Source organism: Triticum urartu, chromosome 1A (assembly GCF_056163025.1).
Source record: "Triticum urartu cultivar PI428250 chromosome 1A, HENAU_Tu73, whole genome shotgun sequence".
In the NCBI taxonomy this organism is placed as follows: domain Eukaryota; kingdom Viridiplantae; phylum Streptophyta; class Magnoliopsida; order Poales; family Poaceae; genus Triticum; species Triticum urartu.
This window is the reverse complement of record NC_141873.1, coordinates 16,926,762-16,998,850: the sequence shown is the minus strand read 5'-3', so window position 1 is coordinate 16,998,850 and position 72,089 is coordinate 16,926,762. Positions and strand designations below refer to the sequence as shown.

The 72,089-nt window shown below is 45.7% G+C and overlaps 1 protein-coding gene and 3 pseudogenes across 2 annotated transcripts; 3 read left to right on the top strand and 1 right to left on the bottom strand.

The window, feature by feature from the left end:
- The first annotated feature begins 9,056 nt into the window (after positions 1–9,056).
- On the top strand, positions 9,057–9,647 carry LOC125537119 (Bowman-Birk type trypsin inhibitor). The gene is made up of 2 exons (XM_048700447.2): positions 9,057–9,213; positions 9,297–9,647. Exons 1-2 carry the CDS (start codon positions 9,135–9,137, stop codon positions 9,506–9,508), a joined length of 291 nt encoding a protein of 96 aa, XP_048556404.1. The 5' UTR covers positions 9,057–9,134; the 3' UTR covers positions 9,509–9,647.
- Positions 9,648–9,779: 132 nt separating this feature from the next.
- Positions 9,780–10,917, top strand: LOC125537195 (Bowman-Birk type trypsin inhibitor-like; annotated as a pseudogene). The gene is made up of 2 exons (XR_015616969.1): positions 9,780–10,454; positions 10,541–10,917. The product of XR_015616969.1 is annotated as a Bowman-Birk type trypsin inhibitor-like (transcript).
- Positions 10,918–39,040: 28,123 nt separating this feature from the next.
- LOC147988458 (Bowman-Birk type trypsin inhibitor-like) lies at positions 39,041–39,405 on the top strand (annotated as a pseudogene).
- A 5,325-nt stretch (positions 39,406–44,730) lies between these two features.
- On the bottom strand, positions 44,731–56,940 carry LOC147988457 (aldo-keto reductase family 4 member C10-like; annotated as a pseudogene).
- Between the last annotated feature and the right edge of the window lie 15,149 nt (positions 56,941–72,089).

Genomic DNA, 72,089 nt, shown 5'->3' with positions numbered 1-72,089 from the left:
AATGAGCTCATATAGATGACTGAATGCAGTAAACATTTTTGTTTCAGGTGTGGTGCGGATGGGATCCGGCTTGCCTGCTCCCTTCCCGTGCTCCCATCCATACTCCCACTTAATCCTACGGCTGTCTTTTTTCCTTTTTTCTTTCTAATCTAATCATCTCCCCCCTGATTTTAAGGGGTGGGGCCGGGCCTTATTTTGTTCCAATCAAATCAAGCCACGTAGATGGGAGCACGGATGGGCACACGACGAGGGAGCAGGCAAGTCTTTATTGTGCGGATGGTGGACGCGCCCGCGGTGACAGCGTCAGCTGTCTTGAATTAGCAGTGCCACAGGTTCCCGCGGGGTTGCACTGGCACCCACCTGCCAAACGGTGGCTCGACCACTAGTGTAGACCGGTGGCTCGTGGATAGACCTATTGATGCGTATTTAGACCGCGTACGCTAAAGTGACAAGAGTGGAGTAGCCAAGAAGCAATCATACAAGGAATTAACTCTTCTATATCGATGCGTTTGTGTGACCATCTGCATGTATACGATGCAAACACTCCTTTCTCTTCCTCGTGATTTTTGCATACTCCGTATGTTCAATCGCCCCCGTATGCTATCTTTGTCTCATATACGTCGTCAGTCAGAACAAGTAACGAGTACCAATAGTAGCAAATAGCAAGACTAAAGGTATGCAGGCCAAGTACACAAGATACTGAGAAAGAAATTCAAGCAAAGCTATGGTATAATTCGTGAATCCCAGGAGCATTCACGTAGTAGTAGTGCATACTATGCTGGATACTAGTTATCAGATCTAAAATTGATATCAGACCTATTGATACTGGTTTATTGTTGAATATGTTTCTTGATGCATTGATGCTTGCTTTGTAAATTTTGTTCAAACTGAGGAATCATGAGTAATAGAGTAAAAAAAAACAGATGTTAAGGTTTCTATGGCTAGCTGTGGCACACACAAACAACATGCGGTTGTAAAATGAGAGATTCCTTATTCAGCCCTACATAAAAACATGCTTACCTATTTGTTCATGGAAAACCTATTTGACACTCAGTCTAAAATTTTCCACTAAGATGAAATTTGCGTCAATTTTGGCTACTAACCACGTTACGTGGGACTTGATAGTGACTGAATTTCAAAGGAGTATGGACTGACATGTAAAATACAGAAAGCAAGGGTGGGATGGGCCACTGTACACCCTCAAGAAGAGAAGCATATTTTTATCTTGGGGCAAATAAGGGAATCTATCATGAAAACTTCATAAGAGAAATTTTATACTTATGTAAATTACATTACACGAGAACGCATAATTTAGAAAAAAAATCATATCAATAAGCACAGTAGAAAGACATATATATTATTACAATTTGACAAGCCTCTTTCTTGTACTCTTTACTATTTATAGATCATTGTTTATTCAAGCAATAACATATCATTGCAATTTCTATAAGCCTAAAAGCCATACTAAAAACAACTCCACGATTTTTTTTGGCGCCAGGGCCATATGATCGAGTTAACCAATTGCAGGGATAGCTGCGATGAGCCCAGTTTGCTCATCGAAGAAGACAACGACGCGCTTGGCATGGAACCCCGGCGTGCTCACAGTGGTGCCACCTGCAGCAGCACCATCGTGATGTCGGGCCTGTCATGGTTGATGATCACCAGCCCCGGATTGGTCTGCGTGCCCACCAGCTCGGGCCAGGATGTCTTACCGGAGCTCATCACGTTACTACTGCTATTACAGCCTGAGATGAAGACTCCTGGGTTTGCCTGGAGCACAGACCTCTCGCTTTGGAGCAAATTTATAGGGTTGGGAGTACGTATTATGCTTTATTATCCTATAATACACGTGGCCCAGGTTAGGCCTCGAGTTTATCACCATCTCTGTTTAATGTGCGGATGGTTCCCATGGCTCCAAAATATGTGCATGAATATATTATCCGAAAACTCAAGAGAAAAATAATTACCAGGCTGACTTGTTCAGCCAGGCTTAGCTTGTGGCATTACATGCAAATCATGGATGGCCCGTTACAGGTCATAGATCTAGACACATTATCATTCCGTCCTTCATATCCTAGGATTTGATTATGCAAAACTGTTGTTATCACTAATTAAGGGCAATCCTAATGTTATCAAATGCCTCTAGTAGGAACCTCAAAAAAGCCTCTAGTAACAACGCGTGCTGCAATATATGTGTCAATTTTCTCTATCGGGGAGTTTTGGTGATTTTTGTTCTGTGGACCGAGCGAGAATGCATGTACGGCCATTTTTCATGATTTACATAATTCAAATAAAAATATATTTTATATCAAGTGCCAAAGTTATGAAGGGTTTTCACGCTTGTTCTCCTTGTGCCGATATCTTCAAAACTATATCTCATGCAGGGCCGGTCCTGAGAAATCAGGGGCCTGGGGCGAGAATAGAACTCGGGTTCCTTAGTACAAAGATCTGAATAATAAACAGTATACGTATATATGAAACCTAGTTGATAGGAAAAACTTTAGAGGCATAGGTTCTATTGAATCCAAGTAAGAAAAAGATCTAGGAGTAGTGTTACCTATCAGAAAAAGGTAAACTCATTTTATTATAAGAAATAATGACTTAGTGTAGTTAAGGCTTCTCCCTAGAAACGCTTACCAATGAGTATGATGTGTACGCATGTCAAAGCTGCAACGTCGTCGTGTACGCATGTCAAACAGGGAACATCGTCGTGTCCGCCTGGTTGAGCTAGTGGCACCAAACCACTTGTAAATTGTAATACTTGGGAAACGCGCAGCGGAGTAAGCAAAACAGGCAGAACGAAATAAAAGAAAACAAGATATGTTCATTCCGCAATAAGATATGTTCATTCAAACAAGGGGCAATGCCCTGTTTAAATTTGCTAGACGTTGCTTCAATTTTGGCTCAAATTTCATATATACTCCACTTGTAAGTTGTCGGCATGGATGAAGCCATTTGAGAATACACCAGAGAGAAGACCAAAATGGTTACTGGATTTCAGGGCGTCCAAAGTCTTCTTAGCATACCCCGCCTACGTACCATCTGTTGATGCATCGATCAACACGCAAGTCAGTTGCGTGCAGGTGCAAATGTAGAATCAGTGGCAGCGGGTGGCAAGCTAATTGAGTAGTACTACCTCTGTAAACTAATATAAGAGCGTTTAGATCACTAAAGTAGTGATCTAAACGCTCTTATATTAGTTTACGGAGGGAGTACTTAGCTAGAAGCAGTGGCAAGCTCAAGCCCAGGCTGCATGCATGCTACTTACTCACTCCGTTTCTAAATATAAGTCTTTTTAGACATTTCAGATGGACTACAATATACATATGTATATAGACATATTTTAGAGTATAGATTCACTCATTTTGCTCTGTATGTAATAGTCACTAGTTGGAATCTCTAAAAAGACTTGGATGCGGGAACGGAGGGAGTACTTAACTAGTAGGCAGGCCGTACTAGAGGACCCACAGGGCCCCCACAATGAACTAGGGCGTGCCCAGGGGTGGCGGCACCCTAGTACCTGGTGGACCCCCTATGGCCCCTCTTTGCATGATTCCAACGCTGAAAATCCTTTTATATTCATAAACCCCGCAAATTTAATCTAAAATGAGTTGTTCCACTGCCGCAAGCCTCTCTAGCAAAGTGATCTCTGTCAGAGCCCTGTTTCGGCACCCTGTCGGAGGGGGGAATCATCCCGGAGGCCATCTCCATCTTCCTGGCGGTCTCCATGACGAGGAGTGAGTAGTTCACCCTCGGGGTTGAGGGTATGTACCAGTAGCTATGTGTTTGATATCTCTTTCTCATGTTCTTGATTTGGCATAATCTTAATGTACCGCGAGTTTTGTTAATATAGTTGGATTATATGGTGTTTCCCCCTCTCTATCTTGTTGTGATGAATTGAGTCTTTCCCTCCGAGGTTTCACTTTTATCAGATTGAGTATCTAGGTGACATTAGAGTTGATTGATGTGTATCACTTGGTGTTATTTTAGTATGACCTCTAGGGTTGTTCTTGTCACTTATGAGAATAACTCAATAGATTGTTAGGAAAGGATAACTTTGAGGTGGTTTGCTACCTAAGACAATGTATTCTTATGATCTCCGCTTGATAAGAACTTTGGAGTGATTCTTTGTCGCACGTTGAGGGATTGTGATATGATTCAATTATGTTAGCACTGTTGAGAGACTGCACTAGTGAAGGTAGGCCCTGTTTTCAAGCATTGCAATACCGTTTGTGCTCACTTTTGTTACATGCTACCTTGTTGTTTTTATATTTTCAAATTACAAAACCTATATCTACTATCCATACTACACTTGTATCACTATCTCGTCGTCGAACTAGTGCATCTATACAACTTGCCATTGTATTGGTTGTTTGAGAGATACCATCTTTATCCTATGCCTCCTACGGATTGATAAACCTTAGATCATCCACTTGAATTTTTTTTGCTGCTATACTACAAAACTCCACGCTTGGAGGCCCAACACGAGTCTATAAGAATAAGTTGTGTAGTAGACATCAGTGGCTCAATGCCAAGTAGATCAGGGGTCCGAGACATGGTCTACTTGGATGTGGCTCAATGCCAAGTAGATCCGGGGTCGAAGACATGGTCTACTTGTGTGTGTGTGTCTGTGTGTCTGTGTGTGTGTGTGTGTGTGTGTGTTTCTATTTGGTCATACACATAGTGTATTCAAAGCTAGACTACACGCGTGTCTATGTCGCCCGCATTTATATTTTGCCACAAACACTTGGAGAGATATCTGACAATAAACATTAGAGTTTTTCTCAATAAAAAGAGCAAAGATAGAACTGCATTTTGTTCTCAACAAAATATAGCATCGTGGCTTTTTAAGAATGCCCTACGCCCCACCGTGTGGTCGTAGACAATGCGAAGCATGTTCTAGCCAAAGTTATGATTGCTTAAAGCAGGAGCATTATTCCCATTCCTTCCCATTGCCTATAGACAAAAATGCCTGATGCTGAAAACCCCTTGTGCTACCCCAGCCTGTCGCTTCCTTCTAGAATCGTGGTTTCCAATAGCATGCGACTAACATGATGGCAAGGTCACTGGTCACTCTAGCTTGTCGCTCACGAGCAGACGGGAGTGGCACCAACAGCCCATGTTAGTGGTCCTGGAACTCCATTGTCACAGATCCCATGGGCTTCATCTCGTGGAGATTTCGACACTGGTTTCGATTTCTTCAGACAACCCCCCCCCCCCCCCTCCTTGACCCCACTATCATCATTTGGTCCATGACACTCTTGCCCCTCTTGGTCATCTTGTGATAGATCCGGTGGTTGTACAACCCGATTCAACGCATCAGCCTCCTATTGGATCGTCTTCGTCCAATGTAAGACATGTATGTTAAACGTTGTTTACATATGTTCAGAGTGAAGAGGCTAGATCCTAATATTTAACTCAAAAACACATGCCATGTCCTCGCATATTATGCGAACAATAACCATTGATTATCTTGTAGATGCAGACTATGTTATGGCCATCAATTTGGTCCAGTCTATTTGATTTATGGCATATTGCAGACACTGGATGTAAGCCGATTCCTGCTTACAAGCCATGATTTTCTAAAAGTCATGCATGCTTACTACTAACATATAGATGGTGAAATTATTAATGCACAAGAGGTGTATTATGTACCACAATCAGATATTGTCGTGAGAGAGAGAGAGAGAGAGAGAGAGAGAGAGAGAGGCCCCAGCCACCGTCATCACTAGGGTTCCCTCACCCACACGTTGAATGTTCCTGTGACAGTGGGAGGAATGGAAACCACCGGATTTTGTTCCACATGCATCTAGTATTCTAGGTTTGTCTAAATACGGACTTTTTGGTGGTCCAAATCATTGGCTCCAGCGTATGCAATGACGGCGGTGAATAAGATTCATTCAGATTTCCATCTGGTATGGTACCTCTCTTTGTTGTTGGTGTTGGATCTGGGATGTAGTGTCTGAGTGTGACCTATACATTTCTCAGATCTAAGCAGGCGCATTGGGCATCTAGGTCGTGACATCCAGGTGGTGGGATGCTTCCTCCCTATATACAGACGTAGGGATCGCCTACATCATGCCATCGGTCGTCATTGGCCTCTTCTCCGACACGAAGTGTCGATCTTGTGATTCATAGCCCGATGACTTCTTAGCTGCCAATATATAGTATTGTTAGCTCCATAGGTGGTGAGCAGCTCCGGTCATGTCATCGAGCATGGATCACAACAACGGGCGCGTGGAGGAGGAAGGTGGCTTGGATTTCCCTAAAGACATGGTCACAATTTCTATTCCGTTTGGAGTTGCCTTCTATGGGTTGGTTTCTTTTTTAGTGTATGAAATTTCTGCTTTGAAAGAGAGTGGATTGTTTAAGAAAAGGAGGATATATGCTGACCTCTGCATCACGAAAAAGTAAATTTACCGGAACTAGTATGTACCGGTGTTCACCCGCCGTCCATGTCAACATCACGATGCACACTGTCATTTGACTAATAAACTAAGAAATCTTTTCGCGCTGAAATACATCTCAATACTAGTCTGACTCCAGCTGACCAATACGTGAATATGCCCGCACAACCTTTCCATTTAGTCATGCATGTGTAATCCCAGACTACTCAACTTACAGTAGTAACATTTTACTTTCTTGTTAGCTACTAAATGATTGATATCTTTGAAATAAATTTTTTATTTTAAATCTTTTAAGATATTTGAATTCCAAAAGACAAGATCTTTAAAACATGACCAATATTCAATATATTGTGCGTAGTTTAATTTTACAGTTCGTTCGCTTTGGCATTTAAAAAACGGATTTAACTCATTTCAAAAATCTCGTTTCACTTTCTCTAAAAAAACTGATTTCATAAATAAGAAGACAAATTTGAGTCATTCCAAAATACAGATTTCGCTTATTCTAAAATAGATTTAATTCATATTGGAAAACTAATTTATTCATTTTAAAACACTAATTTCACTTGTATCAAAACACATATTTAAGTCATTTCAAAGAACTGGTTTTGCACATTTCAGGAAGGTGATTGTAGTCATTTGAAGAGACTAAATTCGCTATTTTGACACACTGATTTCACTTATTCTGAAACACATATCTCACTCATTTACCAAAAAAAATCACTTGTTTCAGAAAACAAGTTACTCTTGTGTTAAAAAAAAATCTAATTTAACTCAACTTAAACACATATTTGAAAACACATATTTCATTCGTTTCACAGAACTGGTACACTAATTTCATCAAATTGATTTCACTCATTTGAAAAATCTCATTTCATTATGTTAAAAACTGATTTCACTCACTTCAAAAGAAATTACTAAGTGGAGAAAACATATTTCACTCATTTTCCTATTCAGTTCTAAATGGCTTCCAGTCAGTGCCAAAACCCGATTTCACTCATTTTAGATATTTATTTCACTCAGAGCAAAAAACTGATTTCAAATATTTCAAAAAATTGTTTTGACTCAATTCAAAAAACAATTTCACTTGTTTCGTAAAATAGATTTCACTCATTTAAAAAAAGGTTTGAAATAATTAGTATCATATGCTTTACGTGACTAGTTTCAAAATCCTAAAATAAAAAGTTTCCCGTATTTCACACCCAAAAAACTGCCATGTGTATGAAAAACATATTTCACTCAATTCAAATAATTGGTTTCACCAAATTCAGATATTGACAATTTTTGTGGCAAATATTGACAAATTTTCTAGATGCTCACAAAATTTCACTCATGAAAGAACACTCCTGGTAGTCATGGCACACAAAAAATGGATGCTCCAAACGTGCTATTTTCAAAATCGTTTTGGATTGCTAATTTTTTTATTTTTTCCATGACTTCCATGAATGTTCTTTCATGATGAAATTTTGCAAGCACCTAGAAAAATTGTCAACGATTGCACCATAAAATTTCAGAATCCATGAGTATGCTTTCATTTTTTTTTAATTTTCATCGCAAGCTCATTTGGGCTTGGGCCGAGCCTCTTCACAATTCTTTTCTTTTTATTTTTCTTTTCAATCAAATATTTTTTTTACTTTCTATTGATTTATGTTTTCATTTTTTACTTCTTTCTATAACTGAATGTTTATTCCATGGTTATAAAAATATATTCATACATGTATGAGCAGCTTTCTTAAAATGCACATTTTCCTTAGAAAAGTATATTAACTTTTGTTACATAAATGGGTTTTTTACACAAACAGTTCTCACATATGCGATGCAAATTTTTGAATATACATTCCTACGCATATGACTATTTTCTATTTCCTTAATATATTTTTTCCTTTTTCAACTGGATTTTGACAACTTTCGAAAACCTTTTTCAACAAAAAAGTTCAGAAAAATAATAATCTTACTATTAGTGTATAGTGCCGATGTCCAGCCCATGTAAGGCCACTTTAGGTGTTTGCATGGCTATTCCCCCCAACTAGCATGGAATAGGAGGACTCTCCATAGGGCTCATACCTATACTCATGCCAGCAACTACAAAACAAAATTACACACGTCCAAATCATAAAGTTACACTGCGCATACTGTCCTGAAATTACCTCAGGCCTCCCTAAGGGCATCTTCAACAAGCTCCCCTGCTTCTCCCCTACATGCACTGATTCGCGGGGCGCAGAGGAATGCGCCAATCCATCTAGTGCAAGTGAACCGACGGCTATTTCTATCCCTCTAGCCAACTGGCGTTTACCATATATAGTCACATATCATCCAATCAAATCAACGCAGCGGCACGCAGGAAGCCACCAACTAACCCATGTGTGAAAAGCCAAGGTGGTACTTGACTCGATGCACTGCAAAGTCTGCAGCCACCTATATCTATATTGTCGTCAAGCTTTCTGAATAGATTTACGTGTGAAACACATGCAGGCCACCCACGGATGATGCCTCGTGCATGCATGCTACTGCTAGAGATCCAATCTAGATCACGCCCACGTGCTCTCTGCGTGTAAAGCTTGGTGCCCGTGCTGCTAGTTGCTCATTGATCTATTGTCACTTGTGCTCTCGCCTCAGTCGATCGGGTTGGGACTCCAGCCTATAAGAAGCCCGGCATTCCATCCCATTAGGCATCAACCTCCCAGCACGAACCCAGTCTTTGCAACTAATCCTCGCCAACCAGACGCAAGCATGAGGCCACAGGTGCTGCTCGCCGCGCTGGCCATCGTCGTCGTCCTCGCAGCAACTCTGCCCCTTACCAACGGCCAAGGTGAGCCCGGGATCCTCCTTCCTTTGTCTTTCTTCATCTCCTTGCCGATTAAGCCACTTATTGACAATGGTGGTTGCCTGCAGGTGCGACCCCAAGCGCGTCGCCGTGCTGCAACAACTGCGGCACCTGCACCAAGTCCATCCCGCCCAGGTGCACGTGCATGGACGCGTCGCCCAGCGGCTGCAACCCGTCCTGCAAGACCTGCGACAAGACCACCGTCGCCGGCCGTGACAGCTTCCAGTGCAAGGACCGCGTCGCCAACTTCTGCCAGCGCAGCTGCGCCTCTGCGGCGTGATTGGACACCTGTTGTTGCCTGAATAATGCCGATTAGCTTGCGCTTTTCCTTTATTTTTTGCAGTATTTACGATTTCCCTCTGCATCCTGATCTGGTTGATGCAGAGAAGAAATGAGAGTTCAGTGCATGCTCGTTGTTCCTTCTTGTGTCTGAAATAAAGAGCATATTCTTTGCTCAAAATCTTCTTTTTAAAACCATTTATGCATTGCGACCGATAAAACGCCTATGCATGAAATGGAATGTAATATCAATTCAAATCCAAATCATCTACCATGTAGAGGTAGGAATGGACTGCATTCATGTACAAAGCACCAAGATGGAGAGATGTCAAATTTAAATCCAACTAAAATAATTTATAATCAAATCCGTTAAAAATGGTAATGTCAAACCCAGTCCAAATACATTAGATCCAAATTTATTAAAATCATAGTTTTAAATAGCCGGCTATAGATCCGCTATAGCCAGCTATAGCCTTTTCAGCAGGATGCCGCTAAATGGCTGCCTTCACAAATAGCCCGCTATAACTCCGCTATAGCTGATTTGGAGGTCCGTGCTATTTTTCATAGTCCGCTATTTAAAACATTGATTAAATCAAATGAATCACAAAAGTTTGATTTCCACACCAAGAAAAAACACTAAAGTTCGACACTAAGAATGTCAACATCGTGTTTGGCTATAGTTTTAATGAAATGAATGGGAGATTTTTGGAGATGATTTAGCTTGTTTAGGAGTTACTATTTTTTGCAGTTGGCAAGTCTATATGCACAAGTGAAACCCCCCAAACCGGAAATCCATTTTGGCTCTAGGGAGCACATGCTCCTGTGTGCCAAAAATGGATTTTACAAATATAAAAAAATTGAACAAAACTAGATGTGTTCCCGGGAGTACATGCTCCTGGCCGCCGTCGTCATCCTCGCAGCAGCTCTGCCCCTAGCCCACGGCCAAGGTGAGCCCGGGATCCTCCTTTCTTTCTTCATCTCCTCGCCAAGTATGCCAGCGAAGCCGCTTACTCACATTGGTCGCTGCCTGCAGGTGCGACCCCAAGCGTGTCGCCGTCCACTGCGGCACCTGCACCAGGTCCATCCCGCCCAGGTGCATGTGCATGGACGCGTTGCCCAGCGGCTGCAACCCAGCCTGCAATACCTGCAACAAGTCCACCGTCGCCGTACGCGGCAGCTTCCAGTGCAAGGACCGCGTCGCCAACTTCTGCCAGCGCAGCTGCACTAAGGCTGCATGATTCGACCTCTTCTCGACCGAATAATGCCGATTAGCTTGTGCTTTTCCTTTATTTTTTGCAGTATTTAATAGTTCCCTCTGCATCTTGATCAGGTAGAGACAGAGAAGAAATGAGAGTTCAATGCATGCTCGTTGTTCCTTCTTGTGTCTGAAATAAAGAGCACATTCTTTGCTCAAAATCTTCTTTTTTAAACCATTTATGCATTGCGACCGATAAAACGCCTATGCATGGAATGGAACACTGGTAGAAAAAGGGCCTATACTTCCGGTTCGTAAGGGCCTTTAGTCCCGGTTCCTGAACCGGGACTAAAGTGTCGGTACTAATACCTCCCCCTTTAGTCCCGGTTCAATCCAGAACCGGGACTAAAGGCCCTCCACGTGGGCAGTGCGCAGAGCCTAGTCAGGAGACCCTTTGGTCCCGGTTGGTGGCACCAACCGGGACCAATAGGCATCCACGCGTCAGCATTTCTGTGGCTGGGGTTTTTGTTTTTTTTTTTGAAAGGGGGGGGGGGGGTTGGGGTTTTTGAGGGGTTAATTTAGGTCTTTCATATATTGTGTTAGCTAGCCATAATTAATATAGAGAAGTGTCCTCTCTTATGTCCGTGCTTGGTCGACGCTACGTACTATACATACGTATAGAGAGGACTAGACACGCTGGCTAGCTAGTAAAGCAAACGAAGGAAACAGAAGATCGTCATGAACATATATGCATACAGAGAGAAGTGATATCGACCACCTCTCCTTCTCCGAGAGATAGGTCGAACAACAAGTTCTCGTATATCTATCTGACACTACCGGCTACATATATACAATAATTATCTCTTACAAATATAATCATACGGACTCAGGGTCCACATAGAATTCTCCGTCTTCAGGGATCACGTGGTCAAGAAAGAATGCCGCCAATTCCTCTTGAATTGCTCGCATGCGAGCTGGTGCTAGGAGTTCATCCCGCTTCCGAAACATCTAATTTGAAGAAGGGGGTCAATACATATATATATGAATGAATGAAACTCAACACAAATGATGGTAATAAAATAAAATTGTGAATGTTGTTATTTACGTACTTCATATTGTTCGTTAGAGTAGCCGTCCCGCTCACACGTCGTGTGGCGGATGGACTCGCAGATGTAGTATCCACAGAAATCATTCCCTTGTTCCTGCCACAACCACTTTACAAGAAATAGAGGTCAATCAAACTGATAAGCAAGAATGCTAAATGGTATTGATGAAACTAGCGCTTGAATCACTAGGAGATGCGCGGAACATGCTACTATAGTACTTACTTTCGGGTGTCTAAATTCCAGCTCCTTCGGCAGTCCCGGAACTTTTTTGGTGAATTTTCTCCAAACCCTGCCGGACAAAGAAAACAATTACTTGATATCAGGAAATGAACAAAGTTGCTGATATGGTGGATAATGATCGATTTAACTTCTTGAGGATTTCAGTCATGTCTGCATAGTCCTGGGGATCTTTTCGTTTTGAGTCTAAGACGGTTACTAGTCCCTGCTCAAGCTTAATCTCTAGGAGAATATAGTGGAAACTGCACACGCATGCATAACTCATGAATTACATTACTATAACCTTGACTAATATATAAGGGAAACCGAATACGCAGAAGACAGTAACACTCACTTGAAGTTGTAAGGAAAGAGTATTATATCTTTGTTTTGATTTATTACGAACGATTGTAGCAAGTTGGCCTCGGTAGCTGCGGCATGAAGTTTAACCTGAGTTGCATCTATGAGATATGTGTTAATGAACCCAACATCACCGACTTGTCTTTTCTTCAATTGGACGATCTTCAACCTGCATAATATAGTGAGGATGATTATAAATACATGCAATGAAAGAGCTAAGCTATATAGAGAAACTTAATGACAGAAGTAGTACTACTTACACACATTAGCATGCGACCGTTGTTTTATCGAGGGCCAATTGATTGAAAAACTGATAGAACTCCTCAAATGGAACAGGCAACAGATCAATTCCAACGAGGTCATGCTCCTTTTTAACTTTCACATACAAAGTACTCCTCCCCCCAGAGTCTCTGCAGATTTTCATGTACCAATCATGCAATCTTCGCATCATCGTTGATAGAGATCTTTCATCTTTGACGAGAGGCTTCCCGTACTCGTATCTTTGTATCTGCATGTCCATGCGTTCATAATGTACTTCGTCGGGCAGGTAATCTGCAAGATTGCTATAACCGGGCACCATCCTCGGATCATTAGCGACGTTGTGGCTAGGCACCTTGAGCGGGGGCATGATTGCTTCGCTTGTTTGCCGAGCTGGGCAATTTGTTTCCCAGCTCGTCGTTCTTTCAGCCTTTGATCACTGACAGTACTTCCCGACCGCTCCGCTTCGGCAAATTCCTTTCCAATAATGCGGTCATAGTTTCCTTTCGGCGGATCAGACTTTGGTGGTTTTGTCAGGGCAGCCAGAGTGCGCATCACTTTCACCCGATCTACCTTCTCCTCCAGAGGTGAATGTTTCTTTGCTTTCACCCCTTCAAAGAATTTTCTCACTTCTTGTCGCGCGATCTCGGCGTTCTCCTCCTGGGTCCTCTCGTATGGTAACTTCTCTGGAGTCTTCAGAGAAGGACCGAATCTGTATATCCTCCCGCCTCTGGTTGTACTGCTAGACGCCGACCGAGCAGACGAAGCGGTTGTCTTCTTTACTTGCTTAAGCGGCAGAGGAGAAGGACTACGACGCGCTGGAGCGGCGGCAGGTCTCTTCCGCCCTTGCTGACGAGGCGGAGAAGGAGGAGGCTGGCTGATCGAGCGCGTCGGCGCAGGCGGAGACGGAGGCGGAGTGCCGCCACGTGCCGGAGAAGGAGCCGGCCGAGGGCCCTGATCGTTACTCGCCGGAGGAGGAGGCGGTGGAGGAGGCGGAGTGCCCTGACTCGCCGGAGGAGGAGGAGGAGGCGGAGGCGTCCAGTTCGGAAGGTTGATGAGCTCCTTCCGCCATAGGCATGGAGTCTTCAGAGCAGACCCCAGCCGAGTCTCCCCTTCACCGGTAGGGTGGTCAAGCTGGAGGTCCTCAAATCCCTCCGTTATCTCATCCACCATCACCCTAGCATATCCTTCTGGAATCGGCCGGCAGTGAAAAGTTGCGCCGGGTTCAGTAGGATAAACAGAGCCAACAGCCGCCTTGACCTTCAAATTCATCCATTGCGTCATAAGGTGGCAATTTTGAGACTCCGTTATAGCATCCACAGGATAGCTGGCAGGAGCCGTCAAGGCATGCTCCGGCTGAAGCAGCTCGGTGGAAGCCACGCTGCTTCTGCGCTGAGATGGCGGGGTAGCTTCGGGGGAGGCTTCGGCAGTACGTTTGCTGCGATTTGCTTCTCGTTCCTCTATCGCTTGTACCCTTGCGTGCAGCGCCTGCAGTTCGGTCTGCTGCACTTTTTTCCTCCTCTCATGGGATTTGTAACTGCCTGCGTCCGGAAACCCAACCTTCCACGGAACGGAGCCTGGCGTGCCTCTTGTCCGTCCAGGGTGCTCAGGATTCCCGAGGGCCATTGTGAGCTCGTCGTGCTCTCTGTCTGGAAAGAACGTCCCTTCCTGCGCTGCTTCAATATACTGCTTAAGCTTACTGACTGGTATGTCCATTTGTTCGTTCGTCCAAATGCACTTCCCTGTTTCAGGGTCCAAGGTTCCGCCAGCCCCGAAGAACCAAGTCCGGCAACGGTCTGGCCAGTTATTTGTCTCTGGTTCGATCCCTTTATGAACCAGATCATTCTCAGTCTTGGACCACTTAGGCCGGGCTACAAGGTAGCCACCTGACCCCGTGTGATGGTGAAGCTTCTTCTTCGCAGCATTTTGCTTGTTTGTCGCCGACATCTTCTGACTCTTTTTCGATGTCTTGTAGGCCACAAATGCGGGCCAGTGATCTCTGATCTTCTCATATCTTCCCTTGAATTCTGGTGTCTCATTATTTTCGACAAACTTATTATTCAGCTCTTTCTTCCACCTCCTGAATAGTTCTGCCATCCTCTTCAGAGCAAAAGACTTGATTAATTTCTCTTTAACTGGGTTCTCTGGATTATCCTCAGGCGGTAGGGTGAAATTTGACTTCAGCTCAGTCCAAAGATCATTTTTCTGCATATCATTGACATAAGACACCTCAGGGTCTTCTGTAGCCGGCTTAAACCATTGCTGGATGCTTATCGGGATCTTGTCCCTAACCAGAACCCCACACTGAGCAACAAATGCGCTCTTTGTCCGGAGGGGTTCAATAGGTTGGCCGTCGGGCGCGATTGCTGTGATCTCAAGCTTTTCATCCGAGCTCAACTTTTTCTTTGGGCCTCGTCTCTTTACCGAAGTTGTGCTCGATCCAGAGGGCTAGAAAAAAGAACAAAGACTTAATTAACATGTGTACATACCAAAACAATGAATGCATCAATCAGCTAGTCAGCATAGGCTTAACTAATATGTATACCTGGCCGGACTCGGTTCGGTCACCGGAGCCGTCATCACGGTCTCCTTCTTGCACCGGCATTGGGTCACCGGAGCCGTCCTCATGTTCTTCTTCTTGCACCGGAATTAGGTCACCGTAGCCAGCTTGTTCACCCTCTCCTTCCAGACCATCGGTTTCGTTGAGATAGTACGAGACGGCATCACTTCCTTGTGCGATTATCTCCCTCAACAACGCTTCTTTTGTTGCTTCGTCTAGGGCGGTGTCCATAGTTTCTACAAATATTTACAACATGGCAATTATTATTCAAACATGACAGATGGATATATTAGTGCCAAACATAGAACTAGCTACCTAATCATAGTAAGCTATCGGGAGGGGGTATATATCGACAATGACGACACTACATCTATGTCCCTCGACGACCCTCGTTCCCGATAAAAAAAGAGGAAGAAGAAGAAAAAAAAGAGGAGAAGAAAGAATAGAGGAGAAGAACCCTCGAACCCTCGACCCCTAGACGACCCTCTTCTTCCTCTCATGTTCGAGAGGATCGCCGAGGGGTCGGGAGGTTGCCTAGTGTCAAAGGATTCAACAAAACCATGTCTTCATCATTAGGCGAAAGTAACATGTGCATGATGGTACGAAGCTCTTCAAAGTTGTTCTGGAACGGAGTCCCAGATAGGATAATTCGCTTTTTGGTACAAAGTTTAGAAAGAGCCTTCCGAATATCGCTATTTGGAAGGCCTTTGCTGAATTTGTACCAAAAGGCGGATTATTCTATCCGGGACTCCATTCCAGAACAATTTTGCAGAACTTCGTACCAACATGCCCTGGTTACTTCCGGCTAATGATGAAGGCATGGATTTCTTCAATACTTTGACACTAGGAAACCTCTCTCGACCCCTCGGCGATCCTCGACCCCTTGAACCCTCGACGACCCTCGAACCCTCGATCCCTAGACGACCCTCTTCTTCCTCTCATGTTCGAGAGGATCGCCGAGGGGTCGGGAGGTTGCCTAGTGTCAAAGGATTCAACAAAACCATATCTTCATCATTAGGCGAAAGTAACATGTGCATGATGGTACGAAGCTCTTCAAAGTTGTTCTGGAACGGAGTCCCAGATAGGATAATTCGCTTTTTGGTACAAAGTTCAGAAAGAGCCTTCCGAATATCACTATTTGGAAGGCCTTTGCTGAATTCGTACCAAAAGGCAGATTATTCTATCCGGGACTCCATTCCAGAACAATTTTGCAGAACTTCGTACCAACATGCCCTGGTTACTTCCGGCTAATGATGAAGGCATGGATTTCTTCAATACTTTGACACTAGGAAACCTCTCTCGACCCCTCGGCGATCCTCGACCCCTCGAACCCTCGACGACCCTGGAACCCTCGACCCCTAGACGACCCTGCTGGAACCCTCGACCCTATAGAACCCTCGAACCCTCGACCCTGAAACCCTCGACCCTTGACCCCTTAACGACCCTCGACCCTCTACCCTAGTTCCCGACCCTCGACCCCTCGGCGATCCTCGACACCCTCGTTCCCGATAAAAATTAAGAAGAAGAAGAAGAAGAAGAAGAAGAAGAAGAAGAAGAAGAAGAAGAAGAGGAAAGAAGAAGAAAAAAAAGAGGAGAAGAAGAAGAAGAGGAAAGAAGAAGAAAAAAAAGAGGAGAAGAAGAAAGGAATAGTGGAGAAGAAGAGAAAATAGAATAAGAAGAAAGGAATAGTGGAGAAGAAGAGAAAATAGAATATATTCTATTTTCTCTTCTTCTCCACTATTCCTTTCTTCTTCTCCTCTTCTTTTTCTTCTTTTTTCTTCTTCTTATTTATTTCTCCTCTTCTTTTCGGTAGAGGAAACCCTAAATAGCTAGCAAGTATCGTGGGTGTGAGATACATGTGGCCTTCGGTGTCGGACACTACATCCACGCCCCACAAGTGACGTGGGCGTCGAAGCCCGCGCTACTTGTGGGATGTGGATGTAGTGTCCGACACCGACGGTACATGTATCTCACACCGACGATACTTTCTATTTAGGGTTTCTCCTCTACCGCTCGGCGACCCTCTTGACGACCCTCGTTCCCGATAAAATAAAGAGGAAGAAGAAGAAGAAAAAAGAAGAGAAGAAAGAATAGAGGAGAAGACTTCTTCTTCTTCCTCTCCTCTTCTTCTCCCTCTTCTTCCCCTTCTTCTTCGCCTCTCTCATGAATGTACGACGTTCTCGACCCCCCCCCCTCGTGTCGAAGAAAAAAAGAAGAAAAAAAATAGGAGAAGAAGAAAGGAATAGAGGAGAAAAGAGAAAATAGAATATATATATATATATATTGTATTTTTCTCTTCTTCTCCTCTATTCCGTTCTTCTTCTCCTCTTCTTTTTCTTATTTTTTCTTCTTCTTATTTATTTCTCCTCGTCTTCCTCTCCCCTCTCGGTGACCCTAGACCCCCTCTCGACCCTCGACCCCTAGGCGACCGTCGACCCCTCTCTTTTTTTTCTTCCTCTTCTTTTTTATCCTCTTCTTCCTCTACCGCTCGGCGACCCTCGACGACCCTCGTTCCCGATAAAAAAAAGAGGAAGAAGAAGAAAAAAAATAGGAGAGGAAAGAATAGAGGAGATCTTCTCGTCTATTCTTTCTTCTTCTTCTCTTTTTTCTTTTCTTATTCCTCTTCTTTTTTTATCCTCTTCCTCCTCTCATGTTCGATGACCCTCGACCCCTCGGCGACCCTAGACCCCCTCTCGACCCCCTCTTCTTCTCCCTCTTCTTCCCCTTCTTCCCCGCCTAAAATGACCTAAAATGAAAATAACCTAAAATTCACTAAAGTTATCGATGACCCTCTCGACACACCCACGAATAAGAAAATATATCATCTTCTTCATCTCGTCTTCTTTGCATATTCACATAGCCACATACACATACATAGCCACATACATATAGAACTTTTCTGAACATATATATATATAGCCACATTCATATAGAACTTTTCTGAACATATATAGATGATTTTCTAAAAAAGTAACTTTTGCATATATGAACAGAGAGCAGCGGCGGCAATGGGTGGCATCGTCGGCGATGGGGATGGGAAAGGGGGGAGCTCACTGGGGGCGGGCGGCGACGGGGAGAGGAGGCCAGCGACGGGAAAGGAGCTACGGCGGGCTCGGGGATGCCGGCGACGGGGACGGCGTGCGCGGGGCGGCACGTGGTGACGGGGACGGCCGCGGGCTCGGGGCGGCAAACGCCGACGGGGACGATCGAGGAGGCGGGGGTCGGGGCAGGGCGGACGGCAGCGAGCTTGGGGCGGGGTGGCACAAGGCGACGGGGACGGCCGCGGGCCTTGGGCGGCACACGGCGACGGGGACGATCGAGGAGGCGGGGCTCGGGGCAGGGCGGACGACGGCGACGAGGAGGACGATCGAGGAGGCGGGGCTCGGGGCGCGGCGACGGCGACGACGATGGGGCAGGGCGCAGCGACGGCGACGGGGCAGGGCGCGGCGACGGCGACGAGGAGGACGAGCAGCCTGGCGGCGTCGGCGATGGGGAATGGAGCAGTTGGCGAAAATTTTGCAAGTGCTATATATATAGCCAGAGCAATGGTCCCGGTTCGTGGCACGAACCGTGACCAATGCCCCCCTTTGGTCCCGGTTGGTGCCACGAACCGGGACCAAAGGCCAATTTTCAGGAGCCCAAAGGGCGGCGGCGGCCTTTGGTCCCGGTTGGTGGCACCAACCGGGACTAAAGGGGGGCATTGGTCACGGTTGGTGCCACGAACCGTGACCAATGCCCCCTTTAGTCCCGGTTGGTGCCACCAACCGGGACCAATGCCCTTGTGCTGCCTCGCGCCCAAAAGTTTAGTCCCACATCGCTAGCTGAAGGGCGCCGGCACTGGTTTATAAGCGCTGCTCTGCCTCCCCATTCGAGCTCCTCTCTAATGCAGGCTTTCGGGCCTAAACCTGCTACTGCCAGTGGGCCTATTGGGCCTCTGCGGGCCTGAATCCTGGCCCATGTAGGGTTTCTAGTCGTATTCAGGCCGTGGAGGCCCAGTAGGTGGCATTTTTTTTGGTTTTTTCTTTTTTATTTCTACATTTTTTTGGTTTTTTATTTTTTTATTTCTACTTAAAACTAAATACTTACAGTTTTTTAGTGATTTCTTTTTGATTTTAGGTCACAAAAATTATAAACATTCTGTTAGTGCCATTAGTTTTAAATTTTAAATAGTTTAAATTTGAATTTTTAAAAATTTGTGTGAATCACTAGTTTATGAATAACTTTACTATAAAATTAGAATTTTTTTCTATTTATTTTTTATTTCTACTTACAACTAAATACTTACAGTTTTTTAGTGATTTCTTTTTGCTTTTAGGTCACAAAAATTATAAACTTTCTGTTAGTGCCATTAGTTTAAATTTTAAATAGTTTAAATTTGAATTTTTAAAAATTTGTGTGAATCACTAGTTTATGAATAAATTTACTATAAAATTAGAATTTTTTTCTATTTATTTTTTATTTCTACTTACAACTAAATACTAACAGTTTTTTTAGTGATTTCTTTTTGCTTTTAGGTCACAAAAATTATAAACTTTCTGTTAGTGCCATTAGTTGTAAATTTTAAATAGTTTAAATTTGAATTTTTAAAAATTTGTGTGAATCACTAGTTTATGAATAACTTTACTATAAAATTAGAATTTTTTTCTATTTATTTTTTATTTCTACTTACAACTAAATACTTACAGTTTTTTAGTGATTTCTTTTTGCTTTTAGGTCACAAAAATTATAAACTTTCTGTTAGTGCCATTAGTTTTAAATTTTAAATAGTTTAAATTTGAATTTTTAAAAATTTGTGTGAATCACTAGTTTATGAATAACTTTACTATAAAATTAGAATTTTTTTCTTCTTTGCTATTTATTTTTTATTTATACTTACAATTAAATACTTATAGTTTGATTTTAGGTCACAAAAATTGTATTCTTTTTGCTATTGAAGAATATTATAGTTTTATTTTAGTTGATCATAACATAATATTTTAATTGATTATTTTCATAAAAGTTTTGTAGTTCATTCTGTTTGCTATTAATTCATTCTTTGAGCAAAATGACTCTGAAATTGGAAAGCATTTCAAAATGAACTCTGAAAAGGTTGAAAGTTGGCATGGTATCATCATTTCACCCACATAGCATGTTCCAAAAAGTAGAGAGGGTTACGACAAAAACTTGATGCACTTCGTGTACAAAATGGACAATCACTTTCGAAGTATCAAAGTTTCAAACCATAAGACATGAAAGCATTTCAAATGAACTCTGAAAAAGTTGAAAGTTGGGATGGTATCATAATTTCACTCACATAGCATTTGCTTATTGCGGGAGAAAGACTTCACTTTTTCTTCGCTTGTGTCATTTGCTTATTGCGCCGTAACCATGGATAATCTTCATTGTTTATCAGGATGCTTGGGTCAGCCTTGACATTGAAGGGAGGAATTTCATGAAACTTTTCATAATCTTCAGACATGTCTGTCTTGCCGTCCACTCCCAGGATGTCCCTTTTTCCTGAAAGAACTATGTGGCGCTTTGGCTCATCGTATGATGTATTCGCTTCCTTATCTTTTCTTTTTCTCGGTTTGGTAGACATGTCCTTCACATAGATAACCTGTGCCACATCATTGGCTAGGACGAACGGTTCGTCAGTGTACCCAAGATTTTTCAGATCCACTGTTGTCATTCCGTACTGTGGGTCTACCTGTACCCCGCCGCCTAACAGATTGACCCATTTGCACTTAAACAAAGGGACCTTAAAATCAGGTCCGTAGTCAAGTTCCCATATGTCCACTATGTAACCATAATATGTGTCCTTTCCGCTCTCGGTTGCTGCATCGAAGCGGACACTGCTGTTTTGGTTGGTGCTCTTTTGATCTTGGGCTATCGTGTAAAATGTATTCCCATTTATCTCGTATCCTTTGTAAGTCAATACAGTCAAAGATGGTCCCCTGGACAACAAGTACAACTCATCACAAACAGTGTTGTCACCTCTGAGACGTGTTTCCAACCAACTGCTGAAAGTCCTAATGTGTTCACATGTAATCCAGTCGTCGCATTGCTCCGGGTGTTTGGAGCGCAGACTGTTCTTGTGTTCATCGACATACGGGGTCACCAAGGTAGAGTTCTGTAGAACTGTGTAGTGTGCTTGAGACCAAGAATATCCGTCCCTGCATATTATTGAGTCTCTTCCAAGAGTGCCTTTTCCAGTCAGTCTCCCCTCATACCGTGATTTAGGGAGACCTATCTTGTTAAGGCCAGGAATGAAGTCAACACAAAACCCGATAACATCCTCTGTTTGATGGCCCATGGAGATGCTTCCTTCTGGCCTAGCGCGGTTACGGACATATTTTTTGGGACTCCCATGAACCTCTCAAAGGGGAACATATTGTGTAGAAATACGGGCCCCAGGATGACAATCTCGTCGACTAGATGAACTAGGACGTGCGTCATGATATTGAAGAAGGATGGTGGGAACACCAGCTCAAAACTGACAAGACATTGCGCCACATCACTCCTTAGCCTTGGTACGATTTCTGGATCGATCACCTTCTGAGAGATTGCATTGAGGAATGCACATAGCTTCACAATGGCTAATCGGACGTTTTCCGGTAGAAGCCCCCTCAATGCAACCGGAAGCAGTTGCGTCATAATCACGTGGCAGTCATGAGACTTTAGGTTCTGAAACTTTTTCTCTGGCATATTTATTATTCCCTTTATATTCGACGAGAAGCCAGTCGTGACCTTCATACTGAGCAGGCATTCAAAAAAGATTTCTTTCTCTTCTTTCGTAAGAGCGTAGCTGGCCGGACCTTTATACTGCTTCGGAGGCATGCCGTCTTTTTCGTGCAAATGTTGCAGGTCCTCCCGTGCCTCAGGTGTATCTTTTGTCTTCCCATACACGCCCAAGAAGCCTAGCAGGTTCACACAAAGGTTCTTCGTCACGTGCATCACGTCGATTGAGGAGCGGACCTCTAGGTCTTTCCAGTAGGGTAGGTCCCAAAATATAGATTTCTTCTTCCATATTGGTGCGTGTCCCTCAGCGTCATTCGGAACAGCTAGTCCACCGGGACCCTTTCCAAAGATTACGTAGTGTAAATCATTGACCATAGCAAGCACGTGATCACCGGTGCGCATGGCGGGCTTCTTCCGGTGATCTGCCCCGCCTTTGAAATCCTTGCCTTTCTTTCGACACTGATGGTTGGTCGGAAGAAATCGACGATGGCCTAGGTACACATTCTTCCTGCATTTGTCCAAGTATATACTTTCAGTGTCATCTAAACAGTGCGTGCATGCGTGGTATCCTTTGTTTGTCTGTCCTGAAAGGTTACTGAAAGCGGGCCAATCGTTGATGGTCACGAACAGCAACGCCTTAAGGTTAAATTCCTCCTGTCTGTGCTCATCCCACGTACGTACACCGTTTCCATTCCAAAGCTGTAAAAGTTCTTCAACTAATGGCCTTAGGTACACATCAATGTCGTTGCCTGGTTGCTTAGGGCCTTGGATGAGAACTGGCATCATAATGAACTTCCGCTTCATGCACATCCAAGGAGGAAGGTTATACATACATAGAGTCACGGGCCAGGTGCTGTGATTGCTGCTCTGCTCCCCGAAAGGATTAATGCCATCCGCGCTTAAAGCAAACCATACATTCCTTGGGTCCTTTGCAAACTCATCCCAGTACTTTCTCTCGATTTTTCTCCATTGCGACCCGTCAGCGGGTGCTCTCAACTTCCCATCTTTCTTTCGGTTCTCACTTTGCCATCGCATCAACTTGGCATGCTCTTCGTTTCTGAACAGACGTTTCAACCGTGGTATTATAGGAGCATACCACATCACCTTCGCAGGAACCCTCTTCCTGAGGGGCTCGCCATCAACATCACCGGGGTCATCTCGTCTGATCTTATACCGCAACGCACCGCATACCGGGCATGCGTTCAGATCCTTGTATGCACCGCGGTAGAGGATGCAATCATTAGGGCATGCATGTATCTTCTCCACCTCCAATCCTAGAGGGCATACGACCTTCTTTGCTGTGTATGTATTGTCGGGCAATTCGTTATCCTTTGGAAGCTTCTTCTTCAATATTTTCAGTAGCTTCTCAAATCCTTTGTCAGCCACAGCATTCTCTGCCTTCCACTGCAGCAATTCCAGTACGGTACCGAGCTTTGTGTTGCCATCTTCGCAATTGGGGTATAACCCTTTTTTGTGATCCTCTAACATGCGATCGAACTTCAGCTTCTCCTTTTGACTAATGCATTGCGTCCTTGCATCGACAATGACCCGGCAGAGATCATCATCATCGGGCACATCGTTTGGTTCCTCTTGATCTTCAGCAGCTTCACCCGTTGCAGCATCATTGGGCACATCGTCTGGTTCCTCTTGATCTTCACCAGCTCCCCCCGTTGCAGCATCACCGTATTCAGGGGGCACATAGTTGTCATCGTACTCTTCTTCTTCGCCGTCTTCCATCATAACCCCTATTTCTCCGTGCCTCGTCCAAACATTATAGTGTGGCATGAAACCCTTGTAAAGCAGGTGGGAGTGAAGGATTTTCTGGTTAGAGTAAGACCTCGTATTCCCACATTCATTGCATGGACAACACATAAAACCATTCTGCTTGTTTGCTTCAGCCGCATCGAGAAACTCATGCACGCCCTTAATGTACTCGCGGGTGTGTCTGTCACCGTACATCCATTGCCGGTTCATCTGCGTGCATTATATATAATCAAGTGTCCAAATTAATAGAAGTTCATCATCACATTAAAACCAAAGTGCATACATAGTTCTCATCTAATAACATATAGCTCTCCAGAGCATCTAATTAATTAAACCATACATTGAAACTATGTAAAACATTTCAATGCGAAAACAAATGCGATCATAATCGCAACCAAGGTAACAATTGATCCAACGGTATAATGATACCAAGCCTCGGTATGAATGGCATATTTTCTAATCTTTCTAATCTTCAAGCGCATTGCATCCATCTTGATCTTGTGATCATCGACGACATCCGCAACATGCAACTCCAATATCATCTTCTCCTCCTCAATTTTTTTATTTTTTCCTTCAACAAATTGTTTTCTTCTTCAACTAAATTTAACCTCTCGACAAGGTCGGTTGGCATTTCCGATTCACATACATCCTAGATAAATAAAATCTATGTCACGTTGGTCGGCATAATTTTCATAAACAATAAATGAACCAATAGTTATAAAGATAATATACATACCAAATCTGAATCATAGACAGGACGAGGGCCGACGGGGGTGGATACCAAAACCATCGCACTATATAAGATGCAATAAAAATGTAAGAAAATGATACAAGTATCTATCTAAACATACAAGTAAGAATATTTTTCCTTTCAGAAAGAAGATAAGAACAAGAGGCTCACCACGGTGGTGTCGGTGATGAGATCGGCGCGGGTGATCGACGGCGGTGAAGACGGGGACGGGGCGTGACGGACCGCTAAATCTAGAAAAATCTCGAGGAAAATGGAGTTTGGAGGTCGAGCTTCGAGAGGAGAAAGCTTAAGTAGTGTGGCTCGGGCATTCCATCGAAGACCTCATGTGCATAGGAGGTGAGCTAGAGCACCACAAAGCCCTCTCCCCCTCGGCCAGAAAAAACAGAGCACTGTGCTCTGCTCGCGGGCGAGGGGTATATATAGGCAATTCATTGGTCCCGGTTCGTGGCATGAACCGGGACTAAAGTCCAGCCTTTGGTCCCGGTTCAAGCCACCAACCGGGACCAATGGTGGTGGGCCAGGAGGGAGGCCCTTTGGTCCCGGTTCATCCCACCAACCGGGACCAAAAGGTCCAGATGAACCGGGACCAATGGCCCACATGGCCCGGCCGGCCCCCTCGGCTCACGAACCGGGACCAATGCCCACATTGGTCCCGGTTCTAGACTGAACCGGGACTAATGGGCTGATGCGGCCTGGACCATAGCCCTGTTTTCTACTAGTGGAATGGAATATGAATTCAAATCCAAATCATCTAATACCATATAGAGGCACGAATGGAATGCATTCATGTACAAAGCAGCAAGATGGAGAGATGTCAAATTTAAATCCAAGTAAAATAAATTATAATCAAATCCGTTAAAAATGGTAATATCAAACCCAGTCCTAATACTCTAGATCCAGATCTATTAAAATCCAACGAATCACAAAAGTTTGATTTGCACACAAAAAAAAACACTAAACTTCGACATTAAGAATATCAACATCGTGTTGAAACTATAGTTTTCATGAAGTGAATGGGATATTTTTGTAGATGACATAGCTTGTTAGGAGTAATTATTTTTTGCAGTTGACAAGTCTATATGCACAAGTGAAATCCCCCCAAATCTATATGCACAAGTTAAACCTACTATGGGTGATTAGGATCGATTTGAATATTTAATCTCATGTTTAGGCGATCTGCCGAGTGCATGCACTCAACAAAAGGGAAGGTTTTACCCACTTTAGCTGGTTGTTGGTTATTGACCTTGGTTGGCTGCCTGCAGGCGCGATGTTGTGCAGCGAGAAGTGCGGCATCTGCACCAGGTCCTTCCCGCCCCAGTGCAGATGCATGGAGTGCAAGGATCTTGTCACCAACTTGTGCAAACGCCGCTGCACTAAGGCCGCGTGATTGGACCTGTTGTGGCCCGAATAATGCTGATTAGCTTCTGCTTTTGTTTTGTTTTTTGCAGTGATTCCAGTTCACTATGTATCTTGATATGTATACATGCAGAGAAGAAATCAGAGTTTGATGTTCTGTTGATGGGCCTATGGCCCATATATGAAACAGTTCTTAAAATTTTCCAAAAGAACTATGTGGGTGTCATGACATGGTGCTGGGAAGTTTAGTCTCACCTCATGAGTGGGGCAGAGTTGAGAACATTATATAAGGATTTTCTCCTCCCGATGCTATCGGAGCTTGAGAAAAGGAGTAATACACACACACTCCTCCTCCGACATCAGCCACGCCTCGCCCGAGCGTTGTGTTTCTTGAATAAGCTCAAGTCAGACCTAAGTTATGTGTGCGTTAATTTTTTTTTGGTGGAAAACAGCTAATTTATTACAAGTCATTTATGGACGCACCACGAATCTTGGACGTCAGATCGTGGGTTGTTGCCGACTCAAGCATGCATGGGTGGAACCCATGTCTCAAAACCACAACCATCTATACATAGGAGGCATCGCCACTGTTAGCTGTCACCCAGATGAGATCACATCAGCCTCCTCACGCACAACCCACCATCGTTCCTCACGCTGCTGCTACCTCGCAGATCTCATCCTATAGACCGCGTGCACGGCCGTACAGGAGAGCATGCCTCCGAAATCCCGTCCTTTGCAATCCTACACGGGGAGAAGGGTGATTACGTTTCTGGGGAGCGTCTCTGAAATGACTACTCACTACTGTTCTTCTTCGTCCTCTACTTCGACAACATCCTCGTCATCTTGGCCATCACCATGAGTCATACAATCCGAGAAGAAGGCTGCTGAGGATGTTGTCATCGCCGCCTCCGCGGTCTCTGGGATCATAGAATGAGTTGAAGCATCTGCAACCCACCGAAAATCAGAATCGAGGTCGCAACCTCCCATATTCATACTCTATAGAAGAACTAGTAGAATGCCCGTGCGTTGCCACGGGCTTTTGAAATATTTTGCTGAAATTATGTAAACATAATGCATGTTATATTTCACATGTAAAAAAAAGATAGCACAGGTATAATCGAGTAATAATTTAAGTCCACTTCACTTACATTGTAAATTGTTAACAAAAGGCAATTTGACAATGCATACATACAGAGCGATGATAGACATAAAAATTTGTTACAAATTAATATCTATTTGATGCGTTCAACAAATTCTTGCACAATATCAGAAATGTTGTATTTAGTTTCATTCGCACGATATTTGAGCAATTATAATAAAAATGTCTTCCTCACCGGCCTTCGGGTCCGTCAACTTTCACGCCAACCACAGTGGCAAACCTTGACCCAGGCTTCGACTTCTTTGCCTGCGCGATGGCGGACGCCTCGCTCACTCAAAAACAGCGTGATGGTCACCATCCACCCTACCTTGCCTACCGGCGGCACTTTCCTTCCGGCACGGGCTCACCAACCACCTCTCCCCCAGGACCTGCTCCACAACTACACGGCGGCCGCAGCCAACCATCCACCATGACCGCTCCACCACCACCCTGAGGCTCGACATGAGTCAACTTTAATCGTGTCAAATTTACATTGTTTGGATCCTCATGCACATTAAGCAACATTCTTAATTTTTTTCTGCCTATAAACCACTATTCTTCTTCGTCTTCGTTCTCCTGCTCCTCTTCACTTACTATCTCTACCTTTCCTATCCAAGCTAACCGCAACCATCAATGTCCCATCCGGCTCAAAATCCCCAAACCTTCTACACCCACACTATGAATTTTTAGAGACTTTTTGCCGATATTTTCTCCTTTCAAGTCTGCAAACAACAACATTAATGTAAAGTAATTAGTGTAAACTCGTTTATGCCCACTCATGGCCACTACGACCACAAACTCTGCCATCTCGCCTACATGATGTGCGTCCACTCCCACAATTTTCCCCCTTACTCTGGCTAGGCCTCCATTACTTCCAAATATTTTGTTCGGATTATTTGCCATCAAGGATAAATTAGCATATGTGATAAAAGTTCATACGATTTGACACTACAGAGGTAGAGCAACATGAAAAATAAAAGATCATGCTTCTAATCTTCAGACTTGTGTAGTTAAAAAAAATGGCGATAACCTTACAACATTTTTCAGACTCCCGTCCTAATTGAAAATGATTGATGCATTAAGGAACACGTGCAACGCATGTCTCAATTAACATACACTATATCAAATATTTGTAATTCTAAAGAAAACAATCTACGCTATTCTTAAAAATAATTAAATGAAAATGCAATCTACGTGACGATTAAGGATTATTGAGGCGATAAGTACATCCTTTTACAAAATATATTTTGGGATGACAACTTAATTGTTTGAAGTGTATTGTTACCATTTACACAAAAATGAAGAGATGGTTTGAACAGTGGGCAAAAAGGGATCTTCAGACATCAAACATGGTTTCTAAATCGACCAAAACAAAAATTCACAGACTAAGATAACATCATCCATTAGCTGTCAAAAACATCTCATCACTTCTCCTTTTTCTTTGCAGGGACAGCCTTCTTCATCCGGGCTCCCAGCTGGTGCTGGTTCATCAACTCGACACGGAACTTCTTGCCACCGTGAGTGATGGGCATCTAATCGCCCTGGCCCCCTGGATGGCTGTAGCAAGCTCCTCTGTTAGAATTGAATCACCAGGCTTGGAGCAAGAGAGGTGTAAACACGGAGAAAAACAATACAAAGCTCACTAATAATAGGTTGATGGTATTTCTTATACACAAACTGAAACTAATGACTGCTAGAATTCCACCATTCTACCGATGTTACAAGCACCTGAAGACATTATTATTCCAAATAACACCACCGTAACTGAAGCAACCAACAAACTAAACTCTAGAACATCAAAGGACAATCAGATTAATCCTTCTCTGAAGCTCGCATGACAGAAATGCCAACTTCTAACCTAGTTCAAAGATACTGTATATAATAGATTGGCATCGTTATGTCTAATATGCAATAAATTATGCAACAAATATAATCCAATAAATCAAGTAAATCTAATTTTCATGCTTCTATGTATATTAGTTTTTTAGATTTAAGAGGAGAAATATTTCATGAACATTTAAAGTCCTCATGCTTTGAATTAGACGACACAAGCATTAGAACTGCATTTGCTCGATCCTTGAGTGAGACCTTTCTACTCCCAAGAAAAGAAAGAGAAGAAAAGTGTAATCTGGATGTGGCATCAATAGCATAGCTAGAAAGTATATATAGATGCAGTTGTTCGAGACTGACTAACCATTTTGCATTGAAGTTTGCAAATAAATCATTTTCATATTTGAACAAGGGGACATGTAAACCTCAGGGACAGACGTTTCTTTAAGATTTAACAAATAGCAGCAGAAACTCTGCATGAAAGAAACAATTCTGATGCACTGAGATAAACAACTCCAATGTACTTGTTGATATGAAGGTGATCGAGTAGATAGACTGACACAGACAACAGTAAGCATACCTCTTGTCAATCTGCACTTCAGAGCCTAGTTACTTTTTGAGCCAATATATGCATCAACTCAGGATCCTCCGCTGTATAAACCTGGTATCACGAAGAAAGGAAACAATAAGCATACCTCTTCTCAATCTGCACTTCGGAGCCTAGATTTTGTATCAATCTCAATATGAAAACTGAAGCAATATACATTGGCATACCAGGAAGAAAGGCAATAATACCCAGCAACAAATAGGCCATACACCTGAGACCTGTCAGCATCCATGTGACCTTGAAACTGCATAAGGAAATATCATAGCAAAAGTTTAATATTGTCTGATAGGACACAACAACCATGTATCTTTCTAAGAAAGTTGACAATCAGCTTGTAAACAAAATACCTTGCTAGTTGCAAAACAACCTTCAGTATCATATTTGTATCATTATGTAGCAAAAGGTCCCTACTTTATATTAGCCTAACAAACCTGCCGAAGCTATCTGCAAAACTCCACAAAAATCAGAAAAGAATTAAGAGAATTAGTATTAAAAGGAGATGAGCAGTATGCCTACAAGGATGAAATAATAGGATGGATTGACATGAACTACACACGCATTAGAGGGTGCTTGGATCCAAGGGACTATTTTTAGTCTGACTAAAAATAGTCTCTTTTAGAGGCTAAAGTTCCAAGCACCCTTGACTAAAGAGAGGCTAGGACTAGTCTTGAGGCTAAAATTTTTTAGTCATAGGAAACCTACTAAAATATGTATTAGCCCTCTCTCTCCTCATTTAATGCCTCTCCTTTAACACATGCGAGTTCTGGATTGGAGGGTTTGGAGGATAATAAATGCTCAATAACTTGATTTTAGTCTCTTTAGTATTTGGATCCAAGCATAGATGAGGCTAGCAAGTTTTAGTCCCACTACTTTTAGTCATGGGACTAAAACGTATCCAAGCACCCTCTTAGTACCTGGAGTTCAATATCCCAACGCCCTTAAGAATTTCTACTACTCCTGATCTGAAAGTGTTCAACTTAACCAAATAGATTGTTACTTATCTTTGGCTCTGAACAATACTGACTTATAGACAGTTATAAGCATCAAGTTTCAAAGAATCACAGATCAACAAGTTGTTGGCTGATCTGTCATACATGTATTTATTTTTTCAACAGTATGCTTGCCCTTGGGACAAAGCTTCGAATTGCTAGCATAAATATGTAATGGTCTATGTGAAGCAATAAACTGGGAATTAGAAGTAAAAAATCACTTGAAAATTATGTCTTATGATTTGAAAGAGCTTAAAAAGGATCCACTTTATGAGTTGAAACAAAGCACGTGAATGACATAGTCACAAAGATACGTCCGCCAACCTTCTTCCTCCCAGTAGACATGGAAATTAGTAGTCACCCATCTAGGATTAAGTAAATAAAAAGAAAGATGGAAAAGAGAAAGCACCTTTGATGAACACAGACAACCAAGCAGCTTCCCCTTGTTCTCGTCTTGGCCGGCACTACACCTCTTCCCGGTCGGCAACCTGGATGACCGACAACCTGGCCGGCACTACGCCGAATGATACAGCTACCCGCAGCTCACGCTGCTCAGGCCAACCGCACATAGACCACGAACGCTGCACCACATCCTGGGCCGCTGCCCCAACATGTCGTCCAACAGTCCCAACTGGGGCGCATTGACGGAGCTGACAACCTTGCTGCTCCCGCACTTCAAGGTCCTCACCCAAGCCATGCCGACAAGCAGCCCTACCTCTTGGAGCTGTCGTCGCAGTACTGCCCGAGGCCGCAGCCTCGACACTTAATAGAAGATCCCGGAGCCGCAACACCGATATACACCGCCCTTGAAAAACGAAAGAGCCCCACACGACATCCAAAGGCTGGCCCTCCAAGGCAACGTCTCCGAAGATGGTTACGACGTAAACGCCGCCGCCACCCACTCCAGAAAACTGGAGTTTAGGTTCTCACCCGGAGAACCCAAGCACGTGAAAGGATAGGAAGATGTCTACGACTATGCCTCAAAAAGGTCACGGAGCTTTCGCCCGAGTTCCTGATCTCCTATCGGTGAGCTTGCTTGCAAATCTGGTCACGCAACGATACCTAGGCCCTCAGAGCCAAGCACATTGTGTAGGGCACCCCCCTGCCGTCAGCCGGCATAGCCCTCACGCGACGACCAGCTGCAACAACTCATGCGACATAGAAACAACGCGGTTGCCAGGGTCAGATCTGAGTGCATCGCTCCAAATCCACCATCCCGAGCAGGTGCAGCAGCCCCTGCCATAGCAGCCATCAGCCCGAGGCCGCTGCCCCAGCATTCTCTGGCGCCGCAACCACTGGCTACCCCGCTGCAGATCCACGAAACCAGGAGAACAACGTCATCAATCTGCAGAGCAGCACAGTCACACCTCCCGCCGCGAAGAAACGCACAGCGCCCATATGTCCTCCCTCACGCATGCTAGGTGCCAGATCCACGGCCACCTCGCACCTCCGGCACAGACCAACGCACCCAGCCGGCCGGAGCACCTCTACGCCTTACTTCGCCAGCGCACATGCCAGATCGGCTCGCACCCTTGCCGAACACGCGGTCACGCGCACCAGCGCGCCATGCCGCCGCCAGCTCGCCCTCACCAATAAATATAAATGAAAAGTGAAATTATGTAGTCTTAATTGCACAATCAAATCATCCTCAAGCAAATAAAGAGGTAGTTGTTCATCTAAGGCTGCATACCTAGTAGTTGGAAATTGGAAGCACTTAGAAATAAGCATAACATATCAGAAACACAATTTTCTTTTCTATCAGGGATCTCCCCACATGAAAAGAAGATAGTATGCTCAAAAATCATTATTCATCACAAAGGATATATTTAACTAAAATGCATAAGACCAAATGTTATCCGAGTAGTGCTAACCAGAAACTACGTACGTCCATTGTGTCTATCATCCATATGTTCGGATAAAATATAATTCGGTCGAACCAACAAATAAAATGAAAAACATTTTTTACTTATGCTAACAGACTACCTTGAGTTTCCATATTCCTGCAAACTCGTGAATAATGTTTGCTTTCTCTTCTCTTTGTAAGACTAATTCGCAAATTCCATCTGGTACAAATTAAAACATATAGAAATACCATGAGAATACTCGTACATGTCTAAAATACCAGTTGCAAACTGACCAAAGGCCTAGTAGCCCAAGTATGTAAATTGGTATCAATGAGAACTTATGCAGCAACTGGTGCAGACTAATCCTATATAATTAAAACAGTTAACTTCCCGTGTCCAGTACAGTCAATAAAGTATCACGTTCAAGATAAATCTGATATAGTGTGAATAAATCAATAAGTAAATCAATATGGTGCATACTCTAAAAGGTCAGATCTTTGATGTCGTAGAAGTTACTAATCTTCTGCTTGTTTCAAAAATCCCTACAGAAAAAAAGGAATACATTTCAAGCTCCAGCATGAACCAGCAATTTATTATGTGAAATACGTTCTTATCGGCAATAGATATTTTCAGATCAAAAAATAGTATCCAATCTTATAAGTAACTCTATATTATGAAACTCCCACTCATAGGTGTTAATATGAGACCTTCATGAAATAGATCTAAACCGAGGTTAGTATCAGGTACGACTGAACTTTCTTAAAAATAGCTTGCAGCATGCTAAGTTTACCAAACCAACATACAAATGAAATATTAGAAAAGTCTACAGGACAATTTTTACCTTGATGATAAGTGTGGGCTCGGTTTTTGCTTTCTGGCGATGTAATCGGACATGGATATTCTTCACATCTGCAAGTGCCTTCGGCCGTGGGTGGAGGTTGACTGACCCTTGAGGAGCTTGTAGCGGGTCTTGCACTCCAAGAAGTTCCCTCATGGTGCTCGTACTTGTAGCATGTTTGGCAAACGGAGAAGGCCACACCCATTGCAGGTGAAGTGCTCGACATGAGCCCCACGTCGTCCCCGCAAATGAAATATTTGATTTACAGAAGGGGTTGAGTTCATACTGTTTTTTAAAGTTCAGTGCCCATCTCCATATTAAAGACAAAGAGGAATTATTTCAGTTTGAAGTAGAAAGGCAATAACTTCGGAATTGCCAACCTGCAAATATAAAAAACAAAGCAAAGCAAATATTCTTATGATTTGGAAAGCTGACATCCTATACAATAAACAATATAAGTTCTAACAAATCGCTGGTTCGGTTCAAACATCAACACACATAACAGTGGCACTGATTCGCCATGAAACCGTGCTATTGAGTATTGAGAGACATAGCAGCAGATGCATTTACATATATCTAGGCACAACCGCACAAGGATTCACAACAGTGATTATATGGGGAGTAAAAAAACATTTAGGCTGCATCTGGAGCTATCTATGTATGTCCAAATTTTGATCTAGCGACAGTATGTTTAAATATACACGTACACACATGTTACTACCAATAATTATGAATGGATTGTACCTTACAAATACACCATACTAAAACATTATATTCAAGCTATCAAGGTCTATATAGAGTTTCTTGAAAATAAAGGAACACGCAACTGAGTTCTCGACAACAACTTTCCCGAAAAGGAGATGCTCTAGAAAAGAAATGTTGATCCTAGCATTTGGCAATTTGTTTCAGACCAAGTTTCCTTTTCTGTGTGCCACCATGGTCGTAAATGTGCAATCTCAGATAGTGGTGCTGACTGTACTACTGAGATAATCCTACTTGTTGCCCGGAGCTTGACACCATTCATCCTTCTATAGGCTAGTGTTACAGAAAAGGGCAAAGAGCTAACAAAGGGCATACTCATAGTGCAGTGTTCCTTCCTACAACCCCTCGTTCCTAGTCAGTAAAAGGCTTACAACAATTTATCTTGGCTCCGCATTTACTTTAGCTTGTCTGTCGAGTTAAACAAGGATTGAGCTGCAGGTGGTTGTCACCTACTTTGGCAGTTTTGTACAACTAAAGGCCTAAAGCTATCATGGCACAGTCAACAAATAAAACTTGCAAGTATTATGTACATTTAAGTAGCAGATGTTTCTCAACACAAAATGCAAGCAACTGTGCAAGTAGGGTCTAAATTCATGCAAGTAGTCAGAATATTTCCGACGCAAATTGTACAAGTAGCAGGAAGAAACAAATAAAATGTAAATAAAGAATAGTTAATTTCAGTAAATTGGTTTCTCCTAAGAAGGCAGGCAAGATGAACAGAATATGTAGCCGCAATAATGGGCCTGATGAATTAACAACTTAGCAACAATGGGCAACGTTGCGTGGACAGAGGAAGGGAACAATGAGTCGAGCAAATTGGTGAAACAATCACTGGTGCCCTGCTCCGCCAGTCTTTCATGCATCCTCGGGACGGTGATCGGTGAGAGGTCGATGCAAGTGATGCCGCAGGTGACGCCCTCCTGCAGAAGCTCTATAAGAATCAGCAGAAAGAAATCGAGTTAACAGAGATACTTTTCTAAGGGCCTGAGAGGTTATATAATGAATAGAAGATTCATGGAAAGACGTCACTTACATGATACATGTAGCTAGAGAATCACACTGCCCTCAATTGAAGTTTTATGTTCTCCCCATTAGTGATCGCACTGAATCAAAAAGCAAAATGACAGACAGACAGATTACCTGGACTGAAGGCATCAGGTAAACAAATTATCTGAATAAAAAAGCTCACTAAAAACAGAATCAAAAAGCTAAATGCCAAACCGATTGAGTACTTTGCCTGGTATACATACTTGTCACACCTTGCATCAACCCCGTGCATGGTGGTGGCATCAACAACGTCATGAGCTCCTTCTGCCCTTGCGTCGATAGAAAGGTTGTCATCGTCGGCGCCGCGCACCTCCGAACCAAGGATCCATTTGGCATGGAGGAGAGCGCGATCAGATTGATGCGTCCATCCCCAAACAACGAGCCAAGATAAAGAATATTATGACTGGGAGTTGTGTGTCCCCACTTTGTGTCTGCAACCACCTCCCTTCTACAGCTCCAAATCAGGGGAGCATCTCTTCGTTCCCAGCGAGACCGTCTATGCAGGTGCCGCCGGCGGCGGCGACTCCCCACCACAAAAGATTGTCTTCGAGCCGTGAGTTGCCGCACCCAACCCCAAGGACCTGCAGTTGGTAGATATTTATTGGGGAAAACGACCAATAAACCATGACTGAAGTTTAAACTTTGCATAACTAAGAAGTAATCTGTGGGCATTTTCCTTTTTCCCAAGTAACAACGTCAAACTTTTCAGGGGAAGTGTATATACAATATTTACTAAACTGAATGCTTTCCACGTGTTTTTAAATCAATGGATCCTTCATCTAGTCCTTTTGCTATCTCCTACAAATTCTTTAAAGAGTACTACTACACTGCAGCAAAATAATGCAATACCTAGAGTTAAATCTATCAATTTTGGCACATACGTACTTGCATGGTCTTCTCCTCCTCTGTTAGCATCTCTCAGTCCAATTCGTGCCTGCGTGAACATGGTGGCGACAAGAACACCCAACCCCAAGGACCTGCAGCACAAGAACACAACATACATGGTGGCGAGATGGAGTGCTTCAACTGCAGTGAGTCCCCGGCCGTGGCCGGGTGCCCCTTTGGTCGCGACGCAGCGCCGTCGGTGGTGGGCATCACGATGCCGTCATGGAGGCACAATCAGATCGGCCTCTCGCGCAGCCGGCCGCCGCCCTCGTTGCCGCAGACGGAGGCTGCCTCCTCGCCGGATCAAGTCGGAGCGGCGTCCCAGGAGACAAGACGCACACGGTGCCCGCCGCCTCGATCTACCTCTCCCGGCGCGGCTCATCTGGACGAGATGTTGCCGTGGTGGATCTGGCCACCGCCCCGCTGACTTGCTCGAGACGATCTGGGGCCTCCCCGCTCGTGGTGGGCAGCGCCGGCGGGGAAGAGAGCGGCACGGGCGGAGGGAGAAACAGTGGGTGGAGCGGCATGAGGTGGGGCTGGTCGAGGAGCACGATGGGAGAGACGGCGGCGGGCAAGTGCGGGCACGACGTTTCGGGTGCGAGGGGTTCTGTTTCGTCGTAATTTCGTAGGTTAACCGTGTTAGATCGTTTTAGGTCTTTTTTCTAGCTGTAAACCGGCGCGGTTCAGGATGGGTGTAGTTGAATCTTGATGTTTTTTTATCGGTTGGGAGGTAAAATGCGGGGGAACGGTGGAAAGCGGGAGGTGGGAAGAAGTACCAAAAAAAACCAGGGAAGGGGGGACGAAAATTGACCGGCGGAGACTACCAACTGCTCCATTAAGAATAGAGATAAATAACACTATCTTCACCTTATTGGGAGGCGGCGGCCTTCAGTGCAGCACACTCTGATCATGGCTTGAAGCGTTCGGGGTAGTAGAATCGAGGGCTGCAGGCACAATCGGGGGTGGTACAGAGTCCTCTCTGGGATGATGTCCGGCCTGGCAGGACAGGGAAGCCCTAAAAACATGCAAAATCAAAAAGGAATACTCATAATTAGTACCATAAGAGGATAAATTGAAGATATAAAGGGACTTACCGACCCTTCCCAAGGACGTTGCATATCCTTGTTGGCCTTGCCAGCACAACTGCGATGGCGAACTTCGAAGGTGCTCCCGAGCCCCTGACAGCATCGCGCATCTTCGATTCCTCCGTCCGCTCTTCCTTGGCCCCGGCCTCTCTTCAGCCTCCGCAGGTGGTAAGTTGAGTCATGACATGGTAATGGGAAGTTTAGCCCCACCTAATGAGTAGAGGAGATTTTGAGGCCCCTTTATAAGGATTTTCTTTTTCACATGCTATTGGAGCTTAAGAAGAGGAGTGGTAAACATGCACTCGTCCTCCACCGCCCACCTCGCCATGATGTGCAACGAATCTGAAATGTTGGATCATGGGTCGTTGCCGACCCCAACGTGGGTCCAGCCCACATCACCCGCTCTATCCAAGTATGGAAGGTGTCGACCTCCACTACGGCTACCACTGCTAAGCACCGCCCAATCCGCCCCAGCGACGAGTCCTCCTTTCCCAGGTTGAGAGTGCCTCTTCTCCCATCCGACAAGTACCTCCTTGACCCTCAGGCCTCCTCTCTTGTTTGCGTGTTGCGCAAGCAATGAGCACCTCCTCCCTTGGCTTCTGATGGCTGCATGGTGTTGTTGTTGCTTGCTCGGCGATGTTGTTTGTTGTTGCTGCAAGGTGAGATGGGCAAGGGAAGATACATTAGAGCGGGGGCAGGAGGGACGGTGTCGAAGGTGCAGCGTTGCTGGTCACCTGCCACAAGAGAGAAAGAGATAGTTTTTTAACTCTTAGCAGTCGTAGATGCTGATATGGCGCTGCCCAGTCAACATTGAATACGGTCAAAACCATTTGACCAATGCAAAACCGAGACCAGGGTTGAGTTTTGGACCCCTTGTTCGGTTCAGGGTGTATTTCGACCGCCTTCAAATTTCAAGGTTGTAATATTAAACCGATTGTTTAGTTCGAGGTTGAAATGTGGACTTCTCTCATTCAGGATGCCGGTTCCAGCAAACGCCACGGTTGGTTGCAGCAGAAGTAAGGCAAAAGCATTGTGGTCACTGTGGTCGCCCGTCGAAGGAAGAAGCCTGTTCCAGTAAAATGACATGCTATGTACTCGCATTAGTGGACTAGAGGGGTTAGCACACTCCGCTGCGCCCGTGTAATCTTGCCAGTGATAAACTTTGTACCACAATGGTTTTTTGCACTTGTAATTACTGGTCATTCATTAGCTCATCATAAATTCAAAATAGAAAATATATGACAGCACTTATGACTGCTGCAACAAATGCTGAAATGTGGAGATGGGGGATTTAGTTTTATATGCATTTGTAATTCTGAATTTCTGATAGAAGAACGATCAGCAGACTAACACCATAGCTTATATACTCCCACCTAATCAAAAGAATTTTGTACCTTCCGAAGAATATGTCGAATGAAACAATCCATACTAACACCATAACTTACCACAGAATTTTGTACCTTCCCAAGAGTACGTCGAATGAAACAACCATAGATTATTAAGTGTTTTTATACATGAAAGTAGTGCATATATACAGAAATATATTGATTTGAATGCTGCTATACATCCAACATTTCATGTCAACAGTTGTATGACGATACATATGAAGGCATTCATATATTTTTGCCCGGACAATATAAAGCTGCAAAAAAAGTATCGGATACAGGTCGTACACCAGAGGTACTCATCAAAGCCTTATACTAACCATTATACTAACCATTACACAAACCAGTCCTAGGCTTTGCTCAGGATGTTTTTAGTATGTACAGCCCATCTTCCATTTGGAAACTAAGGGATCAAGATTCAAGAAAGGGAGGGTCGTCTCTGTCCTCATTAATAGGACACTAGCTTTTTTTTTTGCAAAAAAAATTTCCTATCTATTCATCATAGCATGGTTGTACAAAGAGCACATAAGTAACAAAAATTACATCGATGTCCGTAGACCACCTAGTGCCAACTATAAGCACCGGAGCAAACCAAAGGAGCACCGCCATCATCACTCCTCCCTCACTAGAGCTGGGACACACTTGTTGTAGTAGACAGTCGGCAAGTTGTCTTGCTAAGGCCCCACAGTACCAGCGCACAAAAGCAACAACCGTCACCGATGAAGTGAAGTATAGATCGAAAAAATATATCATGTAGACACACGAACGAAGACGAATAAAGACGGGATCCAAACGGATCCACGCACCCAACAACCAACCAACCTGATCATTGCAAACAGCATGAGGCCCTAGGTGCTGCTCGCCACGCTGGCCCTCCTCGGCATCCTCGCAACAGCTCTGCCCCTGGCCCACAGCCAAGGTGAGGCTACGATTCCTCCTCGTCACCTCGTGGAATAAGTCAGTTTAGCGGGTTATTGACCTTTGTTGGCTGCCTACAGGTGCGACACTGTGCTGCAACAAGTGTGGCTTCTGCAGTCTGCAGTAGGTCCTTCCCGCCGCAGTGTACACGCATGGACGCCTCGCCGTCCGGGTGCAACCTGGCTTGCAAGACCTGCGCCAAGTCCACCGTCACTGGCCGTGATGGCTTCCAGTGCAAGGATCTCGTCACCAACTTCTGCAAGAACCGCTGCACTAAGGCCGCGTGATTGGACCTGTTGTCTCCTGAATAATATCGATTAGCTTGTGCATCCTGATCTGGTGGATGTAGAGAGGAAATGAGAGTTCGATGCATGCTCGTTGTTTCTTCTTGTGTGTGAAATAAAGAGCATATTTTAGCTCAAAATCTTCTTTGTTAAACCTTTTATGGAGTGCAACCGACAAAACATCGTGTGCATGAAATGGAATATGAATTCACACACAAATCATCAAACATGTATAGGCATGAATGGAATGCATTCATGTACAAATCATCAAGATGGAGAGATGTCAAATTTAAATCCAGGAAATAGAATTTACCATTGAATCCACCAGAAAATGGTAATGTCAAACATAGTCCAGATAGTATAGATGTCCAACAGGTTTTTCATCAATGGATCATGTTGTCCCGCATATACTCGTCATCTGCTGCGAACAATGGCGTCCTTACCTCCAGATGACGAACCATATTACAAAACTTGGTGACAGTGGTCTAGATAGCGTATCAGCGACACGATAACAACCTCACATTGCCTTCCTGAATGATGTACATGTCGTAGGGCATAATTTGCTTTCGTGCGTAAAATGATTTATGCAGTTGCTGCTAGAAGGTGCTACGAAATCCGCGGATACGGCCAACCACGCATCACACAACAACTCATCATCCATCGTCGAGTAGAACGGCATCCTTTGTACTCTACAAAACGACATAGCGTTTGAAAATAAGTTCAATGGCATTTGACGGAACATCTGCCGAACGTGGTGTCTGGCATGGAGGTCGTCGATAGGGGGGCGGAGTGTACCTAGGTACAAACAGCTCCAGGGTGGGCAACACCGTTGTAAATGCAAGCAGGCATGTCTATGCTGGTTGCGGATGTCCGACAATGCCTATGTGGCGGCCAGAGACGTACAGCGGCGGTGGCAGAGGTCAAGGGTGCGGATGCAAAGCAACGGGGGAGAAAGGGGGAGTGGAAGGAAATAGGACCAAGAGGGCGGATCGGGCTGTCTGAGTCCTACATGGCTGCAGCCTAGACTCCCCCCCCCCCCTTCATGCACACTTTGTCTCCGATTTGTGAGGGAAAACACGGTCGGACCGCTTGGCTTCCACATCCAGACCACGCGGTCCGAATGTATGTGAACGGTTTGAGGATCGGTGTTAGAGATGCCCTATGCATAGGTTGTTTGAGGGTTAGTAGCAAATCATATGGAGCCACACATATGTTAGACGTGATGGTTTACATATCTACGGTTGAACAGTACAGTAAATTTTGATCATTTGACAAAACATGACTTGTAGAAGTTGTAGGATGCTAATATTTTTTGTTGTATTAATCTTACCCTTGTGGAGGTATATATGAAGTACAAAACTTGAAGTGCAAGAAGCCTATGTCTTGGAATACAAGATGGACTCTAGAATCCTAGTCTATCTTTAAGCCATACACATATATGTATTGTAACATTCCCCCTAAGTCGTCGAGACTGAATTTGAAGTTTTATACTTCCGTCGTCTTCTCCGCCCCGCCATCATCAACTATGTCTCTAATGGGGTCGGCACCTAGGGCGTTGACTGCGTCCCCTTCTGATGCCTTCCTTGTATCTCCTCTATTCCCTCCCGCAGTCACAGCTGGAGTGGCGTGGATGTTAGTGACGATGCAGATGCTGTTGACTGGAGTTTCTTTTGATTAGTAACTGTAGCCCAACCCTGTATGTCGATGTCGATGTAGCCGATCATGATGTAGTTGTGGTCGATGTAGTCGTGGTCGATGATGTAGTCGTGGTCGATGATGTAGTCGTCGTGGATGATGAAAACGCACAAAGCCGGAAGCGCACAAAAAAATAATCTATACTGTAGACAGAGCTACAGTCGTGGACGATGCACTTTGTGAATGTCAGAGGGTACCATCGACGATGAGTCCATTGGTTTTGCCAAAACCGTGGGAGAGCCATCGAGCACACATCGGTTTGCCAGAACCGTGTGGCCGTGTAGGGGGCGTCACTATCGTGACACCGTATCGTTGCAGTCGTATTGTCGTGGATGACGCCGTTGATGCTGCCGTCATGACACGGTCATTGCCTTCGTCGAGATTGCGTCTTGCAGAAAAAATTGTCAGAGGATGCTACGTGTCCATCGTGTGGACAAGGCGGCGGTGTGTTGACGAACATGCTGGTGAAGACCACGTTGATGAAGACTTTGGAGATGAAGTGTCGGCAATGGCATTGCAGCTGCATGTCCACGATGATGTCGCTTGAAGGCCTCAGCGACGATGTGTCGATGTCGTGTCGCATCAAAGAAGTCGATGAAGAATTGCATCTCTTTCCACACCTGCCTGGCCTGGCATGTGTGTGATAGATGTCGATGTTGCTTCTCGTGATGTGCTCGACGACGATTTTTGTGTGTGTTTTGGCGTGATGTAGTCGTACAGCTCGGTGTAGATGCCCGACGTAGATCGCTCGCTGCTGACGCGTATTGCTGCATGCATCTCCTCGTAGGAGATTGATTTGCCTGGCCATGTGCATGCTTCATGGATGGATATGTTAGAATGCAAGCTTGCTTTTCATGGGCGTACCTACGCATGGCTAGATGGACCTTCGGTGAAGCTTGATGTCCACGGCAAGGTGATATGTGGCGTTGATGGAGATCGGATCGCATGCCTATTGGAGGAGCCGGCGGCCGCTGTTCTGGATCGCGCTCGCACAATGGCGTCCACGCCCGTGCACGTGGCCCGATTAAGGAGGGCACCATGCCGCTCGTAATAAATCGATCCGTGGCATTGTTGACATCGTAGTGGAGGGATCGATCTGTGCAGCTTGTCGGTGGGTGTGCGCTATCTCCGGCACGTGGCTTGGAGAAGCTGCACGTGGTATCCGCGCCCATGGTTGCTGGCTTGAGGTTGTTGGCAGGAGGTCGATGGCACCGGGCCGCCGAAACACCGATTTCTGTTGAGAAGATTTTCGCCGAACAATGGGGTGGATCAATAGGTTTATTTGGAGACTACTCAAACTATTCTGATAGGATTTCAAAAACTGAAATTTATCTATTGAAATCGACCTAATGACATGGAACTCGAAAATTGAATCTAAACTACAAAACCTATCGAATCTTTAATTGACTGGGTGCCGAGCCCCCGAGTAGAACATATTAATCTCCTGGGGGGCGGCATGCTGCGGAAGTGGTAGAGGAATTTAGCATCGGCGTTGTTGGACTGACCGCTCTGATACCATGTGAAAATTATAGGATGCTAATATTTGTTGTTGTATTGATCTGACTCTTGTGGGGGTATGTATGGAATACAAAACTTGGAGTTCAAGAAGCCTATCACTTGGAATACAAGATGGACTCTAGAATCCTAGTTTATCTCTAAATCATACACACATATGTATTGTAACAACGATATCCAGACATCCACATAAGTGTACAAATGGATTGGTGTTTTCTTCTGCCGAGAATGGAGAGATGGATCAACCCAAATCATCAGCTTCAGTCGTTATCCTTCTTCCACTTGGTGGACAACATTTACAAACGTGTGCAAAAGAAAATAGTAGAGAAGCAATAGTTTGTTAGATGTTGATATATGTCAATGCAAGTGAACTGATGGGTATATATGTTACTCTCATCGGCATTACGACATATAGTATATACAAAAGTGAATAATGACTCTTTTTTTGTGGGTGAGTGAACAATGACTATAATCACATGTCGTCTTATTCCTAATCATCAGGAGGGTCGGGAGCTTATAAAGACTTCAAATTAAATGGTGTGTGCCCCCGGATGTGATGAGTGCATGTACTCGGCAGAAGGAAAGGTTTTACAGAGTGTAGACAATCAGTAAACATGATGGACAATAAAAAATCAACATTCATGAGGCTCCGTCCAGGCCACCGCACCACATCACCACACCATGCCACCGCGTCTAAGATGCCCCACCATACGACCAGACATCACCGCGGCGTCATGCCCAAAGCTCGTAGAGGTTGCCCTCCCGCACGCTCTACATGTTCACGTCCAACAAGAAGACCAAGACGCCACCAAGAGGACCAATAGCGATGGCCGGGGAAGAGGAGCTGGTGCTACCAACACATCGATTCCGGCTGGTCGTAGTGAGGGTTGATGACATCACGGAAGAGAAAAAGTGGGTGACGGTAAGCGGCTAGATAGGCTGGCGAGGTGATGTAGCATCGGAGGCGAGATAACGTTGAGCAATGACAGTGCTAGGAGAAGAATAAGGTTGTTGAGCGAGCAACGACGACAACTCAGCTTGAGATGGACGTTTGATATGGGACGAATGGACGGTCCAGATGGATGGTTCGTTAGCAATCTGTGGGATGGTCGAATTGACCAATAGTGTCAGCTAAAAATCCCACGAGAAACACAATTTTTTTTCTTTCTTCTCTTCTTTATTTATTTTATTTTCATTTATTTCTGTTTTTTCGGCCACTGCACCCCGATCAAGCCCATTCAAAAGAGCCTTCCCCCCGCCTCCCCCCCCCCCCCCCCCCAAATACTACCTTGGGGTCAAATAGCTCCAATTAAAATTGTAATCATTTTTGTTAAATGACTAGAAATGCACTAAATGACTTCAATATAACAAACGAAACCCCAAATATGCCAAATTTTAACAAATAACATGTAATGGTGTATGTTTAGTGTATGAAATACATCAAATTCAACCGACGAGGCAGCGGCCGCTTCACCTTCAAATGTATCTCAAAAGCTAGATTCTTCCTCATGGTATTGTTTCTAAGCAGTGTATGTCGCAACTTTTCTGAAAACTTCTCAAATTTTTATCACAGACCCTAGGGATCATATAATGACACAATGCCGCTTTCATGTTTTCAGCCATCATTTGCATTTTTCAGAAATAAAAGACCAACAAGGTTCCTGTCCGGGGTCAAGCCTTGGGACCGTAATGTTTGAAATTCCTCTTCTTTTCATGTATAAGGCCTAAACATATACCAAGAACACAATAGGATTTTCAAACACAATTTTGCCAAGTTTTTCAGTGGATACACATACGTAGTGTGGTGCACGGATACGGAGAAATGAACGCCTGTCAGTTGACAAAAGCTATGGAGCTTAGCTTCACGATTATCTTTGTATTCAAAACACGCCCAAAATGCGACGACGACACACGGACATTCATTGTGGCATCGCCCACGGTGACGGGGGTGGACTATGCACCATCAGGTGCACCTTAGCGCTAGTGGGTGGACAACATCCCCAGAGGCATAGACGCATAGTGACAACATAGTCCATGATATAGGATAGAATCAGAGCACCGAGCACTGACCCTTCGTTTGTGAAGGACAACTTTTGAGAGAAAATGAACTGACGGGCACTAAATTTCACCGTCCCAGAACTCCTCGTGGGTCTTGTAAACGCTCTGTGGATTAATCATAAAGTCGCCTCTCAGCAGCCTGGCCTGAAGACGATAAGATAGGAACTGTCAGATGCGCTCACTTGTTCGTGTGAAAAAGTCTTAAAGGGGAAAAAAGTGGATGCAAATTAACAATGAATGAATGAATGGTTGAAAGACGTTCTAGAAATTTATGCTACACAGAAACTCACCCACTTCATAAAGCATGTCACGGTATTATATTTTCTGCTGCTACTAGTATTCTTCTAGAAAACAATTGATAACAGGGGCTGATCGACATGACTTTTGCTTGTCTTGGGTGGATCCATACCCAAAAAAAAGAGCTATTTATATGAACAATACGGCTAAGGACACACAGTTGTGCCCTATGTAGCAAGCAAAAAAGAACATCAGATATCAATAGTATGAATTTGGTTTTACCCAGGGTAACTAATTGTCTAATACTGCCACTAATAACAGTGAACAAAATGCCATTATTAGAATCATGTCACGATACACTGGTGCTCCAATCTCCAAAAGCACAAAAACGAACACATGCTACTTAAACCAAGCAATTTAGCATGCTCCAAGAGATTTGTTAATCTGTCATCCTATAAAGACCTTTAGTTATCACCAATAAATATCAATGCTTTATCCTCATTAAAGTATAGATAAGGTTACCTGCTTAATATCTGAGAACTTTGCAAGCACATCATCTTGAATTGTCCAATCGAAAACATCGAGGTTTTTCTTTATCCTTTCTTGATTTGTGCTCTTTGGTAGTACACTGTGACCCATCTGAATGTTCCAGAGCAAAGCCACCTGTCCAGTTGTCTTGCCGAGTTTCTCAGCTATTGAGATGATTATTGGTTCTTTGAGGACATTACCATTCATCTAAGTAGTACCAGGTGAACCTAGTGGTGAGTAAGCCTGCCAAAACATACGGGTGAGAAAAGAACGACAACAACAACAACAAAAATATTCCGCAAAAGCAATCCAACTTCTTTAGTGATAAATAACACACAAGATAATCACACTAACTATCTAATATAGAAATAGTTGAGGTAATCAGACTTACACTAAGATGAACTCCAGTTGATTGACAAAAGTTGTGGAGCTTAGTTTGCTGCCACCCAGGATGACATTCCACCTGATTAACAGCAGGAGGTACACGAGCTACAGAAAGCAAGTCACCCAACTTCTTTGATGAGAAGTTACTCACACCAATCGCGCGAGCTTTGCCAGCATCATGTAACTTTTCCATTGCCCCCCATGTAGCAGGGATGTTAGGTGTTATAAAGTTTTCAGGGCTGTGGTCTGTTCCCTTCTTGACACTAAATGGGCAATGGATCTACAAACCCACAAAGGATCAGAGATTTTAACCAAATCATTTGTAAACATCATACTAAACATTTCCAACACCTAATCATGTAACGCTAAGTTGAAGGTACCAGAAGAATATGTTGACCAACACAGGAGATAAAAACTCATTGAACATACATAATCTTTTCTGCGTGACGCCATGGGCTTTATCTCGTGGCTTGCGTACGTGACGCCATGTTTCCCTCGTATGTTCTTTCCCCAATCTCTATGGGAAAAGCTTACCTTCAGCCGGCCGATCGCCTGCGAGCGTCTGCCGTCTTTGTGTCCATCAGAGTGACTCTTCATCAGACGGTCGAGGTCAACCTCTCGGTGTCCACGTTTCTGAAACTCATACTTTGTTTCAGAAGATAGAGTTTGCAACTGCCTGGCTAGATCCCGTGGCAGGTGGAGACTCGTGCGGCTGGGAGGGCACCACCGGCCAAGATTCCAGCCGGATCTCGCCTGATCCGGCGAGGATGGTGAGCGGGCAAGAGGCAGGGACATCTGGGAGCGGCAGGGGCTCCGCTCAGCGAGGTCCGACGGCTGAGGACGCGCGATGACGGCGACGCACGGGCGCAAGGCGCTCCCACGGAAAGAGGCGGACAAACGAAAAAACCCGAAGGAAGGGATGACAATGAGGTGACCTGGTCGAAGGTCCGATGCTCGCCGGCGGCTGCGTGAAGGCAAGGACGGGCGGCGACAATCCTCCCTCACCACCATCTGGCGGAGCTCGTGGCCGCTCTTGCTGCTACCGGGTGATGAAGAAGATGATCTCTACTCACCACTGACGACGACAAGGACGGTGTTCACTTCTGCAATATCAGTTCTATTGCAAAAAAACAAATGTGCAACAAGACCTTTGTTGCAGGAAAAAAAATCCGCAACAAGACCGCTGTTGTAAAACAAATCCGCAACAAGACCGCTGTTGCAAAAAAAATCTGCGACGGACACAACTGCGAGCTGCAGATGCTTTTCTGAAACATAGATCTTGTTGCAAAAAATAATGCAACAAGTATGTTGTTGCAATTTTTTTTACCACATGACCTTTGTTATAAAAGTTTTTGCAACATGACCTTTGTTTCAAAAAATTGTTCAAAATTACCTCTGTTGCAATGGGAAGGACGACGACGCTCGGTCACTCGATGGTGTGAGATCTGATGGGTGGGTTGACAACGGCGCCGCGAGGGGCACAGCCCTGTCGGGGCCGGGGGCAAGAGTGTATTGTTTATGCAACATAGTGTTTGTTGCTGTAAATAACTAATAGGCGCACGGGGCGCGGACACTAGATCGAACGGCTATCAGTTCGGGCATTCAACGACGGTCGAGGCGACGAATAATATCTAAACATCGGCCGGCGGATGCGTAGCAGCGCCCTATCTCTATTGCCCTCGATGAAAAACAGTAAGGCCGCTGACGCCGGTATGCCACACAATTAGCTTATTGATGGCTTGGGAGAATATGGAACATGCACAACACCGATTACCAAGACCTGAGGGTGTAAAAAAGAAAGGCGTGAGCGCAGGAGTAGGAATCCTGATCTACAATGCTAACGGCGCAGTACACCAACGACGCAGTAGAGGGCTGGCGGCCGCTGTTATCGGCAGGAAGGCAAGAAACAACAACCAGCAGGTGAGTAGGGCAGGCACACGGCCATGTTCGCACTAAGTTGACTTAATCAAATCAATCTTTCAGTCAACCAATGAAGATCACTTCATCTTTGAGGACAGGTGCTAGATCGTTGCCAATTTCTTTTCTCAATCATCGTCATTGATCACGGCATGATGGGGTCTGGCCAAGGAACTGTTTGACCATGCCAAGTTTCACGTCTGTGAGTTCCTTAGTCAAAGTTCTACAAATAGTTTGTTGTTAGCTGTTTGATATGCGTTGTTTTAAATGTGTTATTTTCATCATTTATAAATGTGTGTTAATTGGTCTAGTTGTTCGTGTTTCAAGATCAAACTTATGTCCTATAAAATTTTCTCTAGAGAATATGAATCTTGTTACTACAAAACAGCACAAGGATAAACTAAAAATAGGGGATTTGATTCAATCTCATAAAGGAGATATAGATGGGTTGATTATAGTTATAATTTTTAAATAAAAATAGGCTTCATTTTAGAATTTGGCACAGGCCCCGGATTTTACCTGCCCGGCCCTGATAGGACACATGTATTAAAAAGTGGCACAGAACCATATGCCCAGTTTCCACACTATATACCATAGCAATAGCACACAATAGACAAGCATGGATACATAATTTATTCATTAATTGTGATTAAAATTTATGAATAATATAGACTAGACGAGTGCTCATTTCTTGCCGAGGAGACTTTCTAACTAAATGATAACATACAAAAGTAGTGCCATCAGTACACATAAGAGCGATACATTAATGTTATAAAGACCAGACTGGAGGAAGTCAGGTACTGAAATATAATTGTAAATAGGAGGTGCTCACAAGATAAAGATCCAAGTAATCAAGTTGTAAATTATTGAGGCTTTCATTTAGTGCCTCTGGCACATCTTCAGGAGCGTGACGGTCATTCCTGGAAAATTAAGGCATCCAAAGTAAGTTAGATGTGAACTACTAAAAGTTTCAAATAAGCATCTATATACTTGACTAGAGCTGCAGAGACAGAGTTACTAAGATATCCAGAGATTTGGGGTTACCATAGCTTAGAGGTGATAGATAGATCTTCACGCTTCACTATACCCTCTTCAAATAGTGTCTTCAGCGCCAAACCAATCTGGACAATGCAAATAATTGATATCAGGCCTCCACTACTCGTATTGTTAAGTAGCACGAATCCAGAAGATACTGCAGGCAGCGTATGTCAATTTGCCACTGATACTGAAGATATTGTTAAATGTTGGAAAGGGACGGACAGAAGAAATTGCCAGTAGGATAGGAGAAATGTCCAGAATTGCACTGCTTATATCACTATGCTTTTCTGGTTGCGTTTGCAAGGGCAGCAGATCAGGCGCAGGATTTCTGAAGATGCAAAAAAACGAAATTTGAGGAGACATGGCGTTCTCTTCTCCTCTCGCTCTCCCCTCTCCTGGGGCGTCGCCGCCCCGCGGCCCTCCCTCGTCGGCATCCCTGTCTCGTGCGGTTCCCCTCTCCCTCCCCCCCCCCCCCCCCCCCCCCGAGGTCTCCTCCGGGCTCCTCGCCGGCGGCGAGTCCCACCCCCTCCCTCTCCTCGCCCCCCCAGTGCTGCGGTCCTGTCTGCGCCCCGGGCCAACAGGTTTTGGGCGCTCGACTCGGATGACTCCGGCTCGGACTCTGAGGTTCTTCCCCCTCCTTCCCGTCCGGCTCTGGTGGGAGGGTCGTCGGCTACTCTGGCGGTGGGTCGCCGGCGTAAGTTTGCTCCGGGTGGTAGGGGGCGGTTGGTCGGGTTGGGTGTGGATGCGGATGGTTGGTGCCGCGTCGCACGTGGTCGCCGGCGCGCTGCCTCCTGGTCTTTGGATGATTCCCTGGTGGGAACTGGGGTGGCAGTGGTGGTGTCGCCGGCGTCTTCCCCTCCGGCGGCTGCCCTCCCTGGCTCGTCTTCGGCTGTGGTCCCCGCTCCCTCGACGGCGGCGCCGCCCGTGCCAACCCTAGATCTGGGGTCGGGGCTGGCGCTGGTGCCCCGGGTTGGGCCGCGGGCTCCTGATGCAGCTAGCTTCAACTAAGTGGAGTACCTGTTCCTTTGGTTTTCTTTTTCTTTAATCTATTAGTCAGCACTGTACACTCTGTAGAGTTTTCTCGTACTAGTTTCCAGAGTTCTCTGTAACCTTATTTTGTAAGTTTCCCCTAGTGACTAAAGGGGAGAACAGAGTACTAGATGAAGACTTTCCCCTTGTAATGAAAAAGACCAGAGGGTCAGTTCGTAGCAACCCAGCCAGCTTTCCCTGAGATTTGCTCGTGTGCCTCTTTGTCTTCTGATCTACAAGCCGATTCTACTCATCCCCCTGCATTAGCTCCTTTGGGTGCTGTTGGGCCGGGTGGGCCTGTTTCAGTCCCCTCGTTGGCTTCTTCTGTTGATTCCCCCCTCCTGTCGTTGGCTCCTGGGCCGAGGTTGGTCCAGATTCAGCCCAGTCCTCCCCGGCCCCCCTTGGCGAGCTCGGCCTGGCTAGCTCTGACTTTATATGGGTTCGGAAGGGTGCGGTTCCTCCTTTTCTAGGGTTTCCTGCCTCCTCCTCTGACTTGCGCCGGCGTCGTCTCCCTATCCGCTGTTTCGTCAGATCTACTCCTCCACCCCTCCTCCTTCCCTTCGCGACGGTGGCCGCGATGGATCGCTTGCGCGGGTCCTCCAGTGAGGTGGTCTCCGGCCACAAGCGGGGGCGTGACGGCTCTAGCGACACCGCCGCGGATCTGGAGTATGAGGCTTCGCTCCGTGCCAAGCTCCATGCCTCGCTCGCTCCGGGTGCGGGGGCTTCGGCGGAGGCGGCCGGTGCGTCCCCTCGTGCTTCTGGATCTGGGCCGGCGGTCCCTCCGCCTCCTGTGTCTGATGCTCCGATGGCTGCGGTCGATCCCTGGGAGCAGGCGGCGCTGGGGAGTCGGGCGGGCTCCTCGGGGCCTTCCTCGTCTCCTCCCTCGCTTGTCCCCCAGGGTGGCGGGCCGCCGCGGGCGCCGGCGGTGGCTGGTGGCGGACCATCTCGCTTCGTTCCCCGTGGTGCATCGGGGGCCCCGGCCCGCCGCCCTTTCGGCGCTGCTGCGGGGCGTGGCGCCGGTGCTGGTGCTGGTATCCCTGGTGATGGTATTCTCCCTCCTCCTCCCCCTCGAGGCCCTGGCCGCAATCCCCCTCATTCCCAGGTCTCCAACCCTATCCTCACTTGCTTTGCGTGTCATCGCCCTGGCCATTTCCAGTCCCGCTGTGAAAATCCCTCGTTTTGCCTCATCTGTAGGGAGGACGGCCACCTCACGGTGGACTGTCAAAGCCGTGTCAAACCTCCTTCCTTCGTTCACTATGGGATCGGCCTCCCTGGCTATCCTTTCTTTGCCCTTGATAAGGATGTTCCTGTAGTTGCTCCCAACCCCTCGCTTTCCAATGTTGGTGTCATATCTATTCAGGACAAGCGCATCTCCCCCCAGGCCCTTCTTGATGAACTTCGGCTGTGGGACGATGGCGGGTGGGATTGGCAGATCCGCCAGTTATCTGATTTGAGTTTGCTGCTACATTTCCCTCTAAAGAGAGCCTCCGCATGATATCCTCCTGTACCAGTTTCACACTCCCTCTGAATCAACTTGTGGTATCGGTCAAGGCCGCCTCCAATGGATCAAAGGCCATTGCTTCTCTTTCTGATGTTTGGGTGCTTGTGGATGACGTGCCTTCTAACATGCGCACTTCGACCTTCCTGATGGCTTTTGGAGTGCTCCTAGGGAAACCCATTGAGGTTGGTCAAGACTCGCTGTCTGTTCTTGGACCAGTCCGTCTTCGGGTCTGGTGTGTTGACCCTATCTGCATTGGTGGCTATGTTGACGTTTTCCCGACGGCGGGTGGATTTCGGCTTCGGGTCCGGGTGGAGGGTGCTCCTGGCCCTGCTTCTCCTCCTCCTCCTCCCCTCCCCCCAGCCTCCGGCAACGATGACAAGAGTAAGGATGGTGATGGGTGCCATGATGACTCGATGCATGACACGGATCCTTGCTTTACCCAGTCCGAGTGGGATGGGATGTCCCCTGAAGAACAAGATCTGATGAAAGATTGTGCTCCGGCGGGCGGTGGGATCCAGGGTTCCTTGCTAGGATTGGGTGGTGGGGCTGCGGCCTCTGGTGGGACGAAGGGCACCCCACGTTCGGCGGCGTGCTCTAATCTCCCCACTCGCCCCACCTCCCCTTCGCTGTCAAGCATTGGAGATCTATCCCCGGCTGGCCAGTCGGCGTCCAAGAAGAGGAAGAAATCGTCGGTGAAGAAGTTCTCTGCAAAGAGCAGGGCGTCTGGGGATTCCAGGCAGTCCGAGGCTGGGTTTTGCCGCAGGCTGGTGGTGGATTTGGGTGCGGCCTCGGGCCCATCCTCGGCGGCTGCTTCCCCTGGCCGGGCTCCCCCTGTGCCTGGTCGTTCCCCTGCTTCTACTACTCGCAAGAGTGGTCGGGTCTCCAACAGCGGCGAGCGTGTGGCTGACCGGGCGGCTCGGCGAGCGGCGGCGCGGGATCTCCCTCCTCCAGGTTCGGGCCCTACTCCGTCTCCTTCCCCTCCTTTGGTTACGTCTCCTGTTAGATTAGTTTTACCTTCTCAGTCTGATGAGCAGTTGTTTAAGATATTAGATGATGTTGGGATTTGTTTAGACTCCAGTTTGGGTTCCCCTTCTTCCTTACTTGATGTGATTAGAGCTAACGAGCTAGCTCAGGCTGACATTGCGAAAGCCAAGGAGGCTGGGGTTGGTGTGTCCGCCCCTCTGGTTGTGGCCGGGGGGTAGTGGGAGAGGCTGACAGGTGTCAGGTCTCCCCGATTCAGAAACGTGGGGCTAGGAAATGCGCTAAACCCCGCAAGGCTCCGTGCAGGTCGAGTCTTAGAATCAAAAATCTTTCCTTCAGATGAAGGCCTTATTCTGGAACATCAGAGGTTTCTGTGCTAGGGGGCGCAGGGACCAACTCAAAGATTTGGTGCGGTCTGAAAAAGTTGATTTTATTGGCCTTGTTGAGACCCTCAAACCCTCCTTCTCCTCGAGTGAACTTTCGGCTGTTGCTGGGATAGACAGATTCAGGTGGAATTTTGTGGCCTCTGTTGGTCAGTCGGGTGGCTTTCTTCTGGGCACCAATAATGATATATTTGATTTTGTATCTTTTGATCATGGTAGGTACTGGGCTAGTACGGTAGTTTCCCATCGTTCCCTCAATTCTCTTCTCGAGTTCATGGTGGTTTACGGCCCGGCAGATCATTCCTTTTCTTACGATTTCTTGGACGAGATTTATAATAAAATTGACTCCTGCCAGCTCCCCCTCTTGATTGGGGGTGATTTTAACCTGTTGAGAGACCCTTCTGATAAGAGCTCCACTAATTTCTCTTGGGCTCTGGCTGAGGCCTTCAATGCTTTCATCAGGGATACGGCCATTCGTGAAATCCCTAGGGTTGGGGCCCGCTTCACTTGGACTAACCGTCAAGCTTCCCCCATCCGCTCTGTTCTTGACAGGGTTTTTCTCTGTCCTGGCTGGGATGCCCTTTTCCCTCGGGTTTGTCTGCGTGCCCTGCCCATTGTGGGATCTAATCATGCTCCCCTAATCCTTGACGATGGGTCCGGTCCAATTGGTTGCCAAAGGTTTCAATTCGATGCGTCTTGGCTCTTAGTGGAGGGGTTCCCCACCATGTTGGCCCGGAAGATCTCGGCATGTCGTTCATCTCCTCGTCGCTCTTTTGGCCCAATGGATGATTGCATCATGTTTCCTACTGCCTGCGCAAATTCCTCAAAGGTTGGTCTAAGAATCATTTTGCTAAGTTAAGGCATGACAAAACGAGGCTGGGTGCCCAAATTAGCGATCTTGATATTCGTGCTGACAGTTCTGGTCTCTCTGAGGCCGAATGGCTGCTCCGCTATGGCCTAGAAAAGGCGCTCTTGGATATTCACCGCTAGGAGGAAATTTATTGGAAACAAAGAGGCACGATTAACTGGACTCTTAAGGGTGATGCGCCCACAGCTTATTTCTTCGCCATTGCGAATGGTTGACGTCGTAGATGCCTAATCGACAGCCTTCTGATTGATGGTGTTAGGGTTTCGGACCCTTCGGTCATTCTTCGTCATGTGGTCCAATTCTTCTCTAACTTGTTAGCAGCTAAACCTGAGTTGGGTTTTTCGCTTGCTCCGGGCTTCTGGCCTCCCCTTGAGCAGTTGTCGAGCGTTGATAATGATCTCCTGCTTATTCCCCCTTCTGAAGAGGAAATCTTCCAAACTATTCGGACCGCCAATTCTAATGCGGCTTCAGGCCCTGACGGCTTCTCCATCCCTTTCTTTCGGCATTTCTGGCCTCAGTTAAAAGGCCTTATTAAAGCAATCATCCATGGATTTTGGCTAGGCACCGTGACATTTCGAGGCTCAGTTACGCGGTTCTCACCCTTATCCCTAAAATCAAAGGTGCTGATTTGATTTCGCAATTTCGGCCCATTGCTTTAATTAACAACTTTGCTAAGATGCCAGCTAAGGGCATGGCCACTAGGGTATCCCCGATAGCTCATCGGGTCATTAGCCCTTTCCAATCTGCTTTCATTAAAGGTAGATTCATCTTGGATGGGGTGCTGTGCTTACATGAGATAATCCATGATCTGCGGATTAAGGGGACCAAGGCTGTGGTCCTTAAGCTTGATTTTGAGAAGGCTTACGACTCGGTGAGTTGGAATTTTCTTCGGCAAGTCCTACTGGCTAAGGGCTTTGAGGGTCCGGTGATGCACCGTTTGATGCAACTTGTTTCTGGTGGGCACACGGCGGTGGTTGTGAATGGCCAAACTAGTGATTTTTTTGCTAATGGTAGGGGCCTTAGACAAGGGGACCCGGTGTCCCCTCTGCTTTTCAATTTTGTTGCTGATGCTTTATCTCGTATCCTCTCTCGGGCCGCGTTGGCTGGGCATATTTCCCCGGTGAGCTCTCACCTTATCCCTCATGGCATTACTCATCTTCAGTATGCGGATGACACCATCATTATGGTAGAGCTCAATGAGACCAGTCTCACCAATCTGAAATTCCTTCTGCTTTGCTTTGAAGCTCTTTCGGGTCTTAAAATTAACTTTTCCAAGAGCGAGGTCATTGTGACTGGGGTTTCGGATTTGGATTCGCAACGGGTGGCTCACCTTCTGAACTGTTCCCTTGGGTCTTATCCTCTCAAATATTTAGGAATTCCTATTTCCCCGTTTAAGCTCTTGGCAAAAGATTTTGCCCCGGTGGTTGCTAAAGTTGGCAATAGGGTCCTCCCTTGGAGAGGACGATATAACACGCAGGCGGGCAAGGTTGCCCTTACCAACTCATGCCTCTCATCCCTCCCGATGTACCTGATGGGTTTCTACCTTCTGTCCAACGGGATTCACTCTGGTTTCGACAAGCATAGGGGTGCATTTTACTGGAACTCCGCGGACAATAAACACAAATATAGATTGGTCAGATGGAACATCATTTGCCGTCCTAAGGACAAGGGGGTCTTGGCATTATTAATACGAGAGTCATGAACAATTGTCTTATGATTAAATGGTGGTGGAAGATAATGACACTTGAGGAGCGCCCATTCTGGCTCTCGATCCTTAAAGCTAAATATTTCCCTTCCTCGAGCCCTATGTTCGCCTCTGCTTCTGGCGGGTCTCAATTTTGGCGTCAACTGGTTAAAGTTCGGCCGATTTTTCGGTCCCTTGTCAAATTTGTTGTCAGGGATGGTAAGTCCACTCGTTTTTGGTTAGACTGGTGGGTCGGGGACACCACGCTTGCGGCTGCCTTCCCGGCCTTGTTTTCTTATTGTGCTGATCCTGAGATCTCTATCTTTGAGCTCTCGGTTCAGGGTTGGGTTTTAGATTTCCGGCGATCCCTTTCCCCTGTAGAGTTGGAAGACTGGCAGCGCCTTACTGCTTGCTTCCCCCTGCTCTCGGAGGAAGAGGATTGCGTGGTTTGGCCCTCTCATCTTCGGGGCGCTTCTCTGTTAAATCGGCTTATTCTAAGCTTATCTCTGGTAGCCGCTCGTTGAAGTTTAAGGATATTTGGTCTGCCCGAATCCCCCCTAAGATTAAAATCTTTCTCTGGCAAGCTGTTCGCCGTAAGCTGCCGGCGGCCGATCAAATTAAGAAGAGGAACGGGCCGGGCACTGATAGATGCGTGCTATGTGGGGCACTTGAGAACACTGATCATATTTTCTTCCACTGCTCCTTAGCTAAATTCATGTGGTGTTGCATCAGACTTTGGCTTCATGTTAACTGGACTCCCTCCTCCTTTGAGGACCTGAGGCAATATACTAACTCCTTATCAGGGCAGTCCAAGAGGGTCTTCTTAGTGGGCTGGGCTGCGATCGGGTGGTCGCTGTGGACTATTAGGAACAAGTTCACGATTGAACGCATTTTTCCGGCTAACCCTGTCAGCTGCTTATTTAAAGCCAATGTCTTTTTGCAGCAGTGGAGATTATTGACTAAGGAAGGGGACCTTCAGGCTTTCGACGACATGTCATCCAAAATGAAATCTACGGCGTCTTCCCTTCTTCGGCGTACTTCGAGGGCGGCTTCCTAATTTCACTGCCGTTGTTTTTGGTGATTTGCTAGCCTGCGTGCCATGTTAGGCTGGAGTCCTTGTAATGCTACTTATGTTCCCTGGCCGTTAAATTTGTTCTGGGTGCTGGTTCTGCTGGTGTAACTCTGCCTGGTGGCTTTATTTATAAAGTCGGGCTCTTGCCTTTTCTCTAAAAAAAAGATCAGGCGCACATTAAAAAACATACAAGACTGACCAAAAGCTTCTTTTTTACGGTGGACTGATACAGACAGCTGGTTGATTTGACAGTAGTTTTACCTCCTTCTCATTGCGATATTCGCTGGCGCAATCGATGTGTCAGTAACCCGCCTGCACCATCCGGAAGCAATTACGAAACGAAATATTCACGATCTCATCGAAATAAAAACAAGGAAACAGGACAGTATGAAGGATAGATAGAGGGTAAAAACATGCCATCAGGATGGTGAAGCGAGTGGTGAGAAAAAGAAATAGTTGGGGGTTTGTGCGGACCTTTACGGCGGCGTAGACGGCGGCGCCGACGACGCCGGGGTCGGCCTGCCAGGTGCCGAGCCCCACTGAGGGCATCCGGTCTCCGGTGTTGAGCAGGAAGTGCCTCGCCATAGCCTCTCTCTTTCTCTCCCGCACGGCACCAAAAGGGGATTGTGGAAGCAGCGGAGGTTGATATGCTAGGAGAGGGGGTGATTGTACGTATGATATAACGAACTATCCTGCTTTTTGTATCTTATTGTAAGACCAGTCTTGCAATAAGTGACAAAAGCAGCAGGGCTGGGTAGGAAAGGGGGTGATTGGGGAAGTAGCTTGCAGACAAGTCTTGATTTTCATGATAGCTCAGTAACAATAGTTTAAACTCCAAGGAGAACGATGTCCTACCGAAGAAGGAGCACGTTGATCACTTACAAATTTTGTGACGTGGTGTTATGAGGAAATACCTCCTCCTTGGCTCTTCCCTTCCCTGTTTAGTTGAGACGTCTTCTCACTTGATAGAAATTTCTCTCTAGTCAACTATCTCATCTGCCGTCCAAACTACATTGTCAGTAGGACTTATCTAATGAGACTGGACTTTCAGCTCCCGGGTGCAGGGGCACCCTCATGAACAGTAAATGCAAAACAATATGAAAAACAAATCAAAAAAAATCTGAAACTTTGGGGGATCAAATATGATCAAACATTCAACGTTCATGCAAAGTTTTAGCATCAAAAAACATTCGTGGAGCCCTCACAATAAAAAAACAAAATCAGTGTTCAAAGTTATGTGTAGTTTTGAGCAGTAGTTTTGTTTTTTTGGTGAGGGCTCCTCGAGTGTTATTTCTGGCTGAAAATTTGCAAGAACATCAAAAGTTTTATCATATTTGATCCCCCAAAATTTCAGATTTTTTTGATTTTCTTTTCATATTGTTTGAAGTTACTGTTCATGAGGGTGCCCCTGCACCCAACGTTCATGCAAATATTTGGGAAAAAGTGATCGAAGCAAGTAGGGTATGTTTAGTTGATGAATACAATGTTCCACCACGAAGGTACTAGTATTAGATAAGGGGAAAGGTGTGACGTCGATGGCAGCACCCGGCACCCGGTAGATAAGGGGAGCTGTCACACGATGTTGTTTAGCGTCGTGGTGGCGTCGATGGCAGCAAGGCCTCGCATGGCCGACGCTTCAGTAACTCAATATCTGCTCTGAAGATGGATCAATGGAAGACGGTGGTGACGGCCCTTGCAGCGTGAGCATGTGGTGCCCACTGAGAGTGCGCTAGACCAGTAGTCCCGGCATTGTGGCTTGGATGGGGTACCCAGTTTTAGAGGTTAGGCTTTGGTGCGATGTCTGTTTGGTATTAGGCTCGTGCATTCGGCACCCCTTCATCAAGGGGGTCGGAGTAGCGACAGGTGTTACCAAGATGGAGGCTTCAGGCTTACTGATGTATTACTTTCTAAGGTCCTTGCAAATAATTAAGAAAATGACTGCATGTTTCGCCCGTATGCAGAGGTCGGGGGTATATCCTCTTTTTTCTAAAAAAAGCTAAAGGCGGTCTAGGGTCCACCTCTCCACCAGCCGGCGCCACAGCGGGTTTTCCCCTGCCCTGCCGCCTGCCGCTACAACGGCAGGTGGGTGGCGGGGTGGACCTATGTATGCCAGCCAGTGTCACATGACACCATGTAATTCTCTGATTACCACGTACATATCGCCCATATATTCTATGTGACATCCATAAACCATAAAATTTATGGATGGATACTGGCTACAGGGTATGCGCAACTCATATAACGGACCATGCAGCTATAATGAAGCAGTTTTTTTTGGGGTAAAAGGAGTTTATTCAATGTTTACAAAGTTACAATCGAGAAGCACAAGTTCATCAATAGATGGGAGACTGTGGTTAAGGCACACTGCCATGGTGCATTCCGTGTGGTTGTAGTTTGCCGGATGATTTTCTACTCTGTCTTGTTTCCTTCGTATCTTCTGTGAAACCCCCCTACCGGTCATCGATTATCTGATCTCAGAAACTAGTTGTCCTTATGCCGATAGATCCACACCAGTACTAGACAGGATCCTCAATGCCACCAAAGAATCTGACTGGACCATGCCAAGGGCCATACCCTGCATTAAAGCATGGATCTCTGCTTCATGGGGCATCATTGTAGTGAAATATAAAACAATAGGTTGTAAATATGACCGACCCATCATGGGCACAAAAGATTATACCAGCCGTCGCCAAGCCATCCTCGATGAGAAGGATCCATCCAGAGAAAGCGCCACATGGTCCACCGGTGGCGAAGGCCATGGGAGAATCAGCGTCGGGGATGGTACATGAAATAATGGTCCTTCCTCTTCAACTAACATTTTACCTTTTAAATTTCATCAACAGAATATTTGTGAGTATAACCAATAGACTTCAAATAGTTGTCAAAAAACTCCACAGTCGTTCCAACATGTGGCACCTCATTGTTATGCACCAGTTCACTTCGAAGATGCCAAATTCGCCATATAAGCATGATAACTCTGTCTCGCATGGAATTAGAGCATTGTCGAGCACATGCCGAATCCACTATTTTCCATTGTCTACTAGTAACTCATCACCCGGGAGATCCCAAACCTAGCGCCTGCTCAACCATAAATTCCCGTGCATGATCGCATGCAATAAGCGCATTAAACGGGCTCTCGTTCTCCTTCCGCATAGGCCGTAGGTGGCACGCGTGCATAGATGGCGCGCAACCTTGCAAGACGATGTGGCAAGAGCTCCCGATGTCATCTGTCAGTCCATGACCTGCACCTTTCTTCGAACTCTAGCCCGCCATACTCAATTCCACAAGGATCTTGATCTGCAAGGGTTTGAGCTGGATGCCCCACCTGCGACCGCTGCCTCATGACTTGCCGTTGCCTGCCGATATGCACTCTGGATCGAGAACCGACCATACCTCTCTGGATGCTAGGCAATAAAGCCTTGTCGCAAACTCGGTGATGCACGAACTATCAAAATCCGTGAACATCTATGTCCCAGAAGAACTCAGAAAGGCGTGGGGTGCTCCATACACCATGCTCATCCAAGAAGTCTGGAACCCAGTTAATACAATGAAGCCCCTTTGGAGTCACCGGTCGGAGAGAGTGGTCACGAGGGATATATAGATCCCTCCATGCTCTGATCGAGGTACCCTTACTAGAAGCTGCCAAGCCTGCTTCATGAGGCGGACTTCGTTAAAAGCATTCATGTCACGAAAACTGATACCCCCTTCATCTTTCGTATGTACCATTTTATTCCAACTTAACCAAGCCATATTACTTTGCCCTTGCCAACTCCCCCACCAATACTAGTTGGCGGACCGTGGCCGCCCAACGAGAGACACTCATAACATAAGGGGGAATGGCCTGGGCCACAGCTTTAATCAACAACTCCTTGCTATGTGAAGACATGTATTGTTCACCCTAGTCCACAAGTCTTCTACTCAACACTAATTGTAGATTTATGCATTCTCCCTTCCGGAACCGGGACTCCCAAATACTTGTTGAGTAAATAGGCAATTTCTTGATTAAATTAATCCACGAGTAAATCACTAGCACGACATTGACACAAATAAACACATACTGATATTCAGTCAAGCTAGCACATACTACGCTAATTGCAGAAAGATCTATGTATAACGTTAGCATGGCTAAAACAGAAAACAGTAGGAGCGGGATAAACGAGTTATACCCTCCAGTAGGCCATGCAGAGGCCGCGGCTTTGGTGGCGGCAGCGGCGTCCTCGGCGGCCTTCTTGTCGGCTTCAGCTTTCTCGGCGGCTGCACGTTCGGCGTCGGTGGACATGGTGATGATGAAGGCGACACGGACGTAGAGGAAGTAGAAGATCGGAAGCGAGCAGTCGCGTAATCGCTGCCCAAAAACCTATTCGCCCCGCACCCCGTACAGGAACCAGAAGGGCGTGGTTTCGGAGACCTGCTCTCCCGTCGACCGTGTACGCGGCGGACGGGAGGGAGTCACCGGCGGCAGCAGCAGCAAGGGAACGACGGTGGGCGTGCGCGTGGAGCAGGTGTGATCTGTTCGTGGCGGCTAGGGTTAGGAGACACCACACACTTATATAGACGCAGCCGACGTGGGCTCGACCCACGTCCGAGTCCATGACATCCCACGATCCGACGTCTCAGATCGTGGCCCAGCTGTCAGAGAACTCTCCGTTAGTGACTGGAAAAAATAAGCGCGTAGGTGTGAGCTCGGCTCGGCTCAATCCTGCAACCCGCGGCGCGTCGTGGCGTGGCGTGGCGTGGCGTGGCAGGCAGCGGAGGAGGAGTGCGCGAGGGCCTCTTCTCTTCTCATGCTCCAATAGCATGTAGAAGAGAAACCCTTATAAACCACTCCAACTCTCCTTCCACTAGCGGGGTGGGACTAAACTTCCCACTACACCTAGTGCCATATAACCCACATGGGCCCTTAGAGATTTCTCAGAAATTGCTATATGGGCCTAGAGCCCATCTCAAATTTCAACAATCCCCCACCAGATCTCGAGGGCCCATTGTGTCCTCTGTTCCAATTGCTGTTTCGATATACCAGTGTGTCAGTGAAGACCTGTTAAGGTTGAACTTCACCTAGAGCAGTTAGCTACACTCCTTCACAACTGAACAATGGACTATGCCTTGAATTGTCAGTTTGGCATAAAGAAGTTTCACTACATGTCTTACTAGTACTAGGCTGCCGAAGGTTGACCCCTCGGGTGGAGCATATAAGTCACACTCCTAGCCTATTCATGAGCTTACTAGAGATCACCCCAGTCTCATAAACTATGACCAGCAGTCGGGCTCACATAGGTGTGTTCCTCCAAAGATCGCTCTGTAGGATAGCATCTTGCTTACATAAGCTTTGGAACACATTAAGACAATAGTCATCCTACCATACAGTATCGAGAGTATTGCATCTCCAACGGAGTAGGTTAGTATAGTTACTCTCCTCAGTTCACCACTGGCTTGTTTTCCCAGGTCCTATTTCACGGGATCTCCGATCACATAGGTTGGGTTACTACCATGGCAACTCATGTGGGTCTCATACCCATCTCCCTCGATGCATTATCTATCACAACACATGATAGCCCTTTCGTAAAGGGATCTGCCAGATTCTTAGCCGTATGGACATAGTCCAACGCTATCACTCCGGAGTTTCTTAATTTTCTGACAGCTTTTAATCTCATTCTTATGTGTTTGGTGGACTTCATGTTGTCCTTTGAACTCTTAACCTTGGTGATGACAGTCTGATTGTCACAGTTCATAAGGATAGCCGGAACTGGTTTATCAACCAATGGCAAGTCCATCAAAAGATCTCGAAGCCATCTCGCTTCAACACCAGATGTGTCTAATGCTGTTAATTCTGCTTCCATTGTCGATCTCGTTAAGATCGTCTGCTTGCAAGACTTCCAGGAAACAGCGCCACGTCCAAGAGTAAACATATACCCAGTTGTGGCCTTCATCTCATCAGCATCAGAGATCCAATTCGCATCACTATACCCTTCAAGTACCGACGGGTATCCGGTATAGTGAAGTCCATAGTTCATAGTACCTTTCAGATAGCGCATAACTCTCTCAACAGCATGCCAATGTACATCACCCGGTTTGGAAACAAACCGGCTCAGCTTGCTCACAGCAAACGCGATGTCAGGCCTCGTTGTGCTTGCTAGGTACATCAGTGAACCAATGATTTGAGAGTATCTCAATTGATCTTTAGCCATGCCTTTGGACTTTCGAATCAATACGCTAGGATCATATCATGTTTGAGAAGGCGTGCAGTCCGAATATCCAAAACGACTCAACACCTTCTCAACATAGTGGGATTGCAGAAGTGTAATTCCACCCTCATTATCTCTCAGTAGCTTGATGTTTAAGATAACATCAGCCACACCAAGGTCTTTCATCTCAAAGTTCTGAGATAGAAACGATTTGACCTCCTCAATGACTTTGAGGTTTTTTCCAAATATCAGTATGTCATCAACATACAAGCACAATATAACTCCTTCGCCCCCACCATGGTGATAGTATACACATTTGTCAGCCTCATTAACAACGAAACCAACAGATGTCAGAGTTGTATTAGACTTATCATGCCATTCCTTAGGTGCTTGTTTCAGGCCATATGAAGATTTTATAAACCTACACACCTTTCTTTCCTGACCATCTATCACAAAGCCATCAGGCTGTTGCATGTAGATTTCCTCCTTTAGCTCTCCATTTAGAAAAGCCGTCTTAACATCCATCTGATGGACGAGAAGACCGTGCGAGGCTGCCACCAAGAGTAATACTTGAATGGTGGTCAGTCTAGCCACAGGTGAATAAGTATCGAAGAAATCTTCCTCTTCTTGCTGGTCATAGCCCTTGGCCACAAGCCTAGCCTTGTCCTTTTCAATAGTACCATCAGGCCTAAGCTTCTTTTTGAACACCCACTTACACCCTAGTGGTTTGCAACCATAGGGACGATCAGTGATCTCCCATGTCCCGTTAACCATGATGGAATCCATCTCGCTACGGACCGCATCCTTCCAGTAGTCAGCTTCTGGAGAGGCATACTCTTCTGAAATAGAAGTGCGAGTATCATCCACGAGGTACATGAAGAAATCATCACCAAAGGTCTTTGCAGTCCTTTGTCTCTTGCCCCTACCAATGGTTTCCTCGTCATCCTCCTCAGGATTTTCATAATGTGTTTGTTCATAATATTCCATAGGAATAGCAGTTTCAGGAGTCTCATCAGATTCCTGTCTAGAAGTGCTTTGCATATCTCTCATCGGAAAAAAATATCCTCGAAGAATGTAGCACCCTTAGACTCCATAATTGTACCGACCTTCTGGTCAGGTACCTCAGATTTCACTACTAGAAATATATAGCCAACACTTCTCTTAGTGTAACCCAAATTAACGCAGTCCACAGTCTTTGGTCCAAGCTTATGCTTTTTGGGGATCGGCACATTGACTTTCGCCAAACAGCCCCAAGTACGCAAGTACGAGAGTGTTGTCCTTCTCTTTGCCCATTTCTCATAGGGAGTGATCTCATTATCCTTTATCGGAACTTTATTCAGGACATGACATGCCGTCAATATAGCCTCCCCCCACCATGCCTTGGATAAACCCGATGTATCTAACATGGCGTTAACCAAATCAGTTAGAGTATGGTTTTTCCGCTCGGCAACCCCGTTTGACTGGGGTGAATAGGGAGGTGTCCTCTCATGAATAATTCCATGTTCCGCACAGAAAGAATCAAACTCACTCGAGAAGTACTCTCCACCACGATCTGACCGGACTCGTTTAATTTTCTTTTCAAGTTGTTTCTCAACATCTGCCTTATAGATTTTAAAGTAGTGTAGAGCCTCATCTTTAGTGTTTAACAGATACACATAGCAATATCTTGTGGAGTCATCTATCAATGTCATGAAGTATTTCTTTCCACCTTTAGTCAACACACCATTCATCTCACAAAGATCAGAATGTATGAGTTCTAATGGTGCCAAGTGTCTCTCCTCCGCGGCCTTGTGAGGCTTGCGAGGTTGCTTAGCTTGCACACATGAAAGGCACTTAGAACCTTTGGCTAAGGTGAAACTCGGGATTAAATCCAATTTGGCTAGCCGCGTCATAACACTGAAACTAATGTGACAAAGACGTGAATGCCAAACTTCAGATTCATTAACATTCGAATGAATATAGTTCACGACTTTATTACAAAAATCTACGAGGGAAAGGCGGAACATCCCTCCGCTCTCATAACCTTTTCCAACAAAGAGTCCATATTTTGTAACAACTAATTTATTAGACTCGAAAACCAACTTAAACCCTTCTCTACATAGAAGGGAGCCACTAACGAGGTTGTTCTTGATGGCGGGGACATGTTGCACGTTCTTCAGCTGCACGATCCTTCCTGAAGTAAACTTCAGATCGACCATGCCAACACCATGAACAGAAGCACTCGCGCCATTCCCCATCAATACGGACCCGTGACCTGTGACCTGGTAAGAAGTGAACAATGAAATGTCAGCACACACATGAACACCTGCACCTATGTCCACCCACCAATCGTTGGGTTGAAACACTAAAAAAACAGTAAATAAATTACCGTACCCAGATGCACCATTCTCATTGTTGCCCACAATCATGTTGACAGACTTGGAGTCCTGTCCTGGCTTCTTGTACTTGTTTGGGCACTTGTTGGCCCAATGTTCAACCGAACCACAAGTAAAGCAGCCCTCATCCTTCTTGTTCTTCTTGAAGGTCTTCTTACCCTTCTTCTTAAAGTCGGTATTCTGTTGGACACCGTTATTTCCATTGGGCTTGTGGGAGTTATGGTTCCTCTGGTTCACCATGTTCGCGACAGAAGTCCCTTCGGTCCCTTTTCCATGCGAGTCTTTTGCCCTCGAATTCTGCTCAACACTCAGATGGCAAATGACATCCTCCACAGAGAATTCACGCCTCTGATGTTTCAGAGTGGTGGCAAAGTTCCTCCAGGAATTAGGGAGCTTAGCGATTATGTAGCCCGCGACAAACTTGCCCGGTAACTCGCACTTAAGAAGTTCAAGCTCCTTAACAATGCATATTATCTCATGAGCCTGCTCCAATACAGGACGGTTTTCAACCATCTTGTAATCGTGGAACTGCTCTATAATATACATCTCGCTTCCTGCATCGGCGGCCCCGAATTTAGATTCGAGCTCCTCCCACAAGTCCTTGGCGACATGCACATGTAAATATGCATCGACTAGTTTATCTCCGATCACGCTAAGAACTGCTCCGAGAAACACAACGGTAGCCTCCTTAAATGCCTTCTCCTGTTCAGGAGCAATCGTTCCCGTGGAGACACCGGTGACCCAGAACACGTTCATAGCCGTGAGCCATAACGTGGTCTTAGTCTGCCAACGCTTAAAGTATGTACCGGTAAACTTATCCGGTTTCAGTGCAGCGGCAAAGCCACTTGCCGAAAAAATCCTACACATAATAGGTTTTTGGATTGTTGAGTAAATAGGCAATTTCTCGATTAAATTAATCCACGAGAAAATCACTAGCACGACATTGACACAAGTAAACACATACTGATATTCAGTCAAGCTAGCACATACTACGCTAATTGCAGAAACATCTACGTATAACGCTAGCATGGCTAAAACAGATAACAGTAGGAGCGGGATAAACGAGTTATACTCTCCAGTAGGCCATGCAGAGGCCGCGGCTTTGGTGGCGCCAACGGCGTCCTCGGCGGCCTTCTTGTCGGCTTCAGCTTTCTCGGCGGCAGCACGTTCGGCGTCGGTGGACATGGTGATGATGAAGGCGACGCGGACGTAGAGGAAGTAGACGATTGGAAGCGAGCAGTCGCGTAATCGCTGCCCAAAAACCTATTCGCCCCTCACCCCGTACAGGAGCCAGAAGGGCGTGGTTTCGGATACCTGCTCTCCCGTCAACCGTGTATGCGGCAGACGGGATGGAGTCACCGGCGGCAGCAGCAGCAAGGGAGCGACGGTGGGCGTGCGCGTGGAGCAGGTGTGATCTGTTCATGGCGGCTAAGGTTAGGAGACACCGCACACTTATATAGACGTAGCCGCGTGGAGAGACATGGGCTCGACCCACGTCCGAGTCCGTGACAGCCCACGATCCGACGTCTCAGATCATGGCCCAGCTGTCAGAGAACTCTCCGTTAGTGACTGGCAAAAATAAGCGCGTAGGTGTGAGCTCGGCTCGGCTCAATCCTGCAACCCGCAACCCGCGGCGCGTCGTGACGAGGCGTGGCGTGGCAAGGCGGGCGGCGGAGGAGGAGTGCGCGAGGGCCTCTTCTCTTCTCAAGCTCCAATAGCATGTAGAAGAGAAACCCTTATAAACCACTCCAACTCTCCTTCCACTAGCGGGGTGGGACTAAACTTCCCACTACACCTAGTGCCATATAACCCACATGGGCCCTTATAGATTTTTCAGAAATTTCTATATGGGCCTAGAGCCAATCTCAAATTTCAGCAATCCCCCACCAGATCTCGAGGGCCCATTGTGTCCTCTGTTCCAATTGCTGTTTCGATATACAAGTGTGTCAGTGAAGACCTGTTAAGGTTGAACTTCACCTAGAGCAGGTAGCTACACTCCTTCACAACTAAACAATGGACTATGCCTTGAATTGTCAGTTTGGTGTAAAGAAGTTTCACTACATGTCTTCTAGTACTAGGCTGCCGAAGGCTGACCCCTCGGGTGGAGCATATAAGTCACAGTCCTGGCCTATTCATGAGCTTATTAGAGATCACCCCAGTCTCATAGACTGTGACCAGCAGTCGGGCTCACATAGGTGTGTTCCTCCAAAGATCGCTCTGTAGGATAGCATCTTGCTTACATAAGCTTTGGAACACATTAAGACAATAATCATCCTTGTTGGGGAACGTAGTAATTTCAAAAAAATTCCTACGCACACGCAAGATCATGGTGATGCATAGCAACGAAAGGGGAAAGTGTGATCTACGTACCCTTGTAGACCGAGAACGGAAGTATTAGCACAATGCGGTTGATGTAGTCGTACGTCTTCATGGCCCGACCGATCAAGCACCGAAACTACGGCACCTCCGAGTTCTAGCACACGTTCAGCTCGATGACGATCCCCAGACTCCGATCCAGCAAAGTGTCGGGGAAGAGTTCCGTCAGCACGACGGCGTGGTGACGATCTTGATGTTCTACCGTCGCAGGGCTTTGCCTAAGTATCGATACAATATTATCAAGGAGTATGTGAAGGAAGTATGCCCTAGAGGCAATAATAAAGTTATTATTTATTTCCTTATATCATGATAAATGTTTATTATTCATGCTAGAATTGTATTAACTGGAAACATAATACATGTGTGAATACATAGACAAACAGAGTGTCACTAGTATGCCTCTACTTGACTAGCTCGTTAATCAAAGATGGTTATGTTTCCTAACCATGGACAAAGAGTTGTTATTTGATTAACGGGATCACATCATTAGGTGAATGATCTGATTGACATGACCCATTCCATTATCTTAGCACCCGATCGTTTAGTATGTTGCTATTGCTTTCTTCATGACTTATACATGTTCCTAAGACTATGAGATTATGCAACTCCCGTTTGCCGGAGGAACACTTTGTGTGCTACCAAACGTCACGACGTAACTGGGTGATTATAAAGGAGCTCTACAGGTGTCTCCAAAGGTACATGTTGGGTTGGCGTATTTCGAGATTAGGATTTGTCACTCCGAATGTCGGAGAGGTATCTCTGGGCCCTCTCGGTAATGCACATCACTTAAGCCTTCCAAGCATTGCAACTAATGAGTTGGTTGCGGGATGATGTATTACAGAACGAGTAAAGAGACTTGCCAGTAACGAGATTGAACTAGGTATTGGATACCGACGATCAAATCTCGGGCAAGTAACATACCGATGACAAAGGGAACAACGTATGTTGTTATGCGGTCTGACCGATAAAGATCTTCCTAGAATATGTAGGAGCCAATATGGGCATCCAGGTCCCGCTATTGGTTATTGACCGGAGACGTGTCTCGGTCATGTCTACATTGTTCTCGAACCGTAGGGTCCGCACGCTTAAGGTTTCGATGACAGTTATATTATGAGTTTTGATGTACTGAAGGAGTTCGGAGTCCCGGATGAGATCGGGGACATGACGAGGAGTCTCGAAATGGTCGAGACGTAAAGATCGATATATTGGATGACTATATTCGGACTTCGGAAAGGTTCCGAGTGATTCGGGTATTTTTCGGAGTACCGGAGAGTTACGGGAATTCGCCGGGAGAAGTATTGGGCCTTGATGGGCTTTAGTGGGAAGAGGAGAAAGGGCCTGCTGCGTCCCCCCTCCCCTCTAGTCCGAATTGGACTAGGGAAAAGGGGGCCGGCCTCCTTTCCTTCTCCTCCACTTCCTTCTCCCTTCCTCCCCTCTTGGTGGACTCCTACTAGGACTTGGAGTCCTAGTAGGACTCCACATCCTGGCCGCACCTAGCCTTGGCCGGCCTCCTCCTCCTCCATCCATTATATACAGGGGCAGGGGGCACCCCATAGACACACAAGTTGATCCACGTGATCGTTCCTTAGCCGTGTGCGGTGCCCCCTGCCACCATATTCCACCTCGATCATATCGTTGTAGTGCTTAGGCGAAGCCCTGCGACGGTTGAACATCAAGATCATCACCACGCCGTCGTGCTGACGGAACTCCTCCCCGAAGCTTTGCTGGATCGGAGCCCGGGGAGCGTCATCGAGCTGAACGTGTGCCAAGAACTCGGAGGTGCCGGAGTAACGGTGCTTGGATCGATTGGACCGGGAAGATGTGCGACTACTTCCTCTACGTTGCGTCAACGCTTCCGCTTCGGTCTACGACGGTACGTAGACAACACCCTCCACTCTCGTTGCTATGCATCACCATGATCTTGCGTGTGTGTAGGAATTTTTTTGAAATTACTACGTTCCCCAACAGTATGGTGGAAGGGGGCACCGCACACGGCTAAGAAAACGATCATGAGGATCAACTTGTGTGTCTATGGGGTGCTCCCTGCCCCCGTATATAAAGGAGCAAGGGGGAGGCGGGCCGGCCCTTGTGGGCGCGCCAAGGAGGAGTAGGATTCCTACTCCTAGTTGGAGTAGGTTTCCACCTTTCGTAGTCCAACTAGGAGAAGGGGGGGAAGGGGGGAAGAGGGGAAGGAAGGGAGAGAGGGGCCGCGCCCCAAACCCCTTGTCCAATTCGGACTGGGCTTGGGAGGGGCGCGTGCTGTCATGGTTCTAACTCTGATAGTGATGTAGGGGGGTGGATATGGAGAGGCTAGATCTCAGCTGTGAAGAAGTTGTAAGCACGCGAGGTTTACGAGTTCAGGCCCTTCTCGGAGGAAGTAATAGCCCTACGTCTCGGAGCCAAGAGGCGGTCGATTGGATTATGCGTGTATGGGTTACAGGGGTGCGAACCCTTCATACTGAGGAAGGGGGTGGCTTATATAGAGTTCGTCGAGCCCCTCCTGCCCTCAGTAATGCAGGGTTTAAGGTACATTTAAGGTCGGGTGTTACTGGTAACGCCCCTAATAAAGTGCTATAATGACCATAAAGACTACTTAACAGCCGACCGTTTGCCTGCGGAGTGGCTTTAGATCTCCTGACGGTCGAGTGGTTGGCTTCGTGGTCGAGTGATAGCTTCTTGGTCGAGTGTCTTGAACCCGTCGAGTGGGAAACAAACAAGTCGTTTGAAAGTTGACTTCTTCTAGGGATGTCGTTGGGTGGGGCTCTTTGGACGGGTCCGTGCCCCTACCCTAGGTACATAGCTTCATCATTAGCCCCCGAATGGATCGAGGTTAGAGTGAGGAAAGAGTTGGGGATCTCTCCGATTGGTTCTTTGGGCTACACGAGTGCCTCGTTTTGGGCCGATCGTCACGGATGACGTTGCCAACCTCTTTCAGTCGCCTTGATCCATTCCAGGCCTTTCGTCGAGTGAATTTATTTACTTGCGACATGCCGAGCCCAACAATTCGGCCTTTTTAATGTATTTTTTCCTGTTATTTTTTGCTAGCTACATGGGCTAGGCCCAACATTGTAGCTTTTTATTTTCTGGCCGTTTTTCATTTCAGCCTTTTTATTTTCTAGGCCATGGCCTTTTGCGGACCATTTCTTATTTGGGTCTCTTGTATTTTTCTTTTGGGCCTAGGCCTTTTACATTCTATTTTCTTAATTTTCAGCCTTTTCCTGTGAATATTATTTGGGCCACAACATTTTTAGATGCCAAATACTATTAGGTCCCACTTGTCAGGTATATCCCAGGTTTCAATTTCCATAATTTGAAGCAATATTTCATTGAGAACAGTTAACAATGAAAATTATCAATACACATGCCAATTTTGGCTAATAGCACAATCTTTACATAGTACATTTCACCCAGATACTATCACAACATATAACTAGCTCTACAAGTATACTTCTGCTTTCTTCACTTTCAGGTTGGAGCTCTTGTTTGTAGAGGCTGAACATACAAAGGCATCTAACAATAGCACAATCTTGTCTGGAGAGGCATCTAACAATAAACAAAAGGAGTTAGAAGCAGAATAAAAACAAACATGTACATGTAACAGTAACAACCACAAGGACAACGCAACACAAGAGAAGAAAGCACAGTTGTAGCATTAATACCAACATGGACAGAATGGTTCTAGATGTTGAACGCAAAAAATGATTCATTCTCAGATGGTTCATTAAGCATGCCCAAATGACTTAAGATAACAGGACAAATCTATTGCTAGATGCTACTCAGAATAAGAAATAAAAATTAGATTAATGCAATGAGACTAAGGATAGGATAAATGGTTTATCAAAACTTATTTTCAACATAATCATCCTCATATAGTTAAGTATCACAAAGAGGCATCTATAAAGCAATACCAAGCAAATTATGCATTCAAACAGATTATTATTAGGATTTAGGAGTGCTGATATAGGAGCTAGAAGACAAATTTGTGAGTGGGTTTTAGTAATCAAAGATGAGACATAATACAAGTTTGATATGAGACCATGAAAAATGGGCAAAAGAATTATGGTACAAGTTTAATTATGGTAAAACTAGAACTTGATCCATTTGTGATGCATGACATAAGCTAACAAAAAACACATTCCAAAACTATCTGTATAAAACATTTATGGATGGATACATTCAAGAAATAGAAAAGTTCAAATAGTTTTATAAATGCACAAATAACTTGAGGAAAAGTAGCCAACTTATGTATGAATCCTGTTCAATAGAGCATTTTATGAAAAAAATATGATGGCCATGGAACAGAGCAAGGTACTTCTACAGCAGCACAAAAGAGGGAGCTAGAGGTAGGAGGTGGGCTCACCAGAGAGGAGGCTGTACTTGATGCTGCAGACAACCGCGGCCGCTGTACGTGGTAGAGGAGGTTGTAGCCGAGTTGGACCATGTGCGGAGCGTCGTCGTGGTGGTGGATGCCCTGGTTGTCATCATTGTCCACTAAGGATGCCTGCTGCTCCAAAACGAACAAACAGGTAAGAGCTGGTGTTGTTGAGCTAAGTATAAAACGAATTAAAAAGAGAGCCCATTAGTTTGAGAGGACAATCCTTTTTTTAACTGATTGGGACATAATCATGCAACTACATTTTGATTGCAGTAGTAGGCACTACTCTCTATATAGGACAATGATGGCATTTTAGCACTCTTTTGCGTAGGACAGTGATGAACAGCCTCAAAAGGCCTAAAACATTCAGCAAAAAAACATGGTTAAAGATGCAGTTGGTTTGGGTACTCAAACTCAGGCAATTAGTAAGAATCTGACAGGTTCAGCGAGATAATGTGGAAACAATTATCAGAAAAGCATCTGCACTAA

Excerpts from the sequence above, each read along its gene's own strand:
- LOC125537119 (XM_048700447.2), top strand. The coding sequence starts at position 9,135 with ATGAGGCCACAGGTGCTGCTCGCCGCGCTGGCCATCGTCGTCGTCCTC. Across the intron at positions 9,214-9,296 it reads GCCCCTTACCAACGGCCAAG|GTGCGACCCCAAGCGCGTCG; the intron begins GTGAGCCCGGGA and ends GGTTGCCTGCAG.